The 64,895-nt window shown below is 41.9% G+C and overlaps 1 protein-coding gene across 1 annotated transcript; it reads left to right on the top strand.

Annotated features, from left to right (window-relative positions):
• The first annotated feature begins 44,629 nt into the window (after positions 1–44,629).
• Positions 44,630–63,302, top strand: LRP11 (LDL receptor related protein 11). Its single transcript, XM_032101835.1, has 7 exons — positions 44,630–45,167; positions 50,054–50,217; positions 52,695–52,836; positions 54,892–55,017; positions 55,714–55,923; positions 61,340–61,441; positions 61,715–63,302. Exons 1-7 carry the CDS (start codon positions 44,645–44,647, stop codon positions 61,867–61,869), a joined length of 1,422 nt encoding a protein of 473 aa, XP_031957726.1. The 5' UTR covers positions 44,630–44,644; the 3' UTR covers positions 61,870–63,302.
• The last annotated feature ends 1,593 nt before the right edge of the window (positions 63,303–64,895 follow it).

The following is a 64,895-nucleotide window of genomic DNA, read 5'->3' as shown; positions in this document are numbered from 1 at the left end:
CATGTATATATCATACAGTCCTGACCTGTTTTCCAGTCAAAGAAAATAATACAGAACATATGGACTAATTTTTCAGGAGGCTTAGGCAGTGACCCTTAGGGATTCAAGGCCCTGAGCATTAATTGCCTTTTCAGCTTTAGTAACCCTGTATGACAGCACATGTCTCTTCCTAAACAATTGATACTTCCCATCGGTGCTGGCCACAAATGTCAGCATTGACTCATTTCTGTGGCTAAAAGGTTCTTCTCGAGGCAAGCTTGCTATTTAGGAAATTAACTTTAGATTTGTTATCTCCAGTGATAGTCTGAATACCCACTTTCCTATGCTGTCAAATACTACACTGGCCAAAACCAAGACCCCTTTTGTAATGCTGCTCTCCACAGGTTTTCCTTCCCCAGAGGTTGCTTGAAGGAAGGACCTCTCCATGGCTTTCCATTGTTTCATAGCAATTTCTCTTAAGTTTTTCCATGCTTTTTTCAGAACAACTTTGGAAATAATAGTTGCTGGACTCTGAAATAAACTAATATGTGTCATGAAATTTCATTCTCTTCAGCAGTCGTTATTTTCCTGAGGCATTTGTCTTCCAGGGATTCACATGAGTGCAGTTCTGGTGGTTTCTACCTCACTTGATGATGTGTTCATGAAGAAATTAAGAGCTGAGTGGAAGACTCATAGCTGGACATTTTCAGCAACCCAGAATTGTTTAAAACTGCAAAGTACACACCAGTTGATGATTTTATTTCCTTATTGAAATGCACATTTGCTTTTACATGTTCTCAGAATCATAGGAGTCATTTCATGCTTGTATTCCTTGGCTTGCTAACAAAATACTCAAGAGTTGCCAGGGAATCTCCTAGGTGTGTAATGATAGACTCCATTATTTTTGCAAGGCCAGACAGTCTTTGTCTACTGGCTAACCCTGCCTTTTAAAAGCTCTTTGTGGCATCTTGTTGGTGAGCTGTGAGACTTCACTCCAGGCTCACCAGTGAGATTCACAGTTGCAGGGCTTCTCTTTTGCATGATTATTGGAAACTTCCATCAACCAGATAGTCTGTCTTGTGCCTGGTGACGGCATCTGAGGAGTCTGAAGACACCATCCTGAGTTATTTTATGTTATTTTTGTGTAAGAAAACTGTTTCATCAGTGAGGAGCCTTGACATCCCATTCAGCTCGGAGGAGGTCTCACTCCTGTGGTGTGGGTACTGGGGTCATGGTTGTGCATTGCCTTGTCTGGATCAGTGCTGCCATCCTCCTCATCAGTAAGCCAAAGCATTTCAGGGCCATAGTTCATAAACCACTCCAGAACTAAGTTTTACTTTCATCACAGCAGTACCCCATGTGTGTCAGACAGTGTATAAGTTCCATTTTTGAGTCTCCTGTTCGAATTTAGCTTGGAGCTGTGAACTGTTAATGGGCTCTGTCTCTAAGAGATTTTCTACTTTGCACACCCTAATTAATGCCCCTCCTTCTGACTGATAACCTTCTTGTCTTCCCAGTTATACTATGATTTTGTTTTAATTTATAATTGCTTTTCATCTGTTTGTGATATTGATGTTCCATACTCCAAAGGCACTGTTTGTGTCAATCTATCATTCTCAGCACCGCTGACTTTTTATTCTTGCAGTCATCCTTTTGATGCTCCAAACCCCTACTTTTTTACTTTGTTTTGCCTTTATTACAAAGCTCATCAGAGTCTGGCTCATACAAATGTTTGTTGCCAAGGGCTGCTTTGTCCTTTGTTCTTCCTTGTGAAGAGAATAGTGGCTCATTGCTCAACCTGCTGCTGTATTACCTGTGGTCAAAACAGTAACTCTAATAATACGAGTCAGATAAAATAATGGCACAAAGCAAATATTTGTTAAATTGAAGTGTTTGCTCTGGTCTCCTTTGCTTATAATATTATCTGTTTATAGCTTGAGACTCTGATAATGAAACTTTGGAAGATTTGCATTTCAAGGGGAGGATGTTTGATACTCTTAAGTTACACTGGCCAAGATACACTCAGGTGCAAAGTAAGTGCTACACGAGAGAAAAAATAAATTTCTGCATGTGCACTCATTATTTCCTACAAAATGTACACAGTGACAATTTCTTCCTGTCTCAGAGCAGAGATCCAAGCATGGGTGTGACCATAGCCTCATTTCTTCCCTATGCCAGTAGTGGCTAAAGACCACAATGCCCTGAATCTGCCAGTGGAGGCCATATCTCTGTGGTGGAATTCCTCCAAACTCTCACCTTACCCACTTAGTGTAGGACCACATGATACACCTCTGTAGCTGCTCCCAGACAAGAAGGCTCATTAGGACCCCTCTATACCAGCTGTCTGTAGGAGCAGTCTCTCCTTCCCCCAGTTGCTGATGGCTCCCCAACCAGTGTCCTCAGAAGGCAGAAACATGCTCTTCAGGCTCCTTATGATTGCCTGTCTTGGCAGTTTACACGGGATCCAGGATGTTCAGCTCTGGCTCTCCCAGCTGCTCTTGCAGCAGCAGCGGTGGGAAAGGACGCTGGGTCCTTTAGAGCAGGAGGTCTCTATGGAAGGGCTCCAGTGTGCAAAGGCAGGCAGCCTGGGTGCCCACTGTGGTGTCTCAGAAAGCAGTCAGAAATTCAGAGAGCTCTCAAGTGTCAGGTACAACACCTCTGAGCATCTCTGGTGCCTGCTCTTCAGACACGTTAGGATGCACAGACTGTGCTGTCATGGCACTTTGTGTGGAGGACAGGTAGCAACTAAAGAAGTGGGTAACCTCTGTTTACTTGCACTTGCACTCAATAACATCAGCAATCCGTGGTACAAATAGCCTATGATTGTTCACCTGAGCACTACCATCTAAGCTGTCACTTTTATTTAGAAAGATGTGACAGCCATCCTTTTTTCTGGATAGGATTAGTGGGGAGGTAGGGAATCAATAAAGGCAAAGATTTGAAAAAAAAGCCAACAGCAAAACAAACCAGGAAGCAGGGCTGGACAATTAACATCCCACAGCCTCTAGTAATATCGATTGTTGTTTTGCCCTTGAATCCCACTCTGCTTACATAGAAGTATTAACCCTTTGGTAAAAAGCAAAGGGAGAAAATGAGTTAAAGTGTCTGTATTAGTTCATAAAACAAGATAAACAAAAATATTAAAAGACAGTATGGGTTAGAGAGAAAGACACTAATATCTAGATTGGTAATTGTCAGGATCAGTCATCTCCCAGACTGGTACCTGTCACCTCTGCTACACACTCCATTTCACTTGCACTCAAGAAATAATGAAGAATGATAATACGTTATTCTGCATAGCTTGGCCAGCCTGTAAAGGAGGGACATAATGTGGTTTACCTGTTTTGCTTGGCAGTTAGTGGTGAGTGATGGAATTTAGGTGCTTGAATCTGGGAAGAAAAAAAAAAAAGCTAGACTGAAAACAATGACTTAGAAATTTTGATGCCAACAGTCCGGCTTTCCTTCAGGTCCTCTCAGCCCTGCTTCTCAATGCATTCTGCAGAAGAATATATGCAGAGTGGGCCCAAGATTGTCTGAAAACTGGCAGCTAAAACCTGGCTGTTCTTGGTTGTTGTACAAAATAGAAATGCTAAACTTCCCAAGTCCTTAGTTGCCTCCTTTGGGAAAGCAGGAACCCGGCTGGGCTGTTTAGCATAGAAAGAGCCTGTGCCCTCTCTGGCTGTAGCAAGAGATGCCAAGAGCACACTAAAAACATGAAGTAATGGATGCCATCCCAGTGCATGCTCTTTCAAGCTAACTGGCATTTTGATGGAGGAATCATAAACAATCAAGAAGGCTTGCTTCTGAAAGTTTTCAGCTAGGGTTTGAATAGAGAGCAAAACGAGGAGCAGAAGTAGAACAAGCTCTACTACTTGGGTGCCTTTCTGGAAGATTTTTATAAGAGTGCTTGTAAACACACTTTTCAAGTTATTGGATATTCCAAGTTGCCACTCAAAATCTAGTAAAGAAAAACATGGAGAGTGCAGGATTGAAGACAGGAGATCAGCAATATGTAGAACTGCAACAAAACCAGTTCATCAGTTTTATATGTATATCACAGGATGCAATTCAATAAAAGAAATGCAAACACTCCATATTCATCTGGAGTAGTCAGCTACACAAATACATGATTGGAAAATGTGAATTTGACAGCAGTTCTACCAACAAGGACCAACAAGGCATCTGAATTTCAGACTGAACATGAGTCAAAAACATGCTGTGCTGAAAAAAGCTACATTGCAGTGGAATGTATAAAGAAGAATGTCATGCCTATGAGACATGAGGTAACTTTACTGTGTGAGATTCTCCAGGTAAGGGCTCTTAATTCTCACTTGTCAAGAGTGTGAGGCTCCAGAAGAGATTGGACCAATTTGGTAGAAATTGAAGAGAAACAACTGGAATGATTTAACATCTAAAAGACATACCCCTTTTGTAATATCCTACGGGGAAACGACAACATCTTCCAAGGTTTTTCAGAAAGAAAAAGGCAAATATTTATTGTTTACTAATTTCTCTACAGAGAGAGTTTATCCAGCCTGAAGGCAATGAGATGAACCATGAGTCTCTCAGGCTACACCTATCCCCCTAAGCTCTCAAGGGTTGGGAGAAGGCTCAAGCACTGATACCCAGCTACTCACTAAGCTACCAGGGTTGTCCCCATCAGAGCTCAGCCCTGCCCTGGTCACTGGACTGAGGAAATAAACTCCAAAGATTGTCCCCAACATCCACTATGGACAAGGCTTTCACACATGGGGGAAAGGTATTCCTCTGCACCATGGTATTTGCCCTCAGGGAGAAAGAAGAGGTCACGACCCCATTTCTCGTAAAGACAAGTCTAAAAGTGCCCTCCAGTCCTAATTTCTCCGGGTATTTCTGTACCAAGCTATTTTTAACAAGGAGAATCCAAAAGCCCTCTCTAAATATGTGCAATTTAAATGAATAAGCTTTTATGTGTACAACAACAATCCAGCTCTGGGGCATTCATGCAATTTTGCTGCACTTAGTAGCTCTATACAAATAACATAGGAAAAGAAACATTCTATGTGCATGCATAAGATGTTCATAAATACAAAATAGTTATAATAATTCATTGCAGTATTACCAAGATTAAAGTTCCATTATCCTACATACTTTCACTAATCTGTAGCAAGAGACACTCCCTGTCCCAAACACTGCACAGGTTAAAAAACCATGGTCATGTAAGGACATATTCTGAAGTGAAAAAAAGGAGATTGTCTGTAGTAAATTTTAGCAAAAGGCACAATTTGGCATTTCCTCCCCCACTTAGGCTTAAGTCATTTTCCAGGAAGTTCAGCTCAGTAAGCTTTATACTGCTCCAAAACTTCCTTTTCTTGTACAAATATACATATTGGCTAATCTGTTAAATGCCTGTCCAGATTGTCTCCATTTAACAAACTTCAAAGAATTGGGTAGCTCAGAGATGATTTAGGGGCTTTTACCTATTTTGTCCTATATTTAACTTCCTAATTGTAATGGGAGGAGATTGAAACGCTGTTAGGTTCCATAAAAACTAGTTACTCTCTTTTAACTGTAGTCAGCTTTAAAGCTATTTTATCATTCTGGCTTCGCATGTTTCTAAGCACCACTGAGAGTCTGGGTATCAGCACTTCATAAAACTATTTCCTAAACTGAAATTCAGAGAAGTGTTGCAAAATGAACCCATATATTTCTTGCAGGAGTGAAAATACCATCTGAAAAAAGTCAGGGTTATTTTCATTTCCTTTCAAACCCCCATAAGAAAAACACCACAGGCATCAGCTAGTTAGTAACCTCTTAGTGCACTGACCTGTTTGATGTTCACAGGAGGGTTAGTCAATATATTAGCCTTATATAGGGTACCATTAGTAATTTATGCATGAATTTTATTACATAGTTCAATCTTCATCTCCCCCACAGCCTACAAATGCCCCTCCATCACACACACATAAAATGTGAGTTATGAGAAAAAAAGGTATTAATTCTACTTAAATTTTGGTCATATGCAATGCAAAAGGCATGGTATTGCAGTATGTTTGTAATATTTTGCACTTAAAAAATGGTAGTATGTGTCTACATTTAAATATGGCATCCTAGCTAATGTTAAATTAATCATTAATCGTTCAGGACATTTCTAATGATTATTATTCCTATGCCCCTCTCTATTGATTCTCAAAAACTCACTAGATTGGCCTCCAAAAAAAACCCTTGGCATTTGAAGAAATGACATGTAGATGAGTGCTAGTTTCTGTGGGTGAGTATGTTAGTAATTCATGTCTACAGAACAGACAATTAAATGTCCCTGGTATGTTGTAAACGGGAAAAGATTGCAATCTGCCATGGATCATCCTGAGAATGGGAGCTTAATGAATCAAAGAAAAATTAGTCAGAAATTGAATTTGATAAGATACACCTGCTAAGTTATGTGCTTTCTGATGATGAGGCTCTATCTAAAGCAGCTGTTACAGAAAATTTGAGGTGAGTCTGAAAAAACTAGAGAGGCAGAGCATATGAAGCAGATTGAACCAGTGTTAGGTGCTGTGTGAAATGGTCCTTCAGCTCAGACACCCTGTTGTTGAATTATCTATCTGTGACTATTTTTTGATATATAACTGCCCTTCACATTGATAGTTTTTCTAGCAACAGTACATTTATATTCACCCATCTAAATTATTCCTGGTATGATACATAGTCCTGCTCTGTAGCACTAGGACATGAGACAATTATAGGTAAAGTTAATAAATCCCCTTTGACTGCCTTCCCCTTCAGAGCTGAATCCCAAGCCCGTGGTTAGGCAGCTACATTTTCTACACAGTACAGGATGCATTTCAGAAAGGAAGCCAAACAAACCTCTTGCTTTTGCAGAAGTTGCCCAAATTGAGTCTGAAGCAGTGAGCCTTGTTCAGAATTGCCTCCGCTGATTGTGAATGAGATCTAGGAGCAGCTTAGCAATGTGGTTGCAGCATTTTATTGGGGTTTATATAGCCCACTTCTCACAGCCTGACTTCAGCAGAGGCTGTGGGGGCTGCCCTGGCAGGCACCAGAGTGGATGGAGGAGTGTCCTGGAAGGAGGCACTTTTTTAGGGTGACTGAAGCAATCCTGTAGTCAACCTCTCCATCTTTCTGTGTGAGTCTTTTGACTATGGAGTTGCTCTTTAGACAGTGGAAAACAAATACCTCTCCTTAGCAGTTAGTAAGACCTGTCACACCCTAAAACACTTCTGTCAGCACTTACCATGAAAAATACTATTAAACAGCCTTTCTATGAGTTTTTAAGTGAAGTGTTGCACTCTTTCATGGGTGGAGCCAGTGTCTCTTGCTAGGCTTTCTCATTTCTCTTCCCTCAGATTTTGGGCCATAGGATTTTGGCCTACTGTCTGTTAGGGATAAAAAAATATTAAAAAAAAAAATTAAAAATCTGAGATGCTTCAAGGAAAAGACACATGCCTGGCTTCATCTCTAGTCTGATATACCTGATAGCAGATGCTGCACATCCCTGCATTATTCAAAAGAAGGCAGCACAGTGCTTGTGTGAGTTACATTTGTAGGAAGCTCTTTCTAAAAAAGATGAAAATTAAAAAATAGGTGTTCCTTGTTGGCTGAAGGGAAATGGAGGAATTACTTCTGAATTTACTCTGAATTGACAGACCTCTATACTGCACCATGCCTGGATGAATATATTATGCTGTACAATATTGTTATTTTTATAAAAGATAGGATATTAACGGCAGTAATGATGTTTTCATTAAGCAATTCAGCAATAACCATGTGTTTGTTTAATTTTTTTTAACCCAGCTGATCTCCATCTTTCCTGTATTAGCTATGGGATTTGTGAGTCCTGAATCCTCTAGATTCATAGATTATCATGACATGACATGTTTCTTTTTATGTCAAAACATTTACAGTGTACTTATAAAAATTAATAGCAGGTTTAAAATAAGCCCCTCTCATAGCATGTTTAGGTTGTTTATTTCTTATTTTCTTATTAGTTCTTCTTAGCAGAGCCCTCTACATTTTTGATAAAGTCAGATGAAGTTTTTTCTGCCTTACTGTTCCCATTAGCCACAACAAATCTTTTTCTTGCTGCCTGTGCATGTTCTGACTGTCATTTCAACACTGACTCATAAAAAGATTAAGACTTTGACTCGACAGGTTATAATCCTCTGCCTGCACCAGGAATGCAGTGCTCTACTGCCTTACAACTGCCAGGCCGTGCCTAAGGAGGCATGATGGCCCTGTCTGATGTAATTCAGTTTGTCCTGATTAGATAGGGGGAAAAATATACACATACCTAATTGAAGCATGGGAATTATTTTATTGGATTACTAATGCACTTGGAAAATCTATGGTAACACTTATTAAATAAGTGTTTGCTCCCATGTGTAACCTGGCTCACTTCGTTACACAGGGTGAAGGCTGGAAACTGCATCCTGGGAAGTAGTTGGAGATTTTCCTCATTGTTGAACAGGCAGCATTTTTCATGTTCTTTCCAAATCATCCTTATGGTTCACAACAATCTTCTCTTTCTCTCTACTGCTTTATTTTATTGCCCAAATGCTAAGGATGGCACTTGTTCTAGCGACCATTGCCAGAGCTTTAATACTTATTTCAGTACATTGCACACATTGAAGAAAACTTACCTTTAATAAAATGTAGCAATACAGTTACATGCAACACAGCTCATGAATTTTCTTATGTGCTCAGTTTCCTACCATCTGCTTTGCACACAGTACTCAGGCTTATGGAGCAGCTTCCAGGATTTTGGCATTTTTATTGCAGATGCCATGCTTCTTCCCTGTTACGACGCCAGGCTTTTCTTTAATCTGAAAAGCAACATACATAGGTTACACACTAGCTGACAAAGATGGAACAGTATAATTGAAGAATAATGATTTCCATAGGAAACAGCCTGAAATGCCTGGTAGGACTACATCATATCAAGTTGGCAGATATTCATTCTCAATTTATATTTAATTGTCATTAATTGCCATACTGAGGTAATGTAGCCATCCAATTTAGAAAAATGACAGAAAAGTCCTGAGGATCATTATAAAAGCACAGTTTTCATTAATATATTTTTGAGTTTGGAACTGTGTTTTGCTTCCCAGAGGGCATAGGAGGGAGAAAGACAAAAGTAGATTTATGGCATTCATGCAAGAGGAGGACCCTGCCTGGTGTCAAGGAAAGGCTGCATCATCACCTCTTTGACCTGGAGGTTGCCTCAAGCTGGGTGTGGAGAGAACAGGGCAAAAAGTTTGAGCTAAAAACAACTGAAAGCAAATAAAATAACCCAGAAGTATAAATAGGCCCTGAAATTACTTAAATAATCCAAAAGCAGTTCTGTTTATAATTAATTCCTGACTCGTTTCTGGCAACATCCAACAGGTCCTGCTCTCCCAGCACAGGTGGAGGAAGGTTCACAGCAGAGCTGTGCTGGGGCAGGTTTAGGCCAGGTCATGTCAGTCCCCTCTGTAGAGCCATGTGGCAACTTTGGATGTGCAAACCACTGCTACTTCCCTGCGATGCTAGACCCATGCCCACTGCATTCTGGCATGCCTGGAGGATGCAGGGACTCAGGGAAGTCACAGCATGGCTGGCAGAAGTCTTCCCACTGCCTGTTCTTCTAACCCTGTCCATTCTAACCCCGCTACTCCTTTCCATGCCCATTGTGAAGCCTCAGGATGAAAGGCAGCCCCACCGAAGTCAACAGCAAAACTCCACCTGTGCGTAAGAAATTCGGCTGCTGCCTGGAGCTACAAAGTGGCTCTCTTTGTTCAGCCTTAGTGTCTGCAGGAAAAAGACTGAGCAAATACGCAATTTTTGAGACGTGTGAACCCAAACACATCGTCAAGGTGTTCTGAAACAATTTCAAAAGCCAAATACATTAAAATATAGCAATTTGTGTCTCTGCCAAAGATAGTGTTACAGCCAGCAATATGTACTTCGATAGCTGTAGTTTTGTCCCACGCTTCACTGGGGACATCCTGCACGTTCGAGGCCTGGCCAGCAGCATGCACTGCATAGAGTCAAAGCAGCTACCTAGTCCAAGCACCAGTAAAATCCTTGAAATCATCGTTTTTTCCTGAACACTGAAGACTTACTGAAATCTCTAGCTGAAACCCCAGTTCAAAGCCAGCTTTAGGGGAAGTTCATCACAACTGCTCTATTGCGGCAGTATTGTCTCTCAACGAGTTGATCACTCATGCTTTCCCTTGCCCCTATCTCTGATGACCACGAGAAACAGATGTTTGGATTTCCATAACATTTGTTCACTTCTCAGGTGCACTTCATTTGCTCTCATTAATAATGGAAAAAGTTTGATTTGGAGCAAATTTAGCTTCTATAGCCAGCTAGGTAGAAGAAGTATCAGATCTTGATTGTTGTGAGGTTTCCCCCCCATTATTTTAGCTGGGAACCATTTCACATGTGTAGGGCTTTTCTTACGTTTACTGGGCACCAGATATCAATCAGAGTGTGGGAAACAAAAATCTTGAAAGTTCATCAATATTTCAGGCCCCATCAACAATGCATTCAATTTTATTCAGAAAGGGATTGAAAATTTTGCTCAGTTTGCAGCCTTGAAATGGAGCAAGCCCAGTTCAGTGGAACTGAAGCCTTGAGCAGCTGACAGTGCTACATGCTCCACCTGCCCCTTGCTGCCACCCAGCCCAGCAGACCCACTAGAATGCTATCCATGCGACCACAGAGCACTGCAGAGCAACAGAGGGTTCACATGATTTATTTGTTTTTCCCACACTTAATGTTGCAAAGGGCCCTGACATGGAGGGAGTAGACAACTTTTAGCCTCTCTCTGAGGCTTTGGGCCAAAACTCTTGCCCTTCTGACGTCACCCTGCTTACAGGTGGCACTGACCATTGGGGGAACAAAATTCAGAGTATTAACTGGGAATCCCTTCTTTCCTCACAGCTGGGTTGTATGTTGATGGTCTATTTTTACCTCAAGGACAACAAAACATTATCCAGAAAAATGAACCTAATTTCCAGAAAACACAAAGGCAGCAGTAAGTCAGGCATAACAGACCTGAAGACATTTAGAAAGATATGAAAACTTACTTCTTTGCAAGAGTGCTACAGCTTTCAGTTCTTTCTTTATTCTTTTTGGTTCATTTATTTGCAACATTATCATAGCTTTATCTTTGCTTGATAAACGGTAGGAATTTCTGTGGCTTGGACTACAGCAACATTTTGAGGGCCTCTTACAGGACCTGACCACAACAGGATCATATCTTGTCCTCGTATTTTCTTTTCTACAGAAGTTTAGTTTTCTAAAACTTAGCTCCTGGTTTCTCTATTTTCCATGTGACTGTTTCCTTTAAGGCTCAACAGTTTTGTACCCGTTGAAAGTGTACCAGATTGACTAATGGAACAAGTATCATGATTCTGGAAAAGTATTTCCAAAGCATGTGTATTCTTGTTTGACTCACAGTGTTTCTCTCAGTGGGAGAGTTACTGTGCTTAGAAGAACATATTATGTACCAGTTAGTCAGGTATCCTGGTGATTACATGTAGCTTTTTAAAGGATCACCATGCCGTTTTGTGCAGTTTTGACTTGCTTTTATGTACTTTTTTGGCAGCTTGCTCCTTCTACTTTTTTTTATCCCCCAAACCACGCCATTGTTTTCAAAAGTCTTAGAAAATCAGATATGAATGTTTTGATTTTATTCTTCCAGCTCAATAATTATGCACTTCTCTCTCTATTTTTACTTTCCTCCTATTTCAATGTGATTAATGTACAGCAACACAAAAATATATCTTGCAATTACTGAAAACGCAGCTCAGGGCTACAGTTTCCAGAGATCAAAAAAAGAATAACCCACAAAGAAATGGAGATTTGATTTTTACTTTCTGGCAGGCAAGGCAACATGTGGAATCAAACATATAGTTAGGATCTAGCTGAAATGGTAAGCCGCAGCCTTCAAGAAGAAGCTGCGTGGACATGTTCTGCCCAGTGCAATCCCAGAGAGGAATGCTCCCCAGTGTGACTGCAGGGAAACCCAGGATTCTGCTGTGCTGTTAAAGGCAGGACACAACTTTTTGGAGTTTTTCCCACTGCTGCCATATTCAATGGGTGGGCAGGGATGCACTCTGCTCCCTCACCTTCTCCATGTCCAGTGTGATTTTCTGTGCCTGCAGCTGTCCCAGGGACCCGCCCTGCCAGCTGCGGGAGGTGGGCTCGGCAGCAGCCCCATGCCCTGGCTTCCACCAGCCTCCCTTGCCGAGGCACAGCCTGGCCTCTGATGCCCGGAAAGCTGGGGAAGTTAGAAAAGACTGCTCTGTTTGCTCTGTTTTGCCCTCCTTGGGATACACAAGGATCCTGTACTGTGGGCAGGCTGCCCAGAAAGGCAGGCAGGCTTGGAAAAGGAGACTGGGGCTTTGTCTTTAGCATTTCCTAGGAAAAAAGAAAAGATGTTTTCTTTACTTTGGAGCAAATAATGAGCATGTGATAAATCGACATGAGAGACTGGGTATGGAAGTTTTACTGCAAGAAAAACTCAGTGGGGAAAAGCATTAAACTGCCTCTTCCTCTTGTCTTCAAACACCCTTTCAGGCTAAACTCATTTATTCTGTACTAAATTTGCAGGGTATTATCCACACAGTTGTTTTAGGTTTTTTAATCTCAGGAGACTTAATTCATGTGAGGTACCCCAAGGTGTAAAATACACCATTTTAAAGGAAAAAAAAATCACCAACACACAAACGAAAGAGCAAAAAACCCCCAAACAAAATAAAAAACTCCAAACAAAAAAACTGAATCCACCAAACAAAAAAAACCCTAAGCCCTGTGTTGGATTGGATGTTGCTCATTTTAAACTCTTCAATGCCAGGTTACTCTTGTCTTCTATAAAGGCCGCGTACTCAAAAGCACTTCCCTCCTTTAAGTCATGAAGCACTGAGGAGTTACTGGTATACAGCTGTTATGTAAGTCAAGGTTAGGGAAAAACTAGAGTTAGCCAGGAACGTCACAGGACAAGAGTAGAAAGAAGAAGTTGAAGGAGATGCTCCCTGAGTGACAGAGAAAAGGGTGGGGGTGGGGAGAAGGCCTAAACTTCTCCATGTGCAATAGCACTGGGGAGAACACCAGTGCATTATAAGAGAGAACAAAGGAGCAAGACTCACCAGGAACGCCTGAATGTATTTTACCTGACACATATTACGTGACAAATGCGGGCAGTTACACAGACTTCTGAGGGTTAACTCCACACCCCAAAATTCCCTTTTCATAACAGTAAGTATCACACGCAGATAAAATCAGCTGTGTTCCATCACTCTTTCCATCCCCCCTGGGAAGAGAGTATGAAATCTGTCTGGGCTGGCATCCATGCAGTCCAAAGGCTCATCCTCCCTTCCACATCCCCAGGCTCATCGTGCACACACCTCCCTAATGCGCTGGAATTGGCTTAACTTGATCTTGACAAAATAAAATTAAGTAAGCGCAAAACCACTGAAGTTATTATAGAGTGACTTTCTGAATCACGTTTAACTTCATGCCATGCCAGGAGATAATCTCCAGCTAAATCTTGCCTCCACTGAAAAGAAATATGGAACTAATTCAGCTCACTGTATTTCAGATCTCAACAGCAGAGTAACTAAAACTACTGACCACTCTTTTAAAACTTCCTCCTTTCCCAGGCCATTTTAGGATGCAATGATCTGGATGATCACCCTTAAAATCAATTTCAACTTCCAGGTGCAGGTGATGTTAAATTTAAAAAGTATATCTCTTTCACAAGTCTCTCATCTATCAAAGGGTTTAGATGATCTGCCCGTTCCACCACTTTCCCAGTTTGTTCAAGTTGAGCATACAGAGATGGAAACCAGTTTTGTCTTCACTGCAGAACAACAAAATGTAAGGGTATTCAACTGACAGAAGCTGTGATTAAATTGTGATTAAATAAATTCTCATTTAGATGTAAGATCAAATCCTGAGTAAATGTAAAATCATTATAATCCTGTTGAATTAATTGAATTTCTGCCCATTTTCATCAGCTGAGACTCTGACTAGAGCTGAACTTTTCTGAGTAATCTTCAGCTCTATTTGCTTTTCCAAGCATCTTCCAATGTTTCTATCCATTCATTTATGTGGCGTTCCTCTTCAATGTTTTTTGTAGCTTGAACATGAAGCAGGGATCCTGCACCAATTCTTGCTGAATCAGGGCTCAGTGCATATACTACCAACCACTTTTCTCACAAGGGTGCTTAAAATAGCATCTTCAGCCCATTGTAGCTCACTGGGAAATCTGTCAGCAAATTTCACATTTCTATTATTACAAGACCAATTTTAGAACTAGAAAAAAAAAAAAATCACAGCAATGATAAAGCTCCAGGTGGAGATGGGTCAGCACTGCAAATACTTTCACTATGAAGTGCCAAAAATTTTGGAGTGAACTCACTTTTCACATGTTCATATTATCTTGAATTGGTTTTCCACAAACATTTGGTCAATTAAAATGTTGATTGACAGGAGTATTTACACTTCATTTCTTACAAAGCTGCATATGTGAGTATTCATGGCTAATGAGTTTGCATTAGCATGAGCAATTGATCTTGCTAGAAATGCTCTCACATTTCTGAGTTTAGGAGAGCAGGTAAATCCCTCCCTATTGTGGGCAGTATCGAACTGTGTGCTTCCATCTCAAACTTCCTCTGGGCACAGTTTAAATTCATCTATGGACATGTGGGACCTGTAATGATGCCGTAATGAGACTGGGGGAGGTGGAGACTGGGTGCCATATGACTTATTTACTAGTAAGCTTAAATAGCTGACACCATGCTATTGCCCAGAAACTTCATAAAAACGTAAACACAAGTGGTTGAAAAATTTCTAATAATACATCTTGAGTGAAATCACAAGTGCTTGTACATGTGCTATAATTAGGGAGCATCCATCATTTAGCCACTTCTGTCAAATAAAATTTTTAAATCAATCCAGTCTAGCACTGGGTTCTTTTTCTTTTTAGACCAGACTGCAGGCACCCTGGTTTATATCAGAAGATAAAGGACTTCTGACATGTTCCTAGAAGAGAAAAGTGGAAAAAATTCCTCAACATCCAAGAGACATATCTATTAGTAAAGCATTAGGTAACTCTAATGCCTGGACTAGTCACTATATTGAAGGGAAAGTCTGATTTGAATCATAGAATCATAGCATGGTTAGGATTGGAAGGGACATCTAGTTCCAACTAGATGGAACTAGATCCATCTAGATCCATCTAGTTCCTAGGGTGCCACCCACTAGACCGGGTTTCTCGGGGCCCGATCCAACCTGGCCTTGAACCCTTCCAGGATAGGACATCCACAACTTCTCTTGGCAACCAGTGCCAGTGTCTCACTATGCCTTGAGTAAAGAATTTCTTCCTAACATCTTTTCTAAATCTCTCCTCTTTTAGTTTAAAAACCTTCCCCCTTGTCCTGTCACTATCTGCCCATGTAAGAGGTCACTCTCCCTCCTTTTTCATAAGCCCACTGTAAGTATGGGAAGGCTGCAATGAGGTCCTCCCAGAGCCTTCCCTTCTCCAGGCTGAACAATGCACACACACACCTGGAATAGTTTTCTGGGCTCTGTAGCCCTGTTCCAACCACATTCTGAAGGGTGTCTTAGAGTCTCTCCCAGAACAGAACAACACTGAGGTGGTCAGAGTGGTGCTGCTGGACTGACTCACTCTTGAGAGGGCAGCCAGAGACCAGACACTGTCTGAAGAAATTTTAAATAACATGGAGAACTGGCTGACTTCAGTTGGAAACCGAAGTAAAAAATAAAATGAGACTACAATAACTTGCTGTGCCTGTGAAATTTGAAGGCTTAACCATGCATTGCAGATATATCATTATGAAATATGACTTCATGGTTCTTCATGGATGTGTCCCTTGGGGACCAAACACAACTCTGTATAGGTTGTTTCACATTTGGTTGACTTTGATCAAACCTATAAAATCTGTATCTGTTATGACAGTCCGTGTAAGAAACACAGATCATGAAGAATGTATTTAAGTCCTTACTATCCCCCTGGGTTTTTCCTGAATTTCAAGGAAAAAGACAATAACGAACAGTGGTTTTTTTTGCAGACCGATTTTTGATGTAATTTTGTGTTCCAGTCCTAGGGATAGGCATCAGGACACAGACTTTTACATCATAATTTTGGGATCCTAATAATAAACATGCATAAATTATTTTTTTAATGCAGCAGTAATTAGGAACCCGAACAATGCATGCTTCTATAAAACACACAAAGTCTTGTAGGCCATAAAAAACTTCCCTTAGCCATATGCTTGTTCAAGGAAAATTAAATTTATAGTCTCTAGGTACTGCTTTGAAAAATTGATATCAATAAGGATGCAAGATCTGAAGATAGGAAGGATCCAGAAAGACAAATTAATGAAAAAAAACAATCTAACAATTCTGCCTAGACTCTGAAGGTTCAGCTAATAAGCAAAAGAATTGCTAACTGCTGCCTGGGTGCTGCTGACTTGTGCTGTTCCTGCTACATCTGCCACCATATTAATATTATTTTGCCTCAAGCATTGCTGTGGAGCTCACTTTAGCTAATGATCATGTAACTAACAGTCTGTCAGCCTTAATATCTGTGGGAAACAAAATGGAATTTGTCCCTACACTATTAGCCACGCTTTCTAAACACACTTCCTTTGGCCATATGTATTGAACATTGCATTTAATGCCTACTCTACTATATGCCTACTGGATATGTGAAATAAAGAAAAATTTTATAGGGCAGTACATAGAAGTCTACATAAACGTTTTTGGCACACCATTGAAATACAAAACCAGATCAACTTAGATCGTTGCTCAGTTTTTGGGGTAAATGCAAGAGATGGGAAGCAGCGGGTCAGTAGACTGGCAGCCAATAATAATGCCAATTTATTGAAAGACTCAGTTTTTGCCTGAGGTCATCTAATTACATGTATTGTAACCACAATGAGGTTTAACACAAGGACAATTAAAGCTTCCATTTTGAGGAGGTAAAAAAGTCTAACTCCAGAGTGAATCAAAGGGGAGGAGAGGCAGCTGGGCTGAAATCAGCAAGGGTTCCTGATCTGTAAGTCCCTTAAACAAGGGAGGGATTAATATCTTTAGCAATTTCCACCTCAACCACCACTGCCCCCACAGTGGTGGGTACTGAGCTGTGTCAGGAGAAAAGCTGGCTGCCCTTTGGTACCCAGAGTGAGCTGGGAAGGCTTAGAAGCCGGAGTCCTCACTCTGCTCTGCTGCGTTTGCCACAGTGCTGCTCAGATGACCCATTTCTTATGGCAGTGAAGTAATCTGTGAACTGGCAGGAAAGTATGAGAGAAGGGAACTGGGGAAAGTAAGCAGTGGATTCCTTTCAGGCAAGCTATTGTTGAGTCAGTCTGTCCCTCTAGACTTTTTCCCTGTTCTACAAATAGCTTAGCATCAAAAAGAACCAGGAAAAGTGAAATGACTAGATCTTGCTTTCGTCACTGTTTTTCCATTTCTGAACACAATCATCACTTTCTCTGTCTCTGGTCACTTGTTCAATTGGTCAAATTTCACCTCATTAGCTAAGAAAATGAGAAGTACTTGAGATTTACTGTTTCTTTTCAAGTGTTCAGAGACAAGAATCTTCCCTCCTGATTTGGACTCAGAAAGCTTGAGTTTAGGACCTCCTAACATACACCTAAATGAATTGCTAGGAAGCTTTTGAACCTTTAGGGATCTCCATTTACTCTAAAATATGGTTCAAGAAGTAAACACTCACTGCAAGGCAAGCGTAAGGTTTATTGTCTACACCCCAGCTCTTCTATTTGTCAGCAACCAAGGTGGAGGTCCTGAGTATTTAGATATTCCCACTTTGAAGCTAGTGAAAACACAGTCAGTGCACTGATGCCTGTTTAAGTTTTGCTTAGAATAAGACTAATGCATTTAATTTTTCATGCTGTAGAATGTAATCACCCAAAGTGCTCGGAAAGGGTTGAGTACTAAATAGGTAGGCATATTAATTCTGTAAGTCCTTTAATTAGCTTCATTTCATCATATTCTACTTCCTTATACCTGCTCTGGGGTCTTACAAAACACCTCACACCTGCTGCCCCATTTTTCTCAGTACCACTTTTCCACCAAAGCCAGTTTGTACCCTACAAAGAAGATTCCTATAGAACCTTACTTTGCTCTCCTACATATATTTTGTTATATATTCTACATTATGCTGTGTAGGCACGTATTTTACTGATGCAGCTTCAGAGCTGAGTATTTCAGGAATAAAGACAGTCTCATAAAGGCAGGGGTGGTGTACATAAGCACCCAGTTGGAGTTCTGCATACAGTTGTTTATATCACATGCTTTAGGAAGGATGGAGATCATATGGAAAAAGACCAGACTAGGCAAGAAGAGGAGTTACGAGAAAAATAGGGTTGTTTAGTCTAGAAAATGGGGAATGTGAGAAGTCTTTCAATATTTGAAACATTATTGCAAAATAACATGAATGAATAAATTCCCATGTGACTAAATACAGCAGGGGGAAAAGCAATGTTTTATGCTACAGCATGAGAGATTTCAGATGACCTTCTGGAAAATCTTTCTAATGGTTAATGGCAGTTCAAGACTGGAGTATCCACTGGGGAAGTAGTGGAGTACTTAATTGAAGTAGTAAGAGAGAAATCCACTGCTTTTATAGGGGTCTTGACATAAGATTATTAACAGTTTAAATGTGTATCTCTGGCACATCCATCTCTCGCCACTCAGAAAGGCAACTGCCTTTAGATGGGACCTTCTGAGTGAGAAGCACAGATGTGTCTTCAGCACAGCAAATTGACCATTGCTGCAGCAGGCCAGGCTTTCTTTCCATTTACTAGTTCTGTGAGGCCAAACTATGGACCCTCCAATCTTTTTCTTAAGTGGAGAAACAATTATTCTAGTATTCAGGTGGGAAGTGGCTTGCTCAGCTGGTTAGTAAACATTGCTAATTATACTGTGGTTTTGAAGTCTTGAAACTATATATTCACACTCTACTGTGCATGAGACACCACAACAGAGGCTTGAGGAAATTAAAACAAATGAAAAGCAAGTTTTTGCTTTAAAAATAATATGCAAAATCATCAAAGTCTTCAGAAGTCCTTCTAGGTTTTCAGAGAAGTTGTCTCAAGTTAGATCTTTATCCAAGATTTTCATAAAAACTGAAATAAAAAAAAGTTTAATGTAATAGCAATCTGGTAGAGCATCCAAGAGTTACATTATTTGAATGCTCTCCTCAGCCCCAAACCACCTGTGTTAACTTCACAGAAGACTGATACAGTCTTTTATTCATTGAAAAAGTCCATTTTTTAAACAACACATGAGGTTACAAATGACACCTGGAGGTAAAAACATTCAGCATCTCTACGTTAGAAATCTCAGAATAGCAAAATACGTAGGAGCCAGTCCTGCTACAGTGGAAAGCAGGACAGGGCCATTTTCGTCAGTGAGTGAAGCTTAATTGTGTACAGATTTTTTGAGGCATGAAAGGTACTAATTTTAAACACTGAATGGCAAACTAAACACAAGATTAAATATAGGGCCTTGTAAATAACTAAATTTGCAACTTTATATGAACATTACAAAAATAAAATTATTGCTAAATAGTGTCAATCTTTCTTAGTATACAAATTCAAGTGAATAATATATTTTCACTGGTGATTAGGTTGTACATACACACACACTTCTGTTGTAGTAGGAATTACTGTTTTCATTTCTATCAATTGCCAGGATTATAAATGTTTTCCCTTATTACATAATTTTCTCTGGAAAATTAGCTGGAAGTGGTGGACATACACATTTTGACACTGAACAGAATTTGCCTAAGCTTAGAAAACACCTCCATTATACAGGAAAGAATACACATTTTTCATATTAAGACAATAATAGTATTTTTTAAATCCATTTGCATTTTAAAGGAGTGATGTGCACTGTTTAGGAAAAAGGTGAAAGTTGAGTCTGCGCAATATATTTGTCTTTATGGTAATTGCTGTACAGGTAGTTCTTCCAAATACAAACAAAACGGGACTTATAGCAAAATAAGGCACTCAGAGCCTATTAGAATCTTAGTCTCTGTTTCACTGGGGTTTTTTAAAATAAAGTTTAAAAAAAGGAGCTCCTCTTGAAATTTAAAGCAAAAAGCACTTAAGAGTTAATCATGAGTGCATATAGGAATCTTAACTAATACTGTAAATAAAAAAGTTACATTTTTTCCTGCTCAGAAGGAAGTAGGTGCATTCTTTCTGACATTCGCTAGCCATCTCACTAGTCCCTGCTATGCTCTGACTTATAATCAGTATAATTTATGGAACAATCAATATTTCCATTTTATGACAAAATGACATCTTGTGTGCAAATGAAATTGCTCAAAGCATCTGTATCAGCATGGCAGTAATCAAATTGCTTGGTTGCTCTGTATCACAAGTAGGGAACACATCATAGAAATAAAGAGGGACATTCACACACAGGTGAAATCTGCTAGTCAGGGAATAGCCATAGTAACAAGCTTGCGTGAAACATATTCTTTTCACTTTCCTGCTTCCAGGGACCCACTTAGTTTGGTATACTTAGACACTCTGCATCTCCACTTGTCAGTCAAGCCACCATCTGCTCCTAGTCCCTGTAACCCCTTCCAGGTTCCTATGTACCCCCACATATTTTCAAATCCCTTCTACTTCAAAGAGTTTGAACAACCTCTGATCCTTTCCCTTCTGCTTTGAGCATGTCCCAGCTCCACATTATGCTGGCTGAGGAAGTGCTGGCCTGTTAAAAGGTTATGTCTACATCATATTTTGAAGACAGATGCAAGTTTGCTTCAAGCTGGTGGGAAGCGAGCCAGTTTGGATGCAGAGGCCACGTGACTGCATTATCAGCATAATGCTGAGCTTGATGCAATAAGCCTGACGGAGAAACAGAATATATTAGCTGAGCTTCAGTCAGTGCAGAGCTCAGGCAAAGCAAGCTTACATCTGTCTGCAATCTGTCAGGCAGCTCCATATTGTTCCTGAATCTCATAATTCCCCCTTCAGTCTTAATAGCCCACACACAAACTGAAGCAGGGACAGAAAGCCATTCTGTTTGCTTTCTAACAGATGAATTTGCTGATACCAGGCTTCTGTCAGAAATGGCACACCTGCATGGAGCTCTACTCCGCTGTGCTGCCATTTCTATCATAGGAACCAGGTCTACATTTGCCAGAAAGCTTTTATACTCCACATCTATATTTACATTTGTTCAGTTACCAGTAAGAGATTATTTTCTGCACTGCTACCTTTCTCCACCCACTGAGAATCAGCTTGAGCGCCACAAAACATTTATTACAAAAAAAGATTTGCAATTCTCGTTCCATTTTCGGTCTGTCCAAAAACACAAGAGTTCTGATAAAATAAGACTCGCAAAAGCACTACTTGCTTTCAGTGGTCCAGCACTGCTTAGGATGAAACCCACAGTTAGCGATTTTGAAACACATCAATAGAAAATAAAGAGACTTTATTAATCCTTAGGACCATATACCCCTCAGAGATTTTACATGCTACTTTTCCCAAAGTCCATTTTCAATGTTACACTTATTGAACATAAAGATTGGACACTGTTATACAGCCAGCTGCCACACAATCTGGCCACTGAAGGCCTTTCTTTAATAAAACTTTGAAGACCCCTGGCTTGGACTTCTCTGTGGACAAGCATTTTCTCTTTTCCCACCCCGCCAAGGAATCCCTGATATATAAAACTATCTTCCTCAAGGAGACACAGCCCTAATGCCCTGAAGTGACTGCCTAATGCTTAGGTTACTGCACTGATCATATGACAGTCTTGATCACTTTTTGCATGTTGTTCTCCAATATGTCTGTAAATTCCTCTCTCAAATCACAAAAATCATCTTTGAGAATTATTCATTATCCATGTTGCTTTGTTCTGTAGGAAGTGAGGGTGTTCTCCAACAAAAGGTGTCTAGCTTCTCAATGGACCTATAGAGATTATTAATCCTTAAGTAGCATCCAAATTCAATGAAATTAAGAAAATGAGAAGATGCAAAGAGGTTTCCAAGAACAGGTACTCACTGCAAAATCTAAAATACTGGTCTGCCCCTCTCCCTGTGCCTCCAGAAACATGCAGTGGCAGTTGGTCCAGGCTAGAGCAAACCACACAACCATCTTCAGGTTAAAGGAGAGGGCGACAGGACCAGCATGTTCATGGCTCAATGGTACCTGGTTCTCTTTTATGAATCCCAACCTCATTTATCCTTGTAACACAGAATTCATCACATCTCTTGCAGGCATGTGCATCTGGCTTGACTGAATTTCCACTGTGTCAATCTGCTTCTCAAATCCTTTCAGCCAGCGAAGAACACCGGTGATACCTGAGCGGAAACAAAGACGACAAAAATACTCTGGGCCGTTTTGCAGTGGGAAATTATTTCTTCTTTTGTTTTGGTCAGAAAGGTCTGACAAAAAGTCTACCCCAAGAATCTTCTCTGTCTTCTGTCTTACACATCTCTCTAAACCCAAATAGTTTAAACCTGAAATAATGGCAAATTTTTTTTTTTTGTATGAAAGGCCTAGACATCTGAACACCTGTCTTTTTGTTGACAAAAAAGCCTGTTCGGTCTAAATCTTGGCGTAGAGATAGGCAGCTCCTGACAGAATTGCTCCTGAAGTATTGTCCTGTGACTGTACTCCAGCATCTTGCCTCGGCTCTTCAGGCTGGAGCACTGCTTCTGCACTGTTATCCCAGCTCCACAAGCCCTTGGAGAGCTCCTCAGCATTGCCTACAGTATATGGGTGGTCAGGGATGGCTGCTTATCCCTGCATCTCTTGCAGAGTGAGATGACACCTGCGAGTGTATCCCTCACTACTCCTCACAGGCACCTCCCAAATTTCCCAAGCATGGAGAGACCAGACACAAGCTGTGGTAGCATGGGGAGCAGGAAAGATTCTCCTCAGGAGCAACAAGGAGATGAGATATATGGGTGCAGCCATAAGCTTTAAAGCTCACAGGAATCAACCCGACATTTTTTGGCCTGGCACAAAACCTCATCTGTCTTCTGCTTGAGAAATGTGATACAGGCAATGAACCAGCACTGCCCTGGTCGCAATGCCCAGGCGCTACAAAAAACTCCCAGCCCTGCTTGGAGTGTGCTGAGACAGCTATTTGAGCAGAAATGAATCCTGCTTCAGCAAATGCCTAGCCAGGAGCTAGGCTCCATTGGGGTTCCATCCCACCCCCAGCCAGGAGCATCCCCAGCCCTGGGAGTCTCTCAAGGGATGGGCACAGAGCCTGCAGAAGGGCCTGCTTTGGTGGGGCCCATGGCTGGGCAGGGCTGTGGGGAGCTGGAGACCAGCCCTGCTGCAGCATGGCTGGAGCAGGGGCTGACAGCCCTGAGGGCTGATGTCGGGTGCTAGGCTGTGGTGAGCCCCTGGGGGCTGGCAGGGACAGTCAGGGTTGGGGGTGCCCTTGGGGGCCTGTCAGCAGATTTTTTTGTCAAATTTCTGTTCTCAGAAACTTTTCTCTCATCTGGACATGTTGATGGTCTTTTGTTCCATCTTCCTCAGCACTCCCTGACCTTGCTTCGCTGTAGGAACTCACTGTGGATCACGCTTGCTCACTAGTGGCACTAAAGCAGCCACCTCTTTGAGACGCACGTGTTTGGCAGCCTTATTGCACAGCCCCCCAGCCCTGCCTTTGGAGAGATTGGTGCCACAGTGAGGAGGTGCACTGCATCATGCCTGCCTGCAGCTCCAGCAACAGGAATTCCTCACCTTTCCCCCCATGGGCTCCCAGCTTCCTTCTGACTACCTCCTTTGTCAAGACAGACTCCCTGAATCAAAAAAAATCCCCATTCCCTGGGCTCAGAAGCAGAAGTCACTGCCCTGCCCTTCAGAGCTGCACCTGAGGGCCTACTGCTGTGTCTCCTTTTCTACCCACCGTGGTCTCAGCTACAGCTGCCCCAGAGCTGCCATGACCTGGGAGGCCATTTCACAGCCATGCCACATCTCCCTGCCTCAGCACTGTGCTGTGTCTGCTTTACAACCCATTTTTCAGCCATCAAGTTTTAGTCAAAAGTTTCTACTACAGGTTACAACAGCTTCTTCCAGATGCTGGCTCATTTACAAGAAATGGGTTAGCCTTCACCAACCTTACTCATTGTTAACCCTCCCTGACTCATGCTCCAGTTCGGAGAGTTCAGTCCTGTCATGCTCTGATGGCATTTTATTTTAAGTGCATCAATATTTTGAGTGGAAGGACCTACTTTTAAGTTAGATGGAAGGAGAGGAGGAGTTAAGGTTCTTCCTGGCTAAAAGGCCAACTTTGATACACCCAGGGAACAAGGAGATGAAGCCTATTCAGCTGAGGATCTCACAGAATTGAAAGCATGAAATACTCCACGTTTTTTAAAAGATGGAAACAGATATAGAACATCTTTTTGTCAAGAAAAGGGAAAAAAGCCATTGGAAAGGAATATAGACTTTAGTGAATGAATTGGCATATGAAGAATGTGGTTAGGACTAGGTGAGGAGACATGGGGCAGGTGGATGGGAATAATCACTAGAGAAAGCTGTTTCACAGCATCTGTAGCAGAGTTGAAAAGACAGACCTGCCACTCCACAGCTGATTTAGTCCACGCTGAATCTGAACTCTAATGAAGCTCATTTTCACAATATCTTGTAACAAGGAGTCCTATGTGACAGTTATGTATTTGCCCTTTAGTTTCACAATTCCCTATTTTTAAATATATTTTGTTGCCATTAGTTTGACCGCCCCTAACACTAAATCACTGCTGCTCCGGCATTCAGTGCAGAACTGCCTTGTGAAATGCCTCACTCAGTAATTGCCTTCACTGCCCTTTCTTCGCAAGGCCATCATTACTGTTTGCCTCCCAGGTCTGCAAATCTGCCAGCAGCTCCCAAAGTTGTCTCCCAACCTCACATTTCAGTGACCTCATCTCTGCAGGCCACAGTCTCTCTCACACTTGACATAAGCTCAGATCAACAAATCCGCTCCCCTAAAGCACAGATAATTATACTCCTCTACTGCCAGGAAGCTCTAGTACATCCTAGTGAATCAAATGTGGAACAAACCTAGATCTTTGCCAACAGGTGCAATCTTTGTTTCTGTAGATGTCTATGTGCATCTTCAGTCGGAGTGTGAACGTCCTTGGGGCTTGCCTGTGCAACAGAAGTTTGTCCCAGGCACCCTTTCATGATCATTGCAAGAGATTAAAATTTTTGAGTTGTGACAAGAAAGAGTGAATTTGGTTCTGTCTCCATAGAGTCTCACTCAATTGCTTTTGGATACAACCAAGGTTCAAATTCCTTTCAAAATCATTAAGCTGCATTTTCAGTGGGACAAAGCTTACCTGAAGGTAAAGAACTTGCGCTGCAATGAGATAAAAAGAACGCACTCTCATGGAGAAATAAATGCTTAAAGGATAGGACACAAAGAATAAAGTCCTTGGAGGAAGATCACCAGTGGAGCCCCACTAGGCTGTAATACATGTTGTTATTATTATATATTATATACAGTGTATTCCCACAGGATTTTGTGCTGATTGATCTAGTCCTAAGTGACCTGGAAAGTGGGATGAGATGAAGGAACAAAGTTTGCTGATAATAATGAGTTATTCAAAGAAGTCAATTTAGAGCCAACTGCTAAGAGCTGCAGAGGGATATCATAATGCAGAATGACTTGGAAATAAAAATGCAGTTGAATTCAATATTGATAAATGTAAAGTAATGCACATGGGAGAAAAAGCCCAACTATACATATGCAATGATAGTTGCCAAAGTAGCTGTTTCTACCGTGGAAAGAAATCTTGAGGTTATTATAGAGAGGTCTATGAAAATGTCACCTCAGTGCTCAGTAGCATTTAAAAAAGCAAATCAAATATTAGGAAAGAAATTAAGACCAAATCAGAAAATAGCATGAAGTTGCTGCACAGATTTACTGTGTGACTGCGTTTGAATAGTGTGAGCTGTTCTGTCCCCATCCTCCCAGCTCAAAAAGTGTATGGGGAAAGAATAAAAGATGCTGCAAAATATGGAACAGTTTTGGTGTGAGAAATGGTCAACAAGACCAGGAACCTTTGTCTGGGAGAAGAGAAAACCAGGGAGAGCACATGATAAATGTCTAAATAATCTTAAGTGGCTCGAAGGAAGCAGATGGAGAATAAGTGTTCCCTGTCTTCCAATATAGAACTAAATGCAATCGGTAGTGGTAGTTTCAAATAAAGCAAAAGGAGGTAACTTTTCAAACTACACATCAGCTGTGTAACTCATTGCCACAGGAGGCTGCAGGCACAAAAGGTCTCTGTGGGCTTAAAAGACTCAGGCAAAGGGAGTCTATTGAGAATTCCTGGATATGGAACTCGGAGTTTTCCAAAGATGCAGACCTTGGGAGTGTGAGGAGTGTGAGAAAGGGGTCTGGCAGCATGGCTGTGTCCTTGCTCTGTTTCTCCATGCCTTTTCCTGCTGTGCATCCACTATTGCCCAGTGCTGATGATCTGTGGTGGACCAACTACAAAAGTTCTGGTGATTTATGGTTGTCCCCTTAAGGGACCACAGTAGGTCCCAAAGCTCACCCTTTCCTCCTTGGAAGTGAGTGAGGCAAACTTAGCTCTGATGCCTATTTTATGCTGGAATAAAATATAGTTTGGTCTAAGTCAGAAGGAAGGTGTAAGCTGTGTGACTTGGATTAATTTGGTATTCAGTGGGTGTGCGAATGATGACATACCCACCAATGGAACAGATGGTCTGGGCAGCAGAAAAAATAACCAGATAGCTATAAAATAAAGCAAGCTCCTTCTAGGCAAGTTCTTATCTTCATTTCACCTAAATAAACCTGAAACAATTTCATTGAAAGGACTGAGCTATTTACCTCTTTCACTTGAGGTATATGTTGTGTCTTTGCCTAATTTGGGCCCTCAATGGAATTTACTTGCTGGAAATTCATCTTCTTTCTCCAGATTGAATTTGGGTTCTTGTGTTATTAAACAGCTTGTTGAATCTCTTATACAGTGTCATGAAGCAACATCTAGACTGATTTCCAGAAAGCTGAAATCAGTCTTACATGAATTTCTCCTCATCCTTGTGCATCCTGGGTGTGGCAGCTGGGATAAAGAGATCCTGAGGCTGATGAGGTGGGAATGATACTTAAGTCTCTGCAGGCACTGCTTGGCACCATGGGCAAGCAAAAACTCTGAAACCTCTTTAACTTGAGCTAAATCAATCTAGAAGTTGTTGAACAACAGCAAAGGTATCAGTCCTTAAATAAAACTACAACCCTAGACTGCAGTAAAAATACATCCCTAAGAGATGCATCCACTGTCTCTCCTTTTCTTCTCCTGCCTTTTCCACACACCCCACACAGCTCTTTGTGCTGTGGCTGTACTGGTGTTGGAGGCAGGCCTCAGAGATAACAGCCAGAGTTGCATAAGGAATTTATCAGATGGGTTCCAAAGCAAAAAAACTGTTACATGCCCTTAAGTTATAGCAAGATAAATAATGAGAATAAATAATGAATTTTAAAAATATTCAGGTTTTAAAAGTAATATTAAAATTGAGAGCTCTGTGTAAGAGCTTTATCCCAGAATATTTTCCACATTGCAGAATACATTTTCTCTATTTTCATGTAATCTGATAAACATAGTTTCTGTTGTGCTAAGCATGAATGTTTGTCAATACCAACTTTAAGTAATAAGAAGCTGATTTGGTTGCAGGAAAAAAGAATGAGTCATCCAGCTGAACAAAAAACACTGCATTCTTGTAAATGTATCCTGTAAATCTGTATACTTACACATAAATAAGCCTAAGATATGATGATGCTATATTGTTTCCAAGTAGAAACGGTATCCAGATCTCTGTGTGGGTGGATAGGTAGTGGGTGGATATAATAAAAACCTCTATGATGTATTGTACATATCCCTCTGTTGTTTTCAAATACGGTTCTGAATTATTAATACCTAAAAATGGAATTGTCCAGTTCTGCCCTTATGCATCATTGTTTACTTCAATAAACCTAAATTTAGCAGGAGATGGTGAATATTTAATTGTGCAGCATAAATAATGACAATTCCCAACCATTCTGGAAAGTCCCTGTTTCAGAGATGGCAAGTGCTTAATTTTATGTTTTATTGCTGTACTCTGCTGCTAAAGTCTTCTGATTCATGACTCAGCCACTTGATATGCTGAGTTGAACTCCTCACTTTCACAAACCAGGGGGAGAACACAGAGGGATCTCTGACTCTATCCTTCATATCTAGGGCATCGTTTACCAAGCAGATGCAAACAAGTACCCAAAGCCCTAACTTCAGCTTACCTTTTACTTCAGGACCCACTAGTGGAAGATGCTGAGTCTTCTGCTCATTGTTTCCTTGACTGGTTGACACAAACCAGGCCTTCTTGCCTGTCCCATCTGTGTTTTTCTTTGAGTGCTGCCTAGAAGGAAAGCCATGTGCCTGTCCATGGGAGGGGCCCAGTGCATTTTTGCCTGACACCCCAGACAGTGGAGGTATGGCTGCCTGTGCTAAGGATGCACCCTCAAAGCCAGACACGAAGTTCCTCAAGTGGTTTGTAGCGCAGGATCTGCCCAGCTTGTGAAGGCAGCTACTGATAGGAGATGCACTGACAGAGGCAATGTTGATCTCCTCTAGTTTTTGTCTGCAATGCTTTTCCCTCTTCTTTTTGGCACTGGCACATGTCTGATGCCTCTCCTTCACTCCCTTTGATCTACACCTGAGTGTTTTGCAGTTATGAAAATCTGTGGTTAAGGCATAATTGGGCTGTTTCCTTACTCCAGATCTCCGGTAAGTCCATGGCCTCTTCCAAAATCCAAATGGGTTTCATAATGCTAGATCACTCAAGGAAAACATAAAAACATCATTCATTTTGTTGTGGGCCAGCATGCAAATGTGCAGCTGTGTGCAGTGGGGCTGTGCTGGGGGCATATAGATTTGCTGAAATCACAGAAACATCCTGGGAGAGTTGCTAAGCACCTCCAGCAAGCTCTGCTCTCCCCTGCAGCACAGCAGCCTTCCCTCCTCCCTAACATAAAGGTGTTCTGGGCTGGGGAGAGGTTGCATGGCCCCTGTCTGGCCCCAAATGCATCCCTAAAAACATCAGGATCCCTTGACACCTGCTGATACAGGAGCCAGTGCAGTACCTGCCCCTATGGGGGACACAGCCTAAACCCTCTCTGCACGCTCAGGGTCTTTCCCCCTGTGTGTGCACAACCTATCTAGAGGGGACTGTGCCAGCTGAAACCACACAATCACAGTTTTTTAAATAAAACAGAAAGCTGAAGTCGGCCTCAGACCTCAGCGTGTCACTGCTCGGTCTGGAATACTAAATATAGTCCATATTTTGTAGGTCTAAGGAGATTCATCCCTATGAATGAAAGGGCTTCACCATTCATCTGCTCCCTTTTCTGTATACAGCCACATCTACCTCTATGACTTTAGTCCTTCTTTGTTCACTGCCATGCACTCTACTAGCAAGGGATAGGCAGAACCAGAGAAAACTCCACATTTATTAGTCTTTTTAAAATTGCCTGTGTGCTATTGTAGGAGTACACTGACTGCCCCTGGTTGCAACTTCCTCTTCCCAAAACACATCAAACAGGGGCCAATGCATAGTCTGGGAACACATTTGCATAGAGCTTGTGAGCATGGCTGGGGGTTTAACGGAGGCAGTGTCAGGAAAAAGGATTCTACAGAATGATAGACGAGCAGATACAAAGGCACACTGCATGTTTCTTACACATCAGTTTGTATCTTAATTCCTATCAAGACTGAATATCCAGGTAATTAAAACCTACCCAAGGTAGCAGAGCATTCTCCCTATCATTTCTTCACAGAACTTCAGAGATGCAGAGATGCCATCTTTTGATTTTCATTCACTTGTCCTAAACACACTATACAAAATGGCCTACCTAAAAGTGAAATTATTTCTAAAACACATTTCTTAAGCATAAAGGAATAAAATGTCATTATTTCACATTGCACCCACTTTGTTACCCCTCCAGTGTAACGTGAATTACGAATCCTGAAATTTCACACTTCCATTTGTAGACAATGGTAAGCAATTTTAACATTATAGTTACTGCACCTGGTCTGGGTCAGGTCTGCAGCTTCATCTACAGTGCAGATAAAAGCGTTAATGTCTATATTTTGTTTCACAGAATCCTATGCACACTGTATAACTTCCATGGGGAGGGGATTGAAAGCAGTGCCCCAGACAGGAATTATGAAAAGGTCTCTGAGTGTGATTGCAAAACTGGAGATTGACAGAGATAACTGGAATTGAATAGAGAATGTTATTAATACCAGAAGAGCAGGGAGTGCTTGCTAACCTGGTAACAAGGCATATTATTGTGCTGAAGAAGTATGAAGCAAAACTAAATAAAACATGTTTGAATTATCCTTTTAGAGCATACTGAGGAATGAGTGGCCACAGAGGTAATACAGAGCATGGTAAAGATATTTTACAGCAATATATTGCAATTGCAGATTGCGAGACTATTTTTTAAAGTGAAGGACTTCAAAGTCTATCCTCAGAGGTGCTGCATGACTGCTTGTAAAGTAGTGTCATGGTTTAAGCCCAGCCAGCAACCAAGCCACAGGCAGCTGCTCGCTCACTCTCCCACCAGCTGGATTCAGGAGAAAATCAGAAGGGTAAAAGCTGGAGAACTCGTGGGTTGAGATAAAGACAGGTTAATAGGGAAAGCAAAAGCTGTGCACGCAAGCAAAGCAAAACAAGGCACTAATCCCCTGTTTCCCATGGGCAGGCAGGTGTTCAGCCATCTCCAGGAGAGCAGGGCCCCATCACGTGCAATGGTTACTTGGGAAGAAAAACGCCATCACTCCAAATGTCCCCTCCTTCCTCCTTCTTCCCCCCACTTTAATCCTGAGCATGATATCATATGGTCTGGAATATCCCTTTGGTCAGTTTGGGCACCTGTCCTGGATGTGTCTACTCCCAATTTCCCATAAACCCCCAGCCTCCTTGCCAGTGTGACAGTACAAAAGGAGAAAGAAAAGGCCTTGGCTCTGCGTGAGCCCTGCTCAGCAGTAACAAAAACATCTTTGTTATCAGCCCTGTGTTCAGCACAAATCCAAAACACAGCCCCATACTAACACAAACAGGTAAGTTGCCTAGTCTATAAAGAGCTTGGATGCTTTCAGCTCATATATAATACATAGTTCTGGCCTCATATGGGTTAATTACAACATCTGAGGGCAGATAGGAAACTCTTCTTTTAATATATTACAGTAATCTTTTCTCACTCTCAGGTAGTTTATGCCTCAAATGCAAACCTTCTTTTTTTTTTTTTTTAGGAATTAATTCAACTGATATTGAAGTCAATTTCAGTTTACTGATGGAGCTTGCTGATAACTTTTTTACCACTGGCAGCATCCCAGCTGATGATGGTTATCAAGACTTTTTAACAGTAATTCTGGATTTTTCGATGTTGTTGAAAAGCAGGTGGGAGGAATAGCACAGTTACTCGTGCATTTGTATAAGACATAAAAAGTGCAGTTAAAACTCCATTCCTAAGATAAAGTGACAATTTCCACCATGAGGATAAAGTCCACCCATCAATATCATCTTCAGGATAGAGCCTAAGGCTAAAGAATGAACTCTTGCATCCTCCAAGAACCACCTTAAATATTATTCTCCCTGCCTTTCAAAAGAGATATTCCTCTTGAGCCTTGCCTTCTCTGGGAAAAAAAAAAAACGTAAATACATTTACAATACATACAAATATACGCATATTTCTTTATTTATATATAGAACAGAAACAAGACCCTATTAAAAGAAAACCAAAACGTATTAAAACAAAGCAGTGCTCCAAATGCACAATTTCCCCCAAGAGAGCCATGAGTCTGAGCTGTTAGTGGCAAATAGCAGATCCATCACTTCAGACTTGTGCTTGGATATTGCTATGAAGAAAGTAAAATGAAAAGCCACATGGAACATAATGGAGCACTCACTCTCCATGTGCCAGAATCACCGAACAAGTAAGTGAGAACACCCTCATAAGAATGGAGAGGTTGGCACAACTCTGAGCTAGAGTACCTGCAGGCTTCAGGTAACATGCTGGAGTGACAATAACAACGTGCTTCATCATGTCCCAAACATGTAGATTGTTTGCAGGACACAAATTGAGGAGGAAGCACGGGGACCACAAGATTTTCCACTCCGATAGAGAGTCCACTCATTTCCCTCATCTTCCAAACAGCATCTCTCTGTCTCTGATCAGGTCCTGTAACTTCTCTTCTCCCAGTGAGAACCTGGTTGCTTAGTAAATGCCACATTGACATCCAGCTTTCAAACCCACCTCTACCTTAACTCATGCCAACTCAACTCTGCTGTGCAGGCAACCTCAAGGCTGCCCCAGCTCTTGGAACGTTTTGGCTATCTAGAGGACTGGTTGGCTTTGTGTGGAGGTAGTGCTAGGTGGCATCTGGGGGACAATATTCAGGTTTCCAAGTAAAATTTGGGAGTGGGGCTGTGTACGTCTGTAGGACATGGTTAGGTGCAGGTTAAGGGGCAGAGCTGGGGTAACCTGTGTGGTGCAAATGGGTTGGCAGAAAAAAATTTGGAGTGCAATGACTCAAGATCTGGCTAAGCTGCTTCAGCTCCTTTCCTTCAGCTTGACTGAGCTAGAGATGGTCTGGCTTAACTGAAGTCTTCTTGAGCAACTCTCCACACCGTGGCAAGCCTGATCCACAAACAATTCAGGAAAAGGGATGCAGAAAACTCTGATCTCAATCTACATCTTTCCAGAGCAGACCAGGATAAAAGTGCTGCGTTGTCATTGCCCAAATGAATCACAAGATTTTTTTCAATAAAAAGTATGGCAAATTATCAAATGAAATTTCTAAATTCTTATCCCATTATTTCAATGTAATCAAAGTTCAGAAAGATGCACAAACTTGTCACAGCTAGACAAGAAATAGTGCAACAGCCCTGGGACCTTACTGGGGAAAGGAGGCAAAACACAGCCTTTTCATGACCTTGGTGAGCAGGTTAATGCATTCTTTTACTTTCCACTGTACTGTATATAACAAAGGCTTTACACCCAGAAGTCTCTCTCCTCTTTTTGCCTAACCAGAATAAATCAAATAAAGGGTTGGGGTTTTTTAGTAGCATTAAGCCCAGATCACATTTAGCTGGGAGAAAGTTACGGGCCTGAAAGGGAGAACAGAGGCACACAAGCATGGACATCTGGTTGGAAGAGCTGGTCCCAACGTGCAGAGGAAGGAAAAGGGCTGTCAGGGTCTGTCCTGTTTGGTGGCACATGCTGTAGAAGATAGTGGAAGAGAGGGCAGGGGAAAAGGGAGTAGAGTGGTTATGTCCTGCTTGGGAGAAGCGAGGTGTGATGCTGGCTAGTGTAGGGAAGGAGAGAAAATTCATAAGGGCTGCGTCCTGTCTGAGAGAGACAGGGCACAACGACTATTGTCTTGGGGTGTTAGTCTTGGGGTGTAAGGAATGCAAAATTATTTCTAGTACAAATTAAAGGTACCTCTCAAAGCGCAGGGTCAGGCTTTTCCAACAGATCAAGCTCCACTTACTCAGTGTCCTGATCCAGAACGTGGATATCCTAGAGAAATAACTGCAAGAACAGCACTGAGGATCTTCTTCAGGATGTCAAAGGTATGGAAGGAATTCACTTAGAGAGAAATTCATGCCATTTTTTAAAAACTGTTGAATGTGGAAGTTGTTTAAGCAGATGTTCCCTTTATTCTTGTTGTCTAACAAGTGTTATATCCCGCAATTGCAAAATAATAACACTCCCTCAGATAAATAAGCAAAAAAACAACACGCTATTTCTCAGATTCTAAAGCTGAAGGGTTGTGTAGGCATGTTCCCAGTGTCTCTAGTTTTGAAAAGACAGCCTGGATTAGCATGGCTGCCTGGATGTTGAAAGGCCATGAGCTAGCTGGGGCACAGCAGGGTGACGGTTGCGCAACATGTCGCAAGGATTTGGCAGCTTTGTTTCAGGAGAAAATTATACTGGGTATTCATGCAGGCTACTGCTAAGCTCTTTAAAGCAATACACAGATTAATAAATAATTGAAACAGCTTAAAGGAATAGGAGGATAAATTTGCTGTAATCAAGGGATGCATGGTGCAAAATAAGGCAGGATCCCAAACTCCATTAAGAATAGGTGCATGACTAAGTGGTATCCTGACCAAAGGCAATGCCAGCCTACGGATAGGTGTCTTGTACTCACTAACAGCCTGCAGGTGCTTAAGCAATTTTTAAATGTGTAACACATCTGCCATTCCTTTCTGTGTCAAGACCAATGGAGAGACTAAGAGAGAATATCCAGAGGCCATGGAAGACCCAGACATCATGGAGTCAGATCCCGGATTTTAAATAGTCTTTGCCTTGAGATGATATTCCATCTCATGACATACTGAGTATGGAGTAACACCAGGAAAATGATCCTCAGACTTGAAGTTTCAGCAACAGCTCATGGAAAGTGAGTAAGCAAAGCTGAAATGCCCTATTAATACCATAGCTGACAAAACAACAGTAAAGTCTTTCCCTCTTTGCCATGCATGCTGTAGCTAAAAAATTAACTGGCTAATGGCATTATTCTTGAAAAAATATTACATTATTATTATTTTCCAGAAGGATGCTCACTCACAAAAATTGTATTTCCACTAAGGAGAGGAGAGTTTTGCTTCAGGAGCTTAAACATTTGTCTATGAAGTATGGAAATTACCTGAATATATTTCACCTGAGGTGAGTAACAATTACATAAATAAAATATTATTATACTGTGGTAAAATTGCTAATTCCTGTAAGCATTAAATTACATAATTCTTCTGCCCCTTTTCTTGGAAAAAACCCCAAGAGTAAACACATTGTTGCCTCCTCTGAATTGAAAAAGTTGATGATAGAAATGGAAAAGCTAAGGAATTAGAGGAGGGATCTTTTTTAACAACATTAAATAAAGCATATAAACCTTTCTGAGAGCTGTTCAAAAATACCAGAAAACCCTATAGCACATACCATTATCATTTTAATCTACCTCTTAAATAAACTGCCAATCCCACACACTATCCAAACTTTCCATACCATCTGGCAGGAAGTTTATACAGAACCTGAGAAAATTCCTCAGATTCCAGTCTGGATGGACCCAACAGTGTGATTTGTGAGGTTGATCTAACTAAGCAACACATTTCAATATTTGTCCCACCCATAGCCAAATTTCTTAGCCCTTGGGGAAGACTTTCATTTTTTATAGAGAGAAAGGAGAAGGGAAAATAAAAGGTATGCATTCCAGTATTTACCTAAGTATTAGGAATCTGAACACTTGTAGACTGTATGTTGGCAGAGACCAAGAGGTAGAAGTCTGGCCTGGCTGGAAAAGATCCGGCAAGATCTACTCTACAACACTTACTTAGATTAGAAGAACAAATAAATTCAGTAATTTTATCAAAATGAGCTATTGCAGTGTGTGCATGCTTTACAATCAAACAATAATAATGATGACATTCTACAGTCAAGTAGCTCCATAATATCCTATAGCAAAACCTCAGTAACTCTGCTGAGTATCATGTGAGTTCCAGTCAGCAATATGAGTTACCAGCAAAAGCCATCTCACTCAGATAGCTAACATTACACTGGTGACACGGGCTCAGGATTAGTCCTTTGGCTTTTCTGTAGCTGCTGGAGACGTAAAAATATGGGCAGGCTTTCAACTCCAGAAGTGCCAAGCCCATATGCACTACACAATAACTTGACTGTGCAAGGAAAGTCTTTTAAAATGGCTTCATGATTCAAATCGAATACACTCTTACTGTGAATTGCACCACTTCTAAGCACAGTTTCCCAGTTTCGGATATAAATAACTTCTGTACAATATTAGCAATGGGAAAACCACCTAGGTGAAAAGTATACTGCTCAATGCATTTAAACTGTGTTCAGTCAGAGCCCTTTACACTGGCTAAAACACTGTCTGGTTTAAGTAGGAATGTAGTATCTTCATCAAATAGAATCACAGAATCATAGAATGGTTTGAGTTGGAAAGGACCCTGAAATTCATCTGGTTCCAATCTTCCTGCCATGGGCAGGGACAACTTCCACAGACCAGGTTGCTCAAAGTCCCATTCAACTTGGCCTTGAAAACTGCTAGAGATGAGGCACCAGCAACTTCTCTGGGAAACCTGTTCCAGTGCTTCACCATCCTCACAATAGGGAATTTCTTTCTAATATCCAACTTAAATTTCCTCTCTTTCAGTTTGAACCCATCACTCCTCATCCTATCACCGCTCTTCCCGATGGAGAGTCCCTCTCCAGCTTCCTTGTAGGCCCCCTTCAGATACTGGAAGGTTGCTATGAGGTCTCCATTCTCTACTCCAGACTGAATAGCCCCAACTTTCTCAGCCTGTCTTCCCAGAGGAGTTGCACTAGTGCCCTTATCAATTTCGTGGCCCTCCTCTGGACTCGCTCCAACAGCTCCATGTCTGTCTTGTGCTGGGGGCACCAGAGCTGGATGCAGTACTACAGGTGAGGTTTCATGAGAACATAGTCAAGGAAGAAAATCATCTCCCTTGACCTGCTGGGCACACTCTTTTTGATGCAGCCCAGGATATATGTACCCCAAAAAAATATTATATGTGTGTATATATATATATATATATATATATATATTTATACACACAGACAAAAAGTCAGTATTGCTCAAGTCCAAGTATTTTCTTTTGCTCTAAAAGAAACACAGGAAGGGACAAACTGTTTTGGTCAAACCATGAACCTGCTGGAACCTTCATGTCCTGGCATAACTAAGCTTCAGGGGAGTTGTTTCTGAGGGTCTGAAATAAATGGTTTCCAGATTAGCCCAAATAAGAAGTGCAGAAACACTGAAAAAATGGTTGTTATCACAATATTTAAATTCCACATTTGAAGTTATAAAAAGTATTCATGCACATTTAAAAGGTATTTTTCAATAATATTACTAGCCAGTTCTGGAAATTGTAATATGCAATAGCTCACATTTGTATTCAAGCTATGGGCGCTTACTAAATAATAATGAAATCTGAAATGTTCGGAAAATTTTGACACTTACACTCCCTGAAATAAAGTCTATATCACATTTAGGACCTTTTTTGGTTAATGCAACCAGTGATCTTCATTGCACAATTACCCTGGGTAAGCTGTATCAAAATGCGAATATTCTCCCACCGTAGTGTATATACTGTGACAACACTTAAATTACAGAAAAAATGACTGGGATTTTTTATGCTGACACCCTGTGTGTTATTTGCTTAGCCAAGTTTATCACCTGTGAGGAAACATATGCATCCTTAGAGGCACATACCGAAGAACAGTAGGAAGAACATTGGAGGATTATTTGCATTCAAATCATTTTGCCCCAAGCTTCAATACAAAATCTGTGATTTGCAGCCCAATTTAAAGAAAATCCCACTCTCTCATCTGTCTAAGTTAATTTAACAGCCCTCCTGCTTTGAAGTCCAGAAAGACTTTTTAAATGAAGATAGAAGTAAAATGCTTGGGATAAAACTCATCTAAGCGCTCCAGCTAACAGGCCAGTTACGACACACCTAAAATCCATTTCTCCACTGGCAGCAAAGCAGAAACACCACTAAAGCACGCCACTGATTTCACCTGGAGAGACCTGTGTGTGTGACCTACAATGCAACTGCTAGAATTGTACAGTCAGAGTGCTTAAAAAAACCCCCACAGATATACAAATACAGAAATCAAAGGCGAACACAGATCAACAGCAAAAGAGGAACTAAATTGTACTGAGTGAGAAAGCAGACAACAATATTTTTAATTGCATCATTTAATTATTCAATGCAATGATCTCAAAGTGTATTGTTAATTAATTATTCTATTGCAGCACTCCAATTGTAGATATCTATTAGTATTTCCAATTTGGAAATAAGAGATGCAGGTTTTGAATCTGACCCAAAGACAACTTACGCCAGAAGAAGACTTTTGTCAGAGCTGGGAGGACAAGCTACGTGATCTGGTCTCCAAGGCAGAGAGAGGATCTACCCATCTTTTTTGGTACACCTTCAGACTAAGTAAAAACCTTGTGCTTCCAGCTATCATGGGTTCATTTTTTATGCCTGCAACAGAAAAATACGATGGGTCCTACTTCTTTGACAAAATACTAGCTAGGCAAAACAACATGGCAAGGAGATAAGCTATCACTTCTATTATTAAAAATTCAATGAAAACCTAAGAACAGTCTTTGACTATTTTTGGACAACAAGGTTCAGAATTCCTTTACATTAATTTTATCATCTTTCCACCTAATCATGGCTGCATGCACTTAAGACAGTAGAAGGATAGGAAAGCAGCAACTCAGGTGACTGGCTGAACCAAACTGCACATCTTCCCGGTGCTAGCTGATTTATTAAAGCAGCCAATGCATTCTCAGCGTTAAGAGACAAACCTTTATCCAAGAAATCGCTTTAGAAAAGTCAATGAGAGATCTATTAGCTGTAACACAATGGGTTAAAATTATGTGCAATGATTGCTACACTCATTACCATTATTTTACATCCCCAGGAAAAGAACAGAGAACAGAGGAGTCTGGAAGAAAATGGAAGTAGATTTGAGTTTACAAGGAGTTTTGTCTTTTGCAATGGAGGTTAAAAGGAAGCCTTAGAAAGAATGAAGGAGGTTGACTCTTTTCAGTGTAGATCAAGCTGTCCAGTCAGCTCATGATTTTACTGTTGCCAGTAAATTAAACATTATCATCACTATATTTCTGTTTTCCTGTAGAATCAGGATACAAAGGATCTGCTGCCATTGCAAAAGACTCCCGAAGAGTTTGGAAACTGCCAAAAAGGAAGAAGTGCTGAGAAATTCAAAATTGTTCATGTAAGAGGAGTATACTAAATATAGAGTGCATAAATGAAGAATTCCATGTAAAACTGCTCCCAGTGACCATTTGGCTTCTTTTTGTCCTTTTTATGAAAATCATGAGGGATTACTTACAGAAAAGGGAGTGTTGGTAGTTACATCCAATATATTTGCTAATTTGGTGGCATCTGTAGAGCCCGCTATTATTTTGTAACCTGTTTCAAAATCTTGACATTATTGATCAGCATCAGGGCTGCCACCAGCTCCCATTGACTCACTGATCATGAGCGTATTACCCAACTGATTTTTATCATCATGCTGTGCCGCAGAAGAATCCATGGCTGAAATAGCAATGAGTAATTTTTTCAGCTAGATATTTTCCTTCTGGGAAGCGATTCTTTGTAGTTTTATGCATATCAAAGCTTCGTGCATTTAAAAAAACTCCAGAAACCCAAGCATAAAGGATTTGGGCTGTCAGTTATGTATGTTTAGACAGTACATGAAATAGTTTTCCATACTTTCAATGTGCAGAAGGAATTTTTTCAATGACTGGTGGACATAGCTTATACAAATCTTTGTTTGGCTAACACCTTGGACCACAAGTTGTTCTGCTCCAGTACAAATACAGACATAGACAGTGCCTTCAAAGGTTTTAATATGCTGGTTGTAAAAAAATGCATAGCATTGATTCATCTTCATTCTCTCAACTGTATACCTCTTAATGATGCTGTTTACGAGAAAAATTACTTTTTCTGCTTCTATCTTAACCTGGGCTCTGGCTGTTAAATTAGTTTTTTACCGTTTGTAAATCATTGGTAACCTATTTCTACAGAACTCACTGAAATCCTAGGCAAAAATCTGCAGCTCTAACCCTAACTAACCCTCTCTCAGAGAAGTACTGTATTATTATTTTTTTTTAATAACTGTCCTTCATCATTCAGACTGCAGTTTTACAGCTTTAATGCCCCAAGAAGCAGCTGCCACTGCTGTTGCAGTGACCAGAAGGATGCTGAAGGAGTGTTTAATGGATTCCAGTTGAAAAGAAATGTGTTTTTCCAAGATACAGCAAAGATATATGGTAAGAGTGGTATTATTCTGTCAGCAATACTAGGATTTATTTGCTTAGCTTTACCCTACCCTTCTTTTTACCCTGCCTGATTTTGATTTTGGTGAAACAGTCAGTTCACCCTAGTAATGACTTAGGAGCAGGCAGCAAGGAGCATGATTGTTATGTGACATCTTTTCAGAGGGAATTTTACCTTACACCAGTTAATAAAGACTACTAATAACTTCGCTTTACAGAAATGGCTCCCCTCTTCTCACCCCTACCCATCCTTGATCAAGGAGGGGTTTCTGTTATTTTTTTAGAATATTTATCTGAGTAGCAGAGCCTCAGTGCTTTTGCTGTCAGAGTATCTGTGCTGATACCACGTGGTGCCTGGCTAATGCTGTGCAGTCAATTATGCAGTATCTGGGCAGAGAAGCAGTCGCAGCACGTATGAACGTAACGCTAAAGTGATCACCTGATGTCTCAGCCCGATCCTTACCTCTGCTGCTAGTGGGGAAGGGTCTCTAAAATGCAATCTCGTGCCTGTTTTTCATCATCTGTCTCCTTCCCAGTTTTGTAGTAAAATACTTGCTTTGTGTTAGGCACAGATGCAGTCAGGCATAAAGGAAGGAGAAGGGGTTGTTAATAATATTCCACTTCATCAATCAGGGGAGCTCTCATTTTTAGTACATTGATATTTAATACAGCAGTAAAAAGACAAGCACAATTATACACACTCATACATATTCCAAAGAGAGGGCTTGGCTATTTTTCTCTCCTTTAAGAGGGCAAGGAAAACAGTTTACCATATTTGGACTAAAACCATCTCAAGCTGGAACCAGTCATACCTTTTTAACTTGCATCACCATGTGATGTTCATAAAATCAATATGATATGAAGCACTTTCATGATCACATTTACATTTTTCATTTAGGAATTTGAAAAATTATTCCTCCTGCTGTTTTCAGAACACTGGTACCACAGCATTACTCAATTTTGCTTGAGAGGGATGTGAAATATTAAAAAATGACAAAACACAAACCCTGAGTTAAATACCTGAGTTAATTCCTCTGCCTCCACTTCTAACATTTACCACCCTATCTTCTGTTATTTATGCGGAGCTCCTCTTACTCTTACAGTCAGAAACCTGAATGTTTAAGCTGCAAAGAAAAGGTTATCACTTCAATTCATTCGTGGGCAAATTGCTCACACTCAGCTGTCAATCAACAGTCCACTCCAGCATCTGAGCTGATTTGTATCTATCAGGGGTGTTTACTCGACAGATTCTCACAAGCAAACTGGAGCAGAGAAAATGTGTCTAATGATAACATCATGCCGACAACACGCTTTCTGCAGATAACATTTGCATTCTGTGTTTACTGTTTCCAGAGCGTCTGGAAGACATCAAATGAAAAGGAAGATGTTTCTTTTTCTGAGCACATATTCCAACAAAAAAACCCCATGACTCCATAGGAAAGGACTTCAGATGAGGAAGCCTAGATATAACTTTGCCTTTTCTTCCTGCTCCCTTTCTACATATTCCATTTCTTTTCATCCTGCTCCATTGCCTTTCTGTCTCCCACTTTTTTAATCCCTGTTATTCTGTTACTTTGGAAAAAAATTAACTAAAGGAAGAGAAAGCAGATGCACTCAGACCTTATTCCCATAGTTTCAGCTATCTTATGAATTTTGAATATGAATAGATATTGAAACTAATCAACAGGTGGTTGGAAACATGAATATTCATGAATTCTGAAATCCTCTATTACTTTGCCAGGTATTGTTTGGATGTAAAGAATATATGTATAGTCTAATCTCCACTTTTGAAAAAGAAATTAAGCAGTCTTTTTAGCTGTCCCATGCTTGATGAAGTGGACATTTTGGACAATAAACTGAGGTACATGTGTGTATACTTTGAAAAGGAAAAAAAATCCTAAAGCCTGAAAAATATCTTTATGAATTTCTAAGGCCCTCTGCTTCAAGATGAGCCATCCCAAAACTTCAGTTTGATGAGAGACAGGAATAAAATATTTTTAGTGTTACTAAACTAACTGTTACTTTGATTTGCAACTCCAAAACCCAAAGAAAAACTGAATGAACCAATGAACCAGTAAAGAAATATGAAATTAAGTATAAGTAGTTATGAATCTATGATTTCCCTTAGGCAGACATTGATGTCTAGCAGCAATCTGTTTTATATAAGTAATAAGCTGCTGCCACCTTCTGAAAAAAGCTCAGCATGACTACAAATGCCATCTTTCTCTCAAGGCCAGAGTAACATACAAGATCTGAGCCAAGAAAATTAGGCAACAAAACAAGTTCTGCTCCAGCATCAGTGCAAAAAAATCTCCTGCACTTAGAAATTCTTGCTCAAGAAGCTCATCTGAGGGTGGTGTCAACAGTTCCACGCAAAAATGTAAGCATGTCATCCTTATCCCAACTTAGGAAGACGTTCCAACATCCTACTAACCTTCAAACTGGTAAATGTGACACTGAAGCAGGACAACAGGACTGTGACCTCCCTTCAGCCATATCCTTCTTTATCTTTTAAATGCTCACCTGCTTGAAGAAGAGTCTACTCTCCTTGGAGATAACTTCCAACCACGGCTTCCTCATTATAAAGCATCAGAAAGTGATCATTTTTCTTTGTGTTTTCTGCAAGAACCTGGCTCTTCAGTGTCCCCACCACTGACAGCCAGGGACCCCCTTTCTGGTAGAACTGGATACAACAAGGATGGTGGGATGAGCCCTCTGTGCCCTGTAAACGGGCCCCCACTAACCAACGCTGGCTGTGTGCTGATCCAGAACTGGGAGCTTCTGCTCAGAGTAGTTCCAAATCTTCAATGACTTGGAGAAGGGATGACCTGGTGCATTTTCTCCTCTGCCAACTTCAACCTGCACAATGCTGGCATGAGCTTTATTTTGGTTTATATTCTGGAAGCAAAAGTAGTATCAGAGGGTACAACAGCAGAGCAGCAGCAAACCAGTGTCACCTCTAGCAAATCAGTACTTCACAGTCAGTAGCTCTGTTATGAATAGATTGATCACCTCTCCAAAATATTCCTAAAAATAAAATTGTGGCATTTTTGCCTGATTTTCAAAGCAAATGAGGATTATATCTTCTTAGTGTCTAGCTCCTCCATCTTCCTATAATCTTTGAATGTATTGATCGGTTTCAACTAAAATTGACAGGAAATTGAAAGTGTCAAAAATATAATTTATAGAACTTTAGAAAACCCATAGAGCACATAGCCACAGAAAATCAATCTTCAACAGTTGCACTGCTGACAGGCCAACATGCTTCAATGAATCACTGAACTAGAGTCCTGTGATATGGGAGAGGAGGAGGAGAAATCATAATCCAAACTACAAGCTGCATGTGAATTTCCTGGGCAACACCCAAGGCTCCACAATGGCAGAATATTAAAGTGGATTTCTTTTGGAGGCAATTCTGACTTATGCTGGGAACATGGCCTAAAACAAGCCAAAAATATGAAGGATTACAAAGATGTCTTAAAACCATTCCTAATGTGTCTTTTTTTTTGCTAATTATACAAAGCATCCTGACATAATGATATTTTCGATGCAGCTATTTAGCTTTTTCCAGTAATTTAAGAAATGTGAGTCTGTGACTAAAGATGCTTGGAAGAATGAACCAAATGAAAATGAAAACACAGAGCTATCACTTGACCTGTTATGACATCCTTTCGTACACAGCTCAAAGCCCATCACTACCTCTCTTCATTTACTGGCAAGCTTATGTTTCTCAGTGCTGGTAGACAGGTCTCAATGTGCCATTCCAGCACTTTGAGGCTCCATGCATCTGATGAAAAATAACAAAGCAGCTGTTCTGAAGGATTGCTGATTTTCAGGGGTAGTACGGTTATTGATTTGTGTCGCAGAATCAGCATTAATTTTATGATAAAACAGAAGTTGTGACAGACGTAAAACTGATTAATTTAATTGGAAGTATTTCTCTGAAACTCTTTTAGCAAAGACTTCAAAAAGTTGCACGGGGAGTTCTTCACCATTGTTTTGGGTGGTTAAGATCCTATCTGGGAATTTTTTTGCAAGTCAAGGTCACAGCTTTATGCATTATGTTTTTGACGAGTGGGCTTCTTTTTCTGTAATTTCTGAACACAAATGCCATGTCTGGGATGGAGTCTTCTGCAATTTCTTTTTTGTCTGTTTGGTTACTTGTTTGTTTCCTCAGGTTCACAGAACCACCAGCAGTTTCAGTGACCCCCCCACCCAACCCCGATTATTTGCAGGTGTCATCTCCCCATGCGGGGAATCGTAGAATCACAGAATATTAAGGGGTTCCAAAGGATGGAAGAGACGTTAAAGATCATCTTATCCCAACCCCCTGCCACGGGTAGGGATACCTTCAACTAGACTAGGTTATGCAAGGCCTTATCCAACCTGGCCTTGAACATTTTCAGGGATGGGGCATCCACAGCTTCTCTGGGAAACCTGTTTCAGTGCCTCATCACCCTCACAGCAAAGAATTTCTCTCTAACACACATCCGAAAATCCCCCTCTCTGAGTTTGAACCCTTTACTCCTTCTCCTATCACCGCGGCTCCGGATGGAGAGTCCCTCTGCGGGGCGGTCCCGGGGCGGGGCCCGCCGGAGCTGTTCGGGGCGGCGGGTGCTGAGCGCGGCCGCTCCGCCTGGTGCAGCCGGGCGGGGCCGGCGCCTCCCCGCGCCGCGCTCGCTGGGGGTGCCCCGGGGGGAGCCGCTCCCGCCGCCGCCGCCGCCCGGGGCCATGGCGGCGCTGGTGCTGGTGCTGCTGGCGGCGCTGGGCGGGCGGGCCGTGCTGCCGGGCGGGCGCTGCGCGGCGCCGCTGGCCGACCTGCGCTCGCAGATCTCGGGCGTGGAGACGCTGCTGGAGGAGTTCCGCCGGCAGCTGCAGCAGGAGGAGCCGGGACCGCCGGCGACGGCGGGCGGCGTAGCGGGCGGCGGGGAGCGGTGCGGCGGAAGTGGCAGCTTCTCCGCCAGGCCCGACTCCATCATCCGCACCAAGGACTCCATCGCGGCCGGCGCCACCTTCCTGCGGGCGCCCGGCGCCGTGTCGGGCTGGCGGCAGTGCCTGGACGCCTGCTGCGCCGAGCCGCGCTGCACGCTGGCCGTGGTGCAGGGGCCCGCCCGCCCGCGGGGCACGGCGGCGGAGCCGGGCTGCTACCTCTTCAACTGCACGCACCGCGGCCGCCCCGTCTGCCGCTTCGCCCCGCACCGCGGCTACAGCTCCTACAGCCGCCGGACCGCCGGCATCGCCCCGCCGCCCACGGGTAAGCGGCTTGCGCGGGGGAAAGGCGGCGCGGAGATGGCGGCAGGCGGCGCTCGGCGCGGGGGCGGCAGGGCCGCGGAGCCGCCGCCGGCAGGGAGCGGGCGCTGTCCGTGCGGCCGCCCCGGCGCCGGGAACCCGCTCCCGGGTCGTGCGTGGGGTGTCGCCGGGGGGAGGAGAGCCGGGCTACAGCGCGCCTCTCGGCGGGGTTCGCTGGTCCTGGAGAGGCGGCCCGGCCGTGCCCGAGGGAACCTTACCAACGTGTACAAATATCTGAACGGAAGGGGGGAGTGCCAAGAGGATGTTTCCAGGCTCTTCTTGGTGGTGCCAAGCAGTAGGACAAGAGGCAGTGGGCAGAAACTGATGCACAGGGAGTTCCAGCTGAACATGAGGAAGAACTTCTCTACTGTGCGGGTGACCACGCACTGGAACAGATTGTCCAGAGATGGTGTAGAGCCTCCCTCACTGGAGATACTCAAGAACCGTCTGCACGCAATCCTGTGCCATGTGGTCGACCCTGCTTGAGCAGGGAAGTTGGGACTTCTGACCTGACCGATTCTGTGAGGGTGCGAGGGCTCTGGGGGTGTTTGGACTTGGGGAGACCCATCCCTCAACACTTCTGCCTCTGCAGAGCCCTTGGCAGGGCATTGTGCCAGCCAGCCAGTGGCTGGGAGGCAGACAGTGGGATGTGCATGTTCACCAGCCCCACACTTCCTGGGGAACCAGAGAAGTCCCAGATCCCTAGGAACTGTGCATATTGGGCACCTTGGAAAGCATGAAGTGCTGGTCCCAGATATCCCATAACTTAGTGCATAGCCTGAGAGCAAGCACCGGGTGCTGTCCAAATGTCATTGCCTAAGATATCTTCTTATTCACTTAATTCAAGATTTTTCCTGTTAAAGAATTTGAGAGCTAGACGGAAGAAGACAAGGATAGCTCACCAGTAGTCCAGAGACAGCATGGGCATTCTCCATAAGTGCCTCTGGAAACCAAGCCACATCAAAAGCAGCAGTTTGTTCAGCTCTGAAGGATATTTAAGAACAACATAATCCAGAGCAAGTAGCTGTAGATGAAAACAAATCTGGATTTCTAAATTTGGATTCTCTTTCCTAGCACCCGATGCAAAGAATTTACTTGCCTTCCCCCACCTCCTGTTGTTAAACAGTCTCATCTTAACTAATTTTGACTTAATTTCGTTATCTCTGTGGACAATACCTTCCCAAATGTCATCTGCATCTTACTAGGCGATAGATCTCATCTGAAGTAAATTAGTCACTGCGTGCAGCAGGAGGAGGACCTGGTGTTGATGCGGATGAAAACAGTGCCCAGATGTGCCTGCTGTTACTGCTCTTTTGGGAGGGGAGACCTCAGGCTTGAGGTCCATTCAGTCTTGCATGTTTCATGAGAATGTCGATGGGAATCCCCTGGAAACAGCAGAGAGCAGGGGCTCAATTTGTAGAGGCATTATGATGCCTAAATATTTTTTGCAAAGTGCATGGGCAGGTAAATTAGAGAGCTATAGGAAAGATCTTATGGCAATAGAGGTGAGGCAAGCTTGAGGTACCAGAAAAGCCCAAGGTGTGATTTTGACGTTTTCAACAGGAGAAGTATTAGTTCCACAGTATTATTTATGTAGCAACTTCGGGGTAATTATGTTTCATAAGTCTGTATGCACTTGCATGATAGAAGGCTTAAGATGAGATTTTACATCAAAGTCACACAGAATTAGGCTTCATTTTGAACTGCCTTAATTCTATTAAAACCTGGAGCTAATGTAGAGTGCAGTTATGGCACAATATAAATAATATAGTATACAAATGATGCTCTACCTGTTAGAAATCTTGAATTTCTTGAATTCATTGAGTTCTTGAATTCTGGAGTTCTTAAATGCTTTGCCTTTTTAGCAGCTTTTGTGACTATCAACACTGGACTTGCAAGGCAATTTCAGTTCCTAGTCTGCAAATTGCTCTGTGTCCTGTTGGTTTTATTTAAATGTCTGCCTTGTGGGTGATGGTGGTATTGGAAACAGGGGATTATGATTTCTTAGTGCAATTACACTGGAGCTGAAGCAGAGCCACAAAGGAGAATGAACTTTTATTCAAACATCTGTCAGCTGTGACACAGACCAGGAGAGATAAAATTAAGATTGAATTATTTTGCTCCAATGTTTTGTTACCAGTGCATTCTTGAATTACATTGAAAAAATAATCTGGACAACAGGATGATGAAGGCACATCTCTTTTCCCTTCTGTCACCCCATGAATGAGTTTAGGAAATTTAGGAAAGAACTTTTCAAGATTTTCTTCAATGAGGGGATCACATTTTAGCTGTTCCTTTTTTTTTGTTCTTTCAGAGTACTTTGTTCTTGAGTCTTCTGCTGTTTCCTTTCTGATAATACCAAACAAACATTTATCCACAGATGTGGTGTCCTCATAATTCCAAAATATTTCTGGGCATTGGGATCTAGTGATCTCTAAGATCACTAGTGGTGAGCAATGGGAGGATTCAACATCAAGGTAAACTAATACCAAACACATTCAGGAGTTGTTAGTGAAATGACCTTGTATAACAAAGCCTTCATTCAGACAACTAGCTGGAAGCTTCATTATTGGCAGGACAAGCCTGTATAAAGGATGGAGGAAGCAGAATAAATAAAAAGCAGGATAAAAAAAAGCCTATTGTGTTCCCTCCCAAAGAAAAAAGCATTTCACCCCTTTTTCTAGAAAGCAGCCAGCTCCAGCATCTCAGAGTGTTGACCTGGTATATCAGTTCCATACTGCTTATTTACATTCAACTTAAATGCAAGTTAAAAACAGAAGTTAAGAGATGATTTTTCTGCTGACGTGTGGCTGATAGTGCTTTATTCCCATCAGTGGTGGTTGCAAGTGGCTCCTTGGAGTTTGCCTCCTTGCTTTTTTTATGCTGACTTCTTATTCCCCAGATATAGAGGTGTTTCACTCTTTAAGGATCATGTATTCCATTGCTTAAAACTTTGGTGTGGAAAAAGAATCTTCAGCTCAATAGGCTATCTCCTCCTGTGCCGAATGCCTCTCTCAGGCCAAATTTTCCTTTTTGCCGTTGATTTACCTTTCTGAAGATGATCTGATGGCTTGCAAGCAAAGGGTGGTGCCTCCATCCTTTGGGACCCAAGGTCTGTGTGGTCCCTCACTCATCTTTAACAAAGGGCTGGCATGAATTGCTGTGACTGACTCAATGTGAAGTGGTCCTTCATTTGCAACTCGTGCTGCTGGAATATAAAGTTAGTCCAGGAAGAGAGTGTCCTTACTGCTTTGGGAAAATGGGGCTTGTCTCTGCCCCTGCAGGGCATTGATCAAGTCATTTAAACCAGACAGGTGACATGAAGCCCCTTTCCAAGGTTGAAGTGGAAGACTGGGCTGTGCTGTTTAAGACCCAGGTCAGTCTCTTTTTGACAGTCATTTGTAAAGTAAATAATTGTGTGAAGACTGTACATAACTCATTGATATCAAATAAAAGTTGCCCAGGTATCATAATGATGGTGTTTATTGACAATGAGGTTTGGGGGTATTTTTGCACCTGGATGTTGCTTTTTAAACAAAGTTGGTTTTGAGAAGCGAGTGTGTACAAATTAGGCAAAGCTTCCTGTGCCGTCGGATAAGCAAGAACTGTTTCATACTTTCTATTGTTAGACCCTGCTTTCAGTTATTTGTATGTTCTCCTAACTTTAGGCATTTGCCTTGAAATCTTCTGTGCCTTACCTACTACTGACAAGAACAAGAAATAAGAATTTGGCTGTTCAGTCATAAACAGTTGTCCCACTGCTTCCATGAGCTCCAAGGCTTCAGGCACATTCTTGATCCTGTTGAAGAGCATGTGCAAGGAAGATTCCCTACACTGATGGGAAAGCACCTTTCCTTGTGTGGCTCTGCCTGCAGGAAGTGAAGTTACAACCTTGTCTTCAGTAATTGCTTTTCTGAGCATAACATCAATATCCTTTACAGGGTATCCGTGCAGAGGTTGAAGAGCAAAGGGCATCCTGGCACTTCAGGGTGCCTAGAGAAGGAATGAAACTTGAGTGGGGAACTGCAGAAAGATGCAATCTTGTGGCTAAAGTTTTTAAATACTGACTTGTAGAACCAGGTTTTACCCCTCTCTCTTCCCTGCACTGCTTGAAGGTTGTAGAATAAATGACTTAAACCACTTCTGACAGTCTGTGTCACCTAACAGATCATGACTTTTGTTAGTCTAACCCAAAAGCTTGTGGTCTGATTGACAAAAGTATTTAGTACTCACAATTTTAATCAATAAGCATTGTGCTTTGAATATAGCAAAATGCTACAAATCCTAAATATTCTGAAAATCAAGCTTTGAATGTCTTAAATAAGACACTTAAAATTGGTGGTCTCTGATGATTTTTAATCATCGTGTACACTCCTTCATCAGGATGCCAACTTATGCTAAATAGGTCTTTCATTCCTATAATGATGTATTATAAATAGGAACTAGAAGCCTATTGAATTATGCAGAGCACTATAAAAGGTATAAAAAAGGTGCTGTAGCTGCCATCTGCATGTAAGCCATATTTAAACCTATTTTCCTTAGTTCAGATTAAAAAGGTACACTGATACTAACAATCCTGTTTGTTGCATTGCTAAAACATCCAAGTACCTAGAGAGGTTTTCTATGCCGTGTGCTTCTAATGTTAATTCCTGATGACATCGTAGGACAATTAACTAAACTTGAAGCAGATACTACTTCGCTTAACAAAATGTGCACTAATGAACGTGTTCCTCTTTCAGGAAGTTGCAAAGAAGTGAAACAATACCTTAACCAAGAAAAAAACGTGTTTCATATAAAAAAATCACTCAGCCTTCCCTCATAAATAACTGATCTTCTCTTTTTTTATTGAAGAAGAAGACTATGATGAGCCTCCACAGTGTAAGGCGGGCCAAGACATTGTGCTGCAGTCACCTGTGGACTGGGTGCTTTTGGATGGCCGAGAAAGTTCCGATGACCATGGAATTGTGCACTATGAGTGGACACTGCTGCAGGGCGACTCATCGGTTGAAATGCAGGTACGTGTGCAGTCCCCCTCATGGCCAGTCACTTCCAGACTGTTGTGTTCAAGTTTTAAATGTACAGCTAAAAATATTAAATATATTCAAATCTGTCTACCAGGCACCAGAATTAGGATGCCTGTACAACTTGAACATTTATTTCACAGAAATGTAGAGCAGCCCAGGTTGGAAGGGACCTCAAAAGATCATCTGGTCCAACTGTTTGTGGGACAAGGAGCCTCAGTGAGATTATCTTATCTGTCCAGTCACATCTTGAAGACCTCAAGTGAAGGAGGTCCCTGGGGAGTTTGTACCAGTGATTATTTCTAGTGGCTTACACAGTTAATCTCTATCCTGGATGGCATGGGACAGCCAGCAGCAAACAAGTAGATGATAATACTCTACTGTATTTGAGCTCTGCTTTGTTTGTACTCACTGCACCTGTTTTTCAGCTTCTGTCACCCCAGTTAGAGACCCCTCAGTAATTCACTTACTAAAAATAATAAGGGATTTTCACCAACAGTCTCCTGTCAGTGCTTATGGAGAAGGTACAAAGAAATGTGTGATGTAGACCTTATGAGATATTTTATCCATACATTTTCTGCTGCACTTTGGTTTCAATTTAAAATTAACAATCAAGAGAGGGATTCTTCATCTTAGCCTTCTTAGTGAATGCTCTAAGATCAGCAGAAAAATAAAGGAAAAATGTCTCAAATCCACAGGCTCTACTCATAGTTTGTTCACAGCCCACAATATCCAGGGCACACTGGGAACTCCACCTAGAGCAGGAAGAATATCTAAAGGTGAGAGAGTGTGAACCAAAATGAAACTTTAAGAATAGTTGCTAGATATCATCTGGATAAAATGAACACTTCATTATCAAAGACTTGTTAATCTAACCCCTTGCAACATTATTTTCTTTAAAGAGCAATTAAATACTTTCAAATTAATCTGTGATTTAGTAACATAGAGTAGGACAAAAATAAAAATTTTAATAAAAATTTAAAGTTTATATTTTTGATATTACTCAAAATCACTCCATAAAATAGAGACAAGTCTTTTGTCCATTTAAACTTGCAAAATTCTCATTAACCTTGGTGGCTTCTGTGTATTTGTTAACAGAAAATGAACTTGACACACATTTATGCTTAAATAAATACTTTTCCATTGAGTTCAAATGAGCTGGGATTTCTCCTACAGATAGGTACCTTGGTGATTAGCCGTCATAATTTAAATTTTAGAGTTGAATTAATAACTGTGATTTTTTTTCATGCATTCTTCAGTTGATGTCTTTAGTGCTTTGGTTACTGCCCTGAAGTTACTGGATTTCGTGTCATTTATTCTTTGAGAATAATGCATGAATCCATAGCTACAAGGAGAATGGGAGTGTGTTTAAGTAGGATAAAAGGCAGCTGTTGCATTGCTCTTATGTACCAAAGAATAAATAGAAGGCAGAGGAGGGGGAAGGACTACTATAAAGAGATCTTATCATATTGTAGAAGGAAGAGGGTTTTTTTCTATTGTCACTGATTATTGCTTTTTAGATAGTTTGCTTCTCTGATTGCTACCCCCACGCTGTAGCTGCACAGCTCCTGGACGCTTAGGGACAGTAATGGGTTGGGTTTTTTTAAAAATGCTGATTATCTGTTTTGAGCCAAAGTTTCTGTGAAAGCACATACAGGCCAGCATTCTTCAGGGCAGCATGAAGACAAAAAGGAAAGCGCAGAGATCACTGGGAGGAGTGGTGGTGAATTGAGAAGTCAGTGGCATTTCCCTGGCTCTGCCCTGGGAAGGGACTTGGACTCCATGGCTCATGAGTTTTAAATACCACATTTCCTCTCCCAGCAATCATAGTGAACAACAGCAGGTGTTTTCTAGAGCATAATAATTTCTTTAATACACTAAAGAATAAAATTCTAAGGGGTCATACGCTCCATCAGGAAGATCAACAGTCTGATCAGATAACTGAGTGCATTTATGTAAATAGAAAAGGAAAGAAATTTCAGTTAGGAAATTTTTTCACAGAGAGAAAAAATGTATTTTATTAGTACACTCTTCTATAATGGTAGGTCTAGGATTCTATGACCATATTAATGAAAAATTCATGTTCTCTTTCAGGCATGAAAAGTCATTTCTGTGGATCCATATATATTGTCTACAGACTAACTTGATAAAGAGCAAAAGGCCATTATTTTACTGCCTATCCTCTAAAATTACATTTCTAATTACTCAAAAATTGAGTTAAATGTACGTGTCTATTGGTTCTCCAGTGCTGAGATCCACAGCTCCAGCTAACTGAATGTATCATGAAAAACACTACCTAAATGTTGTGTGGGTTTTTTTACAAATGGATGTAAAAAAAGAGATCAAATTTTACATGCTGAAATACATGCTTGAGTAGGCTGGCTAGACCACAGAGAAGTATTTAATCTGCATGGATGGATGGATGGATCCATTGTGCCAGTATGTTTTTTTTACTGTGTGTCTTTACTCAGGTCCCACAACCAGGAACACTGAAACTGTCCCACATTCAGGAAGGTGGGTATATTTTCCAGCTAATGGTGACAGACACTGCAGGTCAGCGGAGCTCTGACAACGTCTCTGTGACCGTTCTGCCCATGGTTCATTCTGCAGCAGGTGAGAAAATGACGGGAGCTGTTGCCTCTGTGACAACCAGGGTATGGTATTCAGAGCAGAGCAAGGGTCTTGATAGAGGCAAAAATGTTAGTCTCCATTTCCAGTGTTTTATTTTGCCATTGTTCATTACATAATGACATCTCTTTCAGCTTTGAATCGCTCTTTCAAAGTGAGGAAACAAGCGAGCATCACTTGCCTGTTGGAGCAATAATACTTCCAGGCACTGAGTATTTGTCCTAATATTGCTAATAAACATGCAGGGTTGGAAAGGTGAGATACTGCCACAGGTATCAGGTGCATTGTAACAGTCAGATGGTGTGGGCAACATGACAGGGCTTGTGCTATAGGGAAGACCCAGTTAAAATTATTTAATAGTATGTTTGAGGCAGACTAATAATAATACTGACCTGCATCTGTAGTCTGAAAGTTGGCATGGTTTTATGTTTTAATGCATTTAAGTTTTTCTGTCTGATGGTTGCCATTGAAGCCATATGCTACTGGGGAAACAAACTGGAACTGAGCCATCATTTTTAAGCTCTGAGCTTCAGAAACATGTAAAAAGCATAAAAGCTAGAAAGTAGGTTAGATTTCAGTGGCTGTCAGTCCTGCTCTTAATGTTATAACTTCTAATTACATTGTAATTAAGAAGTTGCAAGTGCAGATCTGCTGCTCTGGCTCAAAGTAAAAGTTAAATGGCGTTAACACCATGTTCAGCAGAACCAGTGAAAATCTTGCTCTGCACCAGCACAATATCTCTATGTGAGAGGGTAGTCACTGTGGCAGTAAGCTGGTATTACAAAAAAATCTGTTTAATAATGCCTGTGTTCCAGTAATGGATGATAGAGTTGTGTTCATTAATGTTTAATTCAGTTGAAGCAGCCAGAGAAGTTTGCTGGTTTGTTTATTTGCTGCTGTAGGTGTCTGGGGTATCTTTTGTATGGAGCACGTAGGAGATTTGCTGTTTTTTAAATTTTTCTAATTCCCCAGCTACGTTAGCAATTCAAGTGCTACTGCTATAGCTAAACCAGTCCCTGATGCCTTAATACATGCAAGATCCGTGCTGTTACTAGTGCTGAAGTTAAGGAGAGGCATTTTCAGATTTTAGGAGTTTTAAAAAGTTGTCTGCATTCCTGGCATCCTTCCCTTAGTGTGGTGCAGCGTTTGGTACACAGCAGGATAACAGCCAAAGGCTGTGACTCCCTTATGCAAATCAGTTTGCTCATACGACGCTAATCAAGCACTGAACTTGATAGTGCTTTACAAAGTGATGAACTGCATTGGAAAGACAAAAGCACAGATGTAAACACTTGATAATTACAGGATCAGAATGGGTTTCAGGAAAGCTTTGAGTATGCAAAATGGAACATCCAGGGATACTCTCCATTTCCAGGGGAATCTAAAAGCATGCAGCACAGTCAGTTCTTTCTGGTGAAAGTCATTTGTGAGAACATGACCTAGTCCTGTTCTGGTCTGTACAGTATCGAAGTCACTGGATTGCTGATGTCAATAAATGATGAGCATTCTTTTAAGTATTTTAATTAGGTTGCAGAAAACATGCCATAAAAGATCCCATATAGTCCATATGTGTTCATGTTAAACAACATATTGTCAGAAATACAGGATGGATATGTAGTAGGAATTACGTGTTGGAGGTATGAAGTTACAGCCACAGAGATTTCATTCATTTATTTATTTTCAGGACTGTCCTGCATCTTTTAAGCCTAGGAAGATCTCCTTTCAGCTTAGGCCAGCAGAATTCAAAGCACTGTAAGGGTGCTGCACAAGGTGTAAGGTGCAACAGCCTCCAGGCTGAGTATTCCTGTTGTAAAGAGATTGCCAGGCAAGTGAGGAAGGTGCCAGGAACAGCTATTGCCTGTATTTGCTTCCGTGTCGGTATGACGTCACACAGCTGAGTCTGGATTTTCTCCCTTGTTCATGTTGCTTCTTGACATAGCGTGGTTTTGCTTTTTCCTCAGTGCTGCAGATTTTAGTCACTGACTCAGTATTTACTACTTGGATTTCTCTTTTGGTAATTTGGGAATTTTTTCTCAACAGCCTGTGTTGGGGTTTGCTCTCGCTACCAGTTTATCTGCGATGATGGCTGCTGCATTGACATCACGTTTGCATGTGATGGTGTGAGACAGTGTCCTGATGGATCAGATGAGACTTTCTGCCAGAATCGTAAGTGTGCCAGGGCACAGTGGCACAGTGGATTGTGAAAGTAACCACAGCCTCAATAACCAAAGGGGAATGATACCGCTTCAGTGGCCTCTCTCCCTGTGAGCAAGCAGAATTTGCACATCGGAAGGTTTAATATCCACATACAGCAGGTGCTCAGAAATTTTCTTCAAAGCATATTAAAACTGTCAAGGGTCCCTAAGTGACAGGTTTTGTGTTCAGCAGTTAAAAGATTGGTTTTTCACTTGTATGATGATTCTGGAAACAAGGACTAGAACCATGGTGTCTATCTGAAAGAGTGTCTCAGAGGTACCGTCGCAGTGATGTTAGACACCTTGCATGAATCTGAAACACTGTGGGCATGCAGGGGAACCAGTTGGATCACCATCACGCTGTTTGCTTTCATTAGCCATCCCTCAGCATGTGCCCATGCTCAGCTAAGTGAGCAAAAACCATCAGAAGGTGAATGGGCACAATGGCTAACCACTCTTTCATTATATTTTAGTTGCTGGAGTTCACTGTAGGGATCATGACTGTACTCTTGCAAGCAGTTGTTAGGAATCTGTGACTCACATTTCATCATATGTGTGAACCTGAGGAAGTTGTTTACTCCACTTCAAGGCCCATATTGGAGAGTTTTCCTTAATAACTCTTCCATTCCCTTCAACGTTGTACAAAAATTTTTGTTTCTGTTCGCAGTCAGCTCGGGTCGGAAGACGGTGACACATGCAGCTCTTGGCACTACCCAGCAAAGGACTGCAGGACTGGCTGAAAACACAGAGGAAAACTCTGCAGAGAACACCCTGAAAGCCACTGCCAGAAATCAACCACTTCTCTCAGTGGATGCAGACGTGTCTAACCAATCGCTTTCTCAGGGACCAAAGAAACAAATCAGTGGATTTGTGCCAGGTAAGAATTGAATCAGTTTCAATAAATCATTCTCCTTAAAGAAAGGAAGTGTCTTGCACCTTAAATTTAATTTAATTGTCTTTTGGTGCCTGGCTAAGAGGAAAAAAATTGAAATGTAAAAAAATACAAAAGAAACCTGTAATAATGAAGTTCTGAGTTGTTTTTCATTTATTATTGTCAGTCTGTTTTTTACTAGGTGCAAAAAGAAATTTAAAATGTAGGAATGCTAGGGAAGTAATACAATCTAAGGAACAAAATGTGCAGTGAACTAAATACAAATTCTGCCACAGGTTCAGCTGTGTAGGCTGATGTATTAAGGCTCTTTAAATCTGTAGGGGAGTACTTCAGAAGAACGTAATAAAGTACTGTTCAACCTGGGTGAGAGTAATTGCTTTTCTCCTGGTGCTAAGTATTACTTCTTTTTTTATTTTTTTCCTGAACGAATATCTTTACTATTATGGGCCTTTTTTTTTTTTTTATGAACTCAGTCTCCAGGGCAGGAGAAGTCTTTGATCACTACAGAAAAGTCTCAGGCTCTGGTAACAAGCTACCTCAGGTGTCCATGTACCGGTCCCCAGTATTGCTCTGCACAGTAGCTGCAAGCCTGTAGTGAGCCATCGTGTGATGTTACAGGCAGAGCCCCAGCCCTGCCCTTGGTAAAGCTCCAGAAGCTGCAATGAAATTGATGTGCCTTCCGAGGTTCATGCTGATGAATTACAATAATCTGAAATGTCAATTATATGAAAGCAAAACTGTGTGCACAGAGCCTAAAATCAGTACAAACCCCCCCACTTTTATTTCTTCATGGTTTTGACTGATTCATGTGCCCCAAGACACAGCTATTTATAACCAGCTTTATTTTCCAGTTACAACAGAGCAGTGCTCAGTGCCCTCTGCTGCTGACTCTGGAAAAGGGCACTGCCCTGGTTGGCACCTGAACGTTCCTTCAAGTGCTTTTACTTCATCTGTGGAGTGCTGGGGGAGTGAAAACTCTGCAAAGGGAACACTGTGAACACTCTGCAAAGGGAGTGAAAACAATGTTCTTAAGAATTTGATGGCCCCGAATGAATGTGTAGCAACTGACAGCAAAATCCTGTCTCAAATTGTTTTCCCTCTTTCTGGAAGTATAGATGACCTCAGTGCTCCTCACTGGAGTGACTAAAATTCTGAAGTCTGCTTCAAACCCTTCTCACTCAGATAGTCCTGAGTGACACCTGATATGGGGCCACCCAAAGTAAACATCAAACTTCCAAAGGGCTTTGCAGGCTCCAGTGGAAAGTCAGCTGCTAAGTCGGTCTCAAAAATCATTTGGCTTGTGAATCCAGGTGTAAAACCGGAACTGAGGTCACCACCTTTAGCAACTGATAGTCAGGAGTTATAACTGGAATTGCAATGTAAAAGCACTTTTGCATAATCATTTTCTCTGTTTACCCGTTGTACAGTAACTTACTTGCCCCAGTTTTGCTCTAAAGGTACTGTTTTGCACAGCAGTAGACAAGCAAAGAAAAAGATTCTTATAAAACTAAAAAAGTGTGATGGGGCTCCAGTGATTAGTGTACTACCAGTACCTGTTGTAATCTTCTAATTTTCAACAGGCAAGATTTAAAGCTGCTTTAATTCGTTTGGGTTTAATATCGCTCTTTTGACAAGGCTCAGTCAAAATTTAACTTTAGATGCTTAATAATTTCCCTGTGGAATAGAAGGATCCAGTCTTTACTGACCCAGGAGCCCAATACTTTTAACCAAAAAAAGCAGCAAAGAGCTCAGCGAGGTTTAAAATTGCCTACGGATCAATTCCAGGTAGGGTGCATGGGCTGGGACATGAAGGGGTACGAGGTACTTGCTAATAAGTACATTGGAGCTGCCAAACCTGCTCTGCCAAAACACGCTCTGAGCTGCCGTCTTCTCCTGCAGATACTTCAACTTCCTGGGAGTCCCATACTGTGTGGTAGTGATTCACGGAGGTCCAGACAGGCTCACTGGCAAGCACCACAGTCTTTATGGAGTCAAGGAGACAGGCGTCTAACCTATTCCTAAAAATCCACTCAGATCCATTGATTAGACTTCCCTCCACCACTGCCATCTCAAGGAGGTTGAGAACAAATCTAATAATTATGTGATACAAAAATGAGAGGCACAGAAATGCTGGAGCAGCTCCATGAAGCTCATCTGGAAATGTGTCCAGGAGGGCAATAATTGCTAGATGCATTTTTGAGGAGAGGTAAGCAGTGCTGAGCAGAAATCATACCAGCAGCCTCAAAACTTCAGCAATTCCACTGGCAGAAATCCTGTTCTGGAAGGGACTGTCTGCTGCTGCTGATGCCAAGGTAGAACCTCTGCTTCTGAGTCACTGTAAAAGTCTTTGTTGGACCAAGGCAATCATGTTCTTGTTGGCCTGAAGCTGACATTGCAAACATCCAGGCTTCTTACATACTACTTTACATAAATTTTGAAAATAAGCTTTAGTGGTTTTAATGTCACTGGTGAAAAGCTGTCTACTTCAGGTACATATTAGGGGATATGGCCTTACAGTGGCAGCACAGGTTCTAGCTTTTTACTTGCGAGTGCTCCATTCAGGGCTACATTTTTCTTAGTTCTCAGCTGACAGTTTCAGATCATCATGGAAATACAATCCAGGGAGGAAAATGTGATGCTCTGAAATCCAGTGACTTCAAGGCAGAGTAAGTGAAGGTTTTACCTTACTGGAGACAGCATGTGGCACATTCCAGCTGGCTGCTAGACTTGATGCTTGATACAGGAACTTTCAGTTAATTTTTAAAGAAGAAAAGTTTTTCCCAAGACGTTGCAGGACTGGGGAGTTGCTTTGTTTTCTTTTTTTACATTTGTTTTTTTGTAAGTGGTGGCTAAAGTACCAGTAAAAGCATGTCCCTTCTGCTGCTTACCTCTCCATAAACAGCTTTCATCTTTGAGAATTCAATAAAGGGTCTAATAAAGAGACCTCTTTGTCAAGTACTACCATATTTATCTTTTCTCCTTGTCTCCTAAGGAGCTGGGCTAAGTTGTAATGTTTTGGACTGTGAGATAGCTCCTGGTAGCAGATATATGAGCTTTCTGCCTGTGAGGGTGATACTAGGTGAACTTTTTTCCAGAATCCATTTTCTCTTAATAGTTTCTCTGTTCCAAATTTTCTTTAACCTTCGTTACAGTGGTCCTTCATGCTTAGCTCTGACTTGATACAAACTTTCTAAGCATTTACACTAAAGTATGAAAATGCTCAAGTCCAAGTTAAGGACGGTTTAAAACTTCTGCCTGGCCTAACAGGGAATCTGTTCACAGTAAAGAGGAAAAAACCACAACCAACCAACAAAAAAAAACCCCCAGAAATCACTGATTGTTGACAACGGATAAATCTTGTTCTGCACTCCTACCTTTTCAATGGGCTTCCTCTACAGCAGGGCAAGTCCAGAGGAACACCAAGTGCAACTTAGAGATAAACCACTCAGACACTCAGGGCACTTGTGTCTTCTGCAACAGACTCATTGTTTACCTTGGCCCAAGCTGAAAGGCCAAACATTTTCTTTCAAAGTTGGGAGTGAATGGAGGAAGAGGCATGTAATGTCAATAAAGGAGTCCTTTCTCTCTCTGCAGACATGTTTCCATGGTAAAGTAATCCAGACTGCATATCCTGCAAAGGCCAGCGCAGCATTTCTGCATGGCTGCCTCCAAATAGCCCCAGAGTCCTTCTCCAGGGAAGTTCTTAAGCCCAGCTGCATATTCTGGCACTGCTGCACTTGCAGATGACTATAGAAAACACACAGTAGCAGCACCGCACTCTGCAGTGAGCACTGGGCTGGTTTCTAAGGAGCAGTGGCCAGTAGCAAACACGGTCATGCAGACAGGTTGAATTCACGAGCAGCCTGAAGATTTGCACTCCCCAGCACAGCCAACCCAAGTGTATAAATCACCATAACAGCTTTGCATTCCCCTGGCACAGGGTCTCTGCCTCTCCCAGGATGCCTGTGCCAGCTGTTGTGCAGTGCTGTTCAGGGCTGGGATTACAACATTTGACTGAGTACCCAAGCCTTAGTCATGTTTTTACTGCGGAGGCACCCACAGCAGTAGCCATAACCTAGATCTGTAATTTAGGGTAATTGGAAAGGGCTGCAAATTGCAATTTCCTCAAAACAGACTAGAAAATCAAGAGAAAGTGAAAATCAAATTAAACCCATGTAATATGCTTTATGCCAGGCTCCTAAACTTTGGGGAAATTGCTCTTTGTGTTCTAGAGATAACAGATAAGATATTGAGCAGCATTGACTCTGATAGTCTCTCCAATCATGTAAGAACAGCCACAAGTCCTAACAAAACCCTACAAGCTTTATTGAAGGGATTCTATTCTTCTACCCTTGCAAAAATTTCCGACTAAACTTCTCTCAATATTTGCCAAATGTCTTCACAAGCAGTTGATTTTAATATTTCCTTAAATGGCAGGGGAACAAATTTCTAAACAGGCATTTAGATGCAGGCTGGAGCAGCTCTTAAAAAGAGTTGATGTCTTTTGGGTATTTCCACAACAAAGACAAATATTTGTTTAATTTAATTCAGGAAGAACAGAAGCAGAAAACAGCTGCTCGTTTTGGTGTCAGTTACATTGAGGTGGTCTTGCACAGCTCTGGTACCATACAGATATTTTAAAGCCAGTACATTCACTCTTAGGATTTTTTTCAAGCTCACTTTACATGCCAGGACAACATCAGGAGCCCAACGAGAAGAAGGCCACAGCTTGTTTCTACAGCATTCCCTGCAGATGAAGTTTGTGTTTATGCACCCCCAGACAAAATGGCAGGGCAGTAAAGCCAGAGCCTGGGAGGCTGCGTTCTGCCTTAGAGTGGGGACATTAGCCTGGACCTCATGACAGTACCAATGAAACAATCCAAGCTTTAATTAGCAGTTGTGTGCATTTGCTGCTGCCACTGCCAGGGACACCCTCTGCGGCTCTTCAGAGCTGGTGGTGGTGTGTGGGCCTTACACATAGTGCACGTTCCAAGCTAATTGACTTAAACACTTCCTTGACACCCACCACTATATGTAATTCCAATTACAACATTTCACATTCATATTCTAAAGATCTTGTAGCATAGTGTGTTTCTGTTAGCTCTGTCACAGTTCTAAAGGCTGCCAGTGAATACATCACAGCACAGTCAAAATGCCCTTGCTTTTGGTTTAGATGCATTGTGGTTTGGAATGCAAAACTGAATTTACATTTTAGCTTTAATTTCACATTATTTCAAAAATGCAAGTTACACAGTTGAAGTCAGAAGTTCTTAAGCTGTTCTTTTGCTTGTTTTTCCCCGTAATTTAAGCGCTTCACATTATTTAATTCTGGTGTCCTGTGGATAAGACTTCCTGAGTCACTGAACTGCAGTATTCATTTATTTTGCTTGATTATGTGCAGATAACAGTTCCTCAGGGAAAAGAACAGATGATAAAAATGGGGATGGCATAATGGTGCCAAAGAGAGAACAGCTTGGAGGTGGTCGTCCAGTCCCAGAAACAGGTAAGACCAACCATGTGAATTCATTTTGGATTACATCAGCTTTTCAGTCAGGTGCTATAGATACAGATAAAATGGTCAAGAACTGAATAATGTACTTATATATTCTGAACTGTCCCTAAGATGATCATACAGTTTAGTTTCATAGCATGACTTGTTCCAATTACTAACATCTAAGTGACAGACTAGCTGTATTTTTTAAGAACAATTTCAGGTTTTCTCTGCCAGCATCTCACTGTGTTAAATAAAATGTAATTTCTCTTAACCTCATTGTAGGTGCTGTGTTACCCTTAGCCTTAGGCTTGGCAATCACTGCTTTGCTGCTACTTATGGTTGCTTGCAGACTGCGCTTAGTGAAACAGAAGCTTAAGAAAGCTCGACCCATTACATCTGAAGAGTCCGATTACCTCATCAATGGGATGTATCTCTAAATATTGGATTTGGGTCAGTTGTTTTCTCCCCTTTCTCCTGTGTCCATGAATCTCTGCCTCTATAAAAGGACCAAAATCCTTAGTTAATTTTCAAGTGTAGAAGAAGCCTGCGAGATGAAGAACGTACTCTTTCCCTTTGGTGATAATACAAAACGTGGGTACATGTCCTTGCTCAGAAAATAAGAAGTGTTCAGGCTCTAGCGAGTAGCTCCAGTTCATTGTTGTGCAGAAGACACTGCAGGGTGGAGAGGCCCCAAACTGGATGTGGGGTGCCCTTGCCCTCCCCACAGCAGCTGTGATCTCAGCCATGGCCAAGCATGCCCCAGGGCCAGGGCACTGGAGCAGCCAAGGCCCCGCAGCCCAGCTGTGCTGGCTGAGGCATGGGGGGAAGCCTGGGCCACCTTGCTGTTCTCAGTGCTGCCACCACTGTGGGGACCGGGATGCTCCAGCCAACGCATTCTTTGTGTTGTGTTCTTTCCACCTGATGCACTGGGAGCATTTTCATTAAAAAAATGTGTCTTGCTTTGTTAATTAAACGTAATTGCTATCTAAGTGCCAGCTTTTGCAAAGAAAATTGGGATTTAAGGAAAAAGCATCTTCTTTTCACTCAGTTTAAACCTCTGTGCTGATAGCAGAGAGCCATGCTTGCTAAATGCTGAAATGAAAAAATGCAGCTCCTCAGTGGATGAGCTTGGACTTCCCAGTGCTCAACAGCAGTCGTGTACTGCTGCCCAAAGAAGCTGTGGATGCCCGGTCACTGGCAGTGTTCAAGGCCAGGCTGGATGGAGCCCTGAGCAACCTGGTCTAGTGGAAGGTGTCCCTGCCCATGGCTGCGGGGCTGGAGCTAAATGATCCGTAAGGTCCTTTCCAACCTGAACCCCTCTATGATTCCATGTACAATCCCAGGGCTGTGTCTCTCTCCAGAGCTCAGGGCTTGTTCAGCCTTTTCCACGCCCAGCCTGCCACCCTCCCACAGCGTGAGAACGCAGCACACAGCAGTTTCTACCCGAGATTCCGGAGCGTAGGATTCCTGCTGGTTAACCCATAGCTCCCTGCAAAGCTTGAAAGCTTCGGTGATCTGCCCTCACCCCAGAAAAATTCTCATAGAATTAGAGCAAGTAATTGATATGTGTGAGTGAACTGCAGATGTGTTACCAGTAAAATGTGTACAGTACATGTTATATATACAGATATATATACACACACTGTGGTGTCTGTCTTGTTTGGCTGTCCAAGGATGTCACATTTGTCATGGGTCCCAATAAAACCAGAGTCAAATGAGGCATGCATCATTTTGTATGTCGTCTTTTGTACTTCAGTAACTTTGAGTCAGCAAGAATATTGCCATGGTATACAAATAGTTCTTCAAGTTGTTTGTTCTTGATTACTTTATGTAAAATAGCTCTAATAAACCTATTTTATTCTTACATTTATTGCATTGTCTTTAGTTTCCATTAAATTTTGTGCTACAAGACTGCATCATGAGAACAAACAGAAGTACAATTTTCCCTTCTGTGAAACAGCCTTATAAGAAGCTGGAACATGTATGGTGGGGGGAGTTGTTGAGATACTTGTTTCAGGGAGCCAGGGAAGGACGGGGCATCTACCTGTGTGACCTGTTTCTTGAGCAGTGCTTGGGCTGAGCAGGACAGCAGTCACAGAGCTGGCTGTGCCAACCACTCAGGGAATCTGGTTGCCAGTGCTCCTTGCTCAGAGCCCTCGTGCCACGTGAGGCAAAGTGTGTTTGTTGTAATTCAGTGTTACAGTGGGTCCAGGAGACATCTGCTGATGCTGCCCATTTCCGGTTTGGGAGTACGGCCTCTCTTCCATCCCAGCTCACAGTACACATGGCAAATAGCGCAAGGCCCAAAAGACTGCATTTTAAATACCTTCTAGGGAAGACTCACTGCCCATTAGGTTGGGGTCTTATTTTCCATTATTGAAATTTGTGTTGGGTTTTAATTAAATACCGAAATGTCCTTCACCACCTCACCAAAGCAGCAAGAAAAGTAGTTGTTTCTCACTGTGTCCACTGTGCTCCTATTACCGAAACCCATTACCCTGGCACACAGCCAGCAGCAGAACAAAAGGTTTGGGTTTGTTTTGCCGGGCAGGACAACAGCAAGATCCCGGACAAAGCACAAGCCAGCCAGTACAGCCGGGGTGCAAAAGGCGGCTCAGCTTTCCAGTCACTTTACCCAGCTGCAGGCTTTGTTTCTGTGCTACTGCTAGTGAAATAAACTTTCACAGATTTCACATATGACAGCTGAGAATGAATGCTTCCAAGCAGAGAGCCACAGACAGCAAGCACAGTACAGGAGTCTGGCTAGTGCTGTGTTAGAGTTGCCACAGTCTTCCCAGGGACTCTTCTTCCTGGGAGGGGAGATCGTGACAGTTGCTGCCCTGCAGGCCACCAGCCTGAGGCCTGTTACTTCCCAGGTAACAGCAAACTCCACAGCTGGACTGAAATAAAATAGTTTTCACCTTACCAGAGGGCCTGGGGGCATTGTCAGCTGGATGGAGAGCAAGACAAAGTTACCAAAGTAACAGATTGGCTTGGCAGCTCCTGCAATTAACACACACACTGGTCTCAATACCATGTGTTTGCATTTAATAGCTTTCATGCTATTTGATTTTAAATAAGTCATACTGAAGCACTGAGCTAGAGCACACCTGGGAATAGCAGAAAATATTGTCAACATACTCAGGATGCTTTCCCCTTCTCCCCAGGCAGCTCCCAGCCATTGCCTCCTGCTGACACCACTTCTGTAGCCCCTTCCCAGCCACTCCCAAGGATGGGGCTCTCCCTCTAATGCCAAAGGAGTGCTCAGAGCAGGCAGTGGTTCTAGCCCATCTTCATGGCTGCATTGCTAAAATTGCGTTCATGGCCTCTCACACAGACCCCAGAGCTGGGGGTTTTACACAGTCACAGACCACAGAATATTCTGAGTCGAAAGGGACCCACGAGTGCTTATCCTGTAGCAGAAGTGAGACACTCTGTGTGAAAATTGTCACTATTTGAAGTC

Source organism: Corvus moneduloides, chromosome 3, assembly GCF_009650955.1.
Source record: "Corvus moneduloides isolate bCorMon1 chromosome 3, bCorMon1.pri, whole genome shotgun sequence".
Lineage (NCBI taxonomy): Eukaryota > Metazoa > Chordata > Aves > Passeriformes > Corvidae > Corvus > Corvus moneduloides.
The sequence above is the reverse complement of the archived record's forward strand: the minus strand, read 5'-3'. Positions and strand labels throughout refer to the sequence as shown.

What these genes read in the sequence shown, in the direction of transcription:
- LRP11 (XM_032101835.1), top strand. Translation starts at nt 44,645, where the DNA reads ATGGCGGCGCTGGTGCTGGTGCTGCTGGCGGCGCTGGGCGGGCGGGCC. An exon ending in CATCGCCCCGCCGCCCACGG is followed by an intron (nt 45,168 to 50,053) that starts GTAAGCGGCTTG and finishes TTTTTATTGAAG; the next exon opens with AAGAAGACTATGATGAGCCT. An exon ending in TCGTCCAGTCCCAGAAACAG is followed by an intron (nt 61,442 to 61,714) that starts GTAAGACCAACC and finishes ACCTCATTGTAG; the next exon opens with GTGCTGTGTTACCCTTAGCC.